The sequence below is a fragment of the Podospora pseudopauciseta genome (genome assembly GCF_035222475.1).
Source record: "Podospora pseudopauciseta strain CBS 411.78 chromosome 5 map unlocalized CBS411.78m_5.2, whole genome shotgun sequence".
NCBI lineage: Eukaryota > Fungi > Ascomycota > Sordariomycetes > Sordariales > Podosporaceae > Podospora > Podospora pseudopauciseta.
In genome coordinates this window covers 2,704,129-2,764,332 of record NW_026946666.1, presented here as the reverse complement: position 1 = coordinate 2,764,332, position 60,204 = coordinate 2,704,129, and the positions used below count along the sequence as shown (strand labels likewise).

Here is a 60,204-nt window from a genome sequence, read left to right as displayed (position 1 = left end):
GGGGTTTCCGGATTAATTTAATTTTAAGATAATAGGGATTTAGAAAAGCAAAGAAAGAAAAATACTTTCTTTCTAATTTAAATAAAAGTAACTTATTTTTATTTATTAAAGTTATAAAGGATAATTATCTTTTTATTTTTAATAATATATATAAAGAAAAGTTATATTATTAATGTAAATATAATAATAATTATTAATATCGATATATCCGATAATATCCGCTTATTGCCTTAATTAACTTTCTTAGTAATAACTAAATATATTAAACTCTTACGGCTCGTTCTATAATAGAAACGGTTAGTTTAGTAGTTAAATTATAAAATTATTATTATTTATTTTTTCTTTAATTACGGACTATACTTATTATAAAAAGATACTAATATTCTTTATTTTCTTTTTAATTAAAGTAATTTAGTTATAAATTTTAACGTTCCTAATATAAGTAGACCTTATATTAACCTAAATCTATTATTAGAATTATATAACGGCTCCTACTGGTATCTTAAATATCCCTTTCTTTCCTAAATTTATATATTAATTTTAATAACCTAAATACTTTTATTTTATAGGAGTTTATTCCGATTACCGCTATTTCTAAAGGTCCTTTACGTTTAATCTGGCCGATTTCCTATCCTATAATATCTATATTTTTTCCTTAATATAAATTCTTTAATCTAAAGAAAGTCGGTTTTAAAAGTAATTTTTAAAAGTAAATATTTTACGGAATATTTAAAGCGTTTTAAAAATATTTATAAAAAGTATTAGGTTATAAAATTTACTTTTACGTTTATAAGTTTAAATTTTAATATAATTTTTAATATAGGAAAATAAATTAATAAATATATAGACTTACTTATATTTATTAATATTTAATTTATTTTAATTACTTACTTTAAACGCCTTTTTAAAATATACGATTTCCGGCAAAATAAGGATATTTATAGGAAACTAAATAACTTTTACGTTAAAGTTATTTTTAAAGGGGTAAGCGAGTTAAAGAAAGTTATTTTTAATTACTTTAAATTACTCTCTCGAGTACCGATTAGGGAAAAAAAAATAGTAAAAGCTAAAGTTATTAATTACTTTTAAATAAAATTCTTTAAGTCTATAAAGATAATCTTTATTAACTAAAAAGGATTTAAACGTCGTTTAAAATCTATAAATTTTATTATTTAAAGTAATTAAATTAATAATATAATTAAAGATAAGTATAATATAGAAAGAAAAATCTATAAAAAGGATAAATTAATTATTATATTTTTCCCTACTACTTCTAATTAAGCGGCGGAAGTACTCGATTAGTATATAGCGGTTAACGTTATAGTAAATAAAGAAATAATATTATAGTATTTAAGGATAAATATTTATAACGGCTTTTTTATACTAAAAAATAGTAAATTTAGGATAATAAAGATCTATATTTAATATCTAAAAAACTAAGTACCTTACTCTTCGGATTTCGGTATTAGCCTTAATAAAAAAATAAATTCGTTCTTTAATATCTTTTCTATAGTTAATATTAGGACCTAGTTTAAAAATTAGGAAGGTAATACCGCGATAGTCCTTTACTATTAAAAAGGTACTTTTAATACGGTAAGTCTAGCTATTACGCTAAGTCGACGGAGTATTTAAAAAAAGTATAATAAGGTATAAGGACTATACTATATTAAAGGAAGTAAAATATATATCGGTAAAAAAAAGTAGCCGGATAATAAAAAAACGTAATTTAATTAAAAGGATATAAAGAAAGCGTAGCGTAAAGGGAAGGTTAGTAATCTAATTTACGTAATAATTCTATTAAAATTAAAATTAAACAGGGCCTATAAAGCTTATACGAAATAGGCTAAATATTAGGAAGCTCGTAAGGGTAAAAGATATAAGCCTAAAGTCTTTTTAATTAAAGGGAGGGAATAAATAGTTATTTAAATAGTTAGGGCTATAAATATTCGGTTAAATAAGATTTATAAGTACTTTAAACCCTACGGATTATTTAATAAAAACTTAATTAATAATTATATTATTAAAAATACTTTATAATACTATTTAAAAGAGAAATAGTCGCCTAAAAGTATTTTAAAGCGTTTCGATAAAGTTTTAATAATCGTTTATAATTAAAAAGTAAAAGTAAGAGTAAACGCGTAAAAAGTAAAAAAAGTAAAAATTAAGGATATACCGGAAGAGAATACGGATAACTTAGCCTTAGTTAAAAATCCGAAAGTAATATTTATCCCCGCGTAAGAGAAGCCGAAAGTAATTAAGGAGGGAGTCTCGTTTAATTAAAAGGATAAAGTCCGGAGTAGTTTAAAGTTATTTAATAATAAAGTAAAGGACTTTAGAAATTATATTACCGAGAAAGTTAAAAAGTATACCTATAATTAAATTAAATTTATATTAAAAAAGTATTATAGAGTTTTACTTATATTTATTTACCGATTAATAGATTATATAAAAAGTATAGTTAAAGATATTAAGGTAATCGAATAGTATAGATTTTTTAGAAATACTTTAAATAAAAAAAAAAAAGTCTTATAGAAAAGAAAGGCCTTACCGTTAACGGTCCGAATAAATTTTTAAATAGCTAAATATAGCGAGACTTCTCTATTTAATTAAAGGAAAATAGTTCCCGCTTTATATAATATTATAATAGATAGTAAGTATAGTATAGTTAAAGGAGGTATTTAAAAAAGAATTATTAAGGGTAAAGTTTAACCGGGTAATAGCCTAAAAGAGCGATTATAGACTTTACTATTTACACTTATTAACCGGCTTTTTAATAATAAACGAAATTTTTTAAGAGCCGTCACTTATACCTATAACGTCCTATTACTATATTATAACTTCGTTTTACTAACCTTAAAGAAGGTACTAGTAATATTAAATATAAACTCCGAATATAACTTAATTAATAAAGCTATAATTAAAAGGTTTTATTTATTAATAGTATTAATTAACTTATAATTTTAAGGCCTTTATAAAGATCCGGTTACGTTTATAAATAAAACTTAAACTTTAATAGTATTAATTAAAATTTTAATTTTATATTATTTTTTTATTATTAATAATATTAAGGCTTTAAGTTTCTATAATTTATTATTAGGGATTCCGTTCTTTATAGATATAAGCTTTATCTTTAATTTTATAAAGGGCCGTATAATTAACGTAAATATATTATATAAAGGAAAGCTAATTAAAGCCTATATAGTAAAGAAGAAGGTAATTAATAAAATAAAAGTAAAATATAACGGTAAGGATCGAAGTAATACTTCTTCCGCTAACTAACCTTTATAAGTATTTAAGGGATTAATTAATAATAAAATACTTATTTTTAAGTAAGTAACGGAAAAGCTAGAAAAAAGGAATAAAGTAATTAGAGGACTAAATAAGAGAGCTAAGCGTTCTTTATTTAATTTTATTTTAAAAGAATTAAATTTATTATTATTAAATTATTATTTAACGTTTAATATTATTTTCTATAAAAATAAAAAGGGAATATTAAAAATAAAAGAGGAAAGAATATTAGTAATTAAAGGAAAAAAAAAGAAAGGACGTTAAAAAGAAAAAGTCTTTATTCTAGCCTAAAAAGTAGAAATTACGATAAAAACTTTAACTTTAAATAAAATTTTTAAAAAAGAACGATTATTACTACTAACCTTTTTATAATAGGTCTATATTTAATACTATTAATATTATCGTCGCTACCGCTATTAAAAATATTATTACTATTTAATTAAGCGACTAATATAATAACCCTATTTAAACCCGATATTATATTTATATATTTAAGGATATTTAATTAATCCCTTACTTAATTAAATTAATGTAACTTTTTCGCTATATAGCTATATAAACGTCCCTACCTTTATCTCTGCCCCTTTTAAAGAAAAAAATAATATTAAGACTAGCTTAATTACTACTTTTAAATAAGCTTAGTTAACGCCCTATAGAAATTATTATTACTATAATAATATATAAAAAGTAAATAAAAAGTAAAGTTAATTAATAATGCTAGGTTAAATAGTAATACTTTTAAAGAAAATCCGAATTAAAAAGTAAGGAAATAAGCGATAATTAAAGAATTTCTATAATATAATTTAAAATTTAACGATATCGTAATTCCTAAATTTTTTAAAATAATTAAAGAGTTACGCTTTACTTCGGAACGGTTAGCCGATCTAATTAAATAAATTACTAATATTTTAATAAACTAAAAAGTTAAAGTATTTACGGTAATTTTATTTATAAAAGAGGCTGCCCTAGCTTAGGATTTTACCGAATATAAATAGATCTTTAAAAAGGTCTTCCCTACTTAATATATTAGGACTATCCTTTATAATACGTAATAAAGTAAGTCTATTTTAATTCTAAAATTATTTATAAGGAAAGTTATTAAATTCCTTAGAAAATAAGTTAAAAAAAGTATTATTAAAGAAGTATATAGTCCTTACCGTAATAATTAATTTTTAATAAAGAAAAAGAATAATAGTTTTTATTTAATTAACGATACTTAAAAATATAATAAAGTTATATAATAAAATACTTTTATTCCTTTAAATATTAAGGAATTTAATAAAGATTTTAGAAAGTATTTTATTATTTTTTTACTTAACTTTTTTTCTAAATACAACTAAGTTAAATTAGTTTTAACGAGCCGGGACTTTACTACTTTCGCGATACCTATCGGCCTATTTAAAATATATACTTTACTTTAAGGAGCTACTAACTCGGTAGCTTAATTTTAAAAAGCTATAACTAAAGTCTTTTAAAATTTTATTTTATAGGTATATCGGCTATACCTAAACGATATTATAGTAAAAGGGCTAAAGTAGGATTATAATAATAAAAAAGAAAGGCTAGGAGTTAGGAAGTAAGTCCTAAAGTATTTAAAAAATATCGATATAATTTTATTTAACTATAAACTTATAAAAGCTATTATTATAGCCGTAAAATCCCTTTAGTATAAACGAGAAACTATTATCCTTAGCTATTTTTATATATCGGACGGACGCCTCTTTAATTAAATAAAGATAGCGAAAATAAAAAAATAACGAATTTACTATAATCTAAAAGATATTCGTACCTTTTTAAGGATTACCGGCTACTATCGACTATAAGTATCGCTCTTTAATCTAATCGTAGTTTTACTATATTTTTTATTAAAAAAGGATATAAAATAGAAATAGACGGAAGCTTAATAAAATACGATAAAGTAATTTACTTTTTTAATTATAAAAATACTATATTTAACTTCTTTAACCTTTAATAATAACCGTTTTAGTAAAATTTTTATTATTTTTAATATAAACTTAACGAAGTAAAGAGCGGTAATTAAATAAGTAAAACTTAATGGAAAACGGTATCCTTATCGGTTTAAAAATAATATTTAAAGCCCGGTTAAATAAAGGTATAATACTATTAAAAGAAAGTTAAGAGGATTATTATATACTTTAAGGAGATTTAGAAGGTATCTTTTCGGGGTATACTTTATAGTAAAAATAAATATTTAAGTAGTAGTTTATTAAATCTAAAGGGCGGCTAGTAACGTTCTTAACGTCTTAATAATAAAATAGTTAAAATAAATTAGACTTTTCGACTTTATTATTATTTATATCTTTAAGAGTAAGAACTTTATAGTAAACGTATTATCGAGAAAGCTACTTAGCCCTTCTAATTTAAGGAAGAAGAAATTAAAATTAAATATTAATAATAAAGTTAACGTAAGGATTTGGAAAAACGATATTTAAAAAGTAAGTATTTAGCGGGTAAATATTAAAAAAAAGAAAAAAAAAATTATTAAGTAAGGCCCTTACTTAAATAAACTATAGTCTCTTTACTTTTATATTATTACTAAATTCCTCGCGATTAATATAAAGCTAAAGGCTAAAATAAAGTTTAACGTTTAAACTATTAAAAATAACGCTTTAAAAATAATTTTTAAAAATAAAGTTTTATTTTTTAAGTTAAATAAAGAAGGCTTTCCCTTTAGAAAAATTATTAACCTTTTAATCGAATAAAAAAAAGTTTTTAATATATATTATAACGAAATAAGTTATAAAAAATAAAAAGTTATTTATACTCGAGTAGTAAAAAATTATTATTAAAAGGATATATACGTTAATATCGAAGCTTAAATTAAAATATATAAATAATATTAATAATAAAGCTTAAAGCGTTAGGAGAATTAATATTTATATATTAAACCTTTAATTATTTTATTTACGAAATAGTATTTAAACGTTTAATTTTTATTAACGGCTTTTAAAGAAAAAGCTTACCTTTTAGAGGTAAAGAATAATTTAATTAAATATTTAAAAGCGAAGGTCTTAAATTTAAATAAAGTTTCTAAGGTAAAGAACTTTATTTTATATAATATTATCTTTAAATAGGGTTACCCTTTAATCGTAATAGTAGATAGCGGATTGGAATTTAGAAAGGAAGTTACGGAGATTTTAAAAAAGTTAAAAGTTTTCCGGGTAATAATCTTACTTTATAATATAAAAGTAAATAGAGTAATAAAGTTTAATGATATTTTAATTATATTAATATTAATAAAAATAACGGACGGGACGGGGAAAAATTAAAAATAGTAATTCCTTTATATATTATTTATTAATAGAACTATAATATAAAGTATTTATAAGTATAATATTTTTTATTTAATATATAAGTTTAACCTTATTACGCCGATCGAAAAGGACGTATTATTATAAAGAGTCGTTTAATAGAAAAAGATTAGCTTTAATAAATTAAGGAGAAACTAAAAGGAGAGAGCGGCTATAGATTTAATAGAGGTAAGGGCAAGACTATTAAAATTATAAAAAATAAATTTAATTTTAGTAACTAAAAGGGTTAATATAGTAAGATAGAAAGCTATAGCGAAAAAGAATAAAAAAAAGATTCGTAGTATTAGGCCTAAAAGTAATATAATTAAAAGGAGGGACTTAATATTAATATATAAAATAGATAGAAAGTTAAATATAAATATAGTAAGGAAGTTATAGTACCGTTAGGATAGCCCTTTTAAAATAAGAAAAGTTAAATTAAATAATACTTATTATTTCCTAAAAACGTTAAATAAAGTACCGTTATAAACTTTTTATATACTAAATAAAGTAAAAAAGTTTTTTAGGTTAAAAGATATATATATAAATAAAAAGGATATAAATATATAGCTAGGACTAAAGAAAGTTAAGTAAGTACCTAGGAATAGAGTAAAGAAAAGTATAAATATAGTAGAAAATAAGGATAAAGAAAAAAATAATAAAAAGAAATATTAAAGAGGATAATAATTAAAGAGAAAATTAAAATAGAACGGAAAAATACTAAAATATAAAGGAAATTTAAGAAGGGTAAAAGTATAAAGGTAGTTTTAAAGAAAGGTAAATTAAAGGATTTTTTAGGTAATTAAGGGGAAATAATAATAAAGATATTATAGTTACTATTCTTTAAAAAGGTATTAAAGCTTATATTATAAAAATAAAGCTATTAGAGCTATTTATTTTTAAAGAAAAGAAAAATATTAAAGGAAGTAACTATTTAGGGTAAAGATTATTATATTATATTTTTTTAATTTTTATTTTTTCTTTTTTTATTATTTTTTTTTTTTATTTCCTTTTCTCTTTATATTCCTCCCTTTAATTAAAAGTAAAAAAAAATTATTCTTTTTCTTTTCTCTCTTTCTTTTTATTTAATTATTATTTCTTAAACGCTTTATATTTAACCTACTATTTTTCTTACTTTTAATCCTAATTAACTTTCTTATTACTAGGAATTAGGCTTACTATACTATAATTTAATTTTAATAATTTACTATTACTAAAATTCTCGAAATAATAATTATTTTTATTAATACTAAACTATAAATAATAAATACCTTTATATTAATAATTCCTATATTTTTAATCGAAGTTTTTTTTTCTTACGTAATTAAAGTATAACTATATTACTTTAATCTTAGTCCTATTAGGAAATATTACGAAAAACCGATAATAGCTTTAATCGTATTTATTATAAAAATTAATATAATTAAATCCCGTATATTAATATCGGTTAAAGTTTAATTAAAAGGGTAGTATTTATAATAATTTAGTAACCTAAATAAATAAATTTTTAAAGCGATAAGCCCGCTTAACAATTTCGAAAAGCTAACGTTTAAAAAACTATCCGTTAGACCGTTCGATAAAAACCTATTTAATTAAATTACTCGATAATACTTTAGAAATATAATTAATAATAGTCCTATCTATACTAATATTTTTAAAAAATATTTATTACTCTTTTTTACTTCCTTTTTTCGTTAAATTAAAAAGGAATTATTTAAAATAAAGGGAAGCCGCTATATAGTTAAGATTTAGAAAGGAAATTTTAAAGTATTAAAGAATAGCCTAATAGGGGAGAGAAATATTATAATAAGTATTAGCTCCTTTAAGTATAATAGAGTTATAAACGTAAGTAAAATATCGGACTTAAATATACCTTTTATAGGCAACGCTTTAATTATTAAAAATACGGGTAAAGTTAGTAGGATAATAAATAAAGGTAGTAAATAAAGGTTTTTAAATAAAGTTAATAGTAACCTCGGATTAATTATACGTTATAAAGTCGAAAACTCTTTCGACTTAATTAAGAAGTTTTTTTAGTAAAAAAAGTTATAAATATTTAAATAATAAGATCGTCGACTATTTTATTAAATAAAGTAATAAGTTTTCCAAAAGAAAAAGCTATTATAAGGAAGTAATTAATAAGTATTAAAAAAAATAAGGAGTAAATAAAAGTAAGGAAAATTAATATAGGTATTTATAATTAAAGGATAGGACTATATAATCTATCCTATAGGCCTTAATAGGAGAGAGACTTAATAAGGTATTCTTTCCTTTTTAAACGGCTTATATAAATATCGAATAATCGTACTTTATAAACTAAGTAAATAGCGAAAAATAAAGATTTATTATTTACGTAGTTTAAAGTAAGAAAAGAAACGCTAGCTTTTCTTCCTTCTTAATAACCCTTTAATTATAAATTATACTATACACTACTCTCTTTTAATTTTTTATAAAATAATATTATTAACGTTTTTTTTAAAATTTATTTATAATATATTATAAAAAAAATTTATCGCTAATAAAGAATTCGGCCCTCCTAATAATTTCGTTAAGGAGATTATATAGAAAGCGCGCTTTTAAAGTATTAATAAAGTTTATAGCTTTAGTTCCCCGCGCGATATTTTTTTTTTTAAAGTAATAATACTTTTTAATTTATTTACTTTAACTTTAATTTAATTACCGACTTAGGAAATTATATTATAGGAAAACGGCTTAACTAAATTAATAGTATTTTCGTAAAGTAATTTTCGATTAATATTATTAAATATTTTTTTCTTAATTTAAAAATAATAATACCCCCTAATCGGACTTATATTTACGGTATTTATATAGCCTCCTTTACTTATATAATATATAACTTTTAAGGTTAATTAAAAATTAAGTAATAACTTATTAGTTCGGTCTTTACCTATGCTTTTCGGTACTTTCTTTAGGAAATCCTCGAACGTTATATATAGATTCTTAAAAAACTTTTAAACTTTATTATAATAAAGTCGTCGATATACTTTTTTCTATTTAATAATAATTATAATACCTTTAACTAACGATATTAAGTCTTTCTTATTTATATTAATACCGGAAGTTACTAAGTAATAAGTATTTATAACGTTACTATTAGTATTTTAGTTTATATAAATTTATTAAAAAATTAAAAAGGATATTAAACGGACGTTATTTTTTATTTAATATTTTATATCCGTTATACTTTTTAATATAACTTTAACGTAAAAGTAAGGAAGCTAGTTTACGGTAAATAGGGTAGGACGTAAGAATATAGTCTTTAGGTTTTAAAGTATTACTGTATTTACTTTTAAGGAGGTACTTTATATAGTATAGAGGAGGATTTAACGGTAGTAAAGGCTTAAAGAAAGAATCGTTACTATAAAAACTATAAAACTATAGGTATTATAAGGAAAAAAATAATAAGGTTATAAATAGTTTATATAAAGAGGTTTTTAAGGTATAAACCTAATTAAAGGGTATATAATAAAAAGTAAAGGAGGAGGGGCTTAAAAGACTTAATAAATATAGAAGGATTTTACTTACTAAATACCTTTTTATCGTTATTTAAATCCCTATTATTTCTCCGGTTTACTTTACTTTTTAATTTTCTATTAACTTTAATTATTATTATTAAGGGAAATAAATATATTATAGGTCTTCCCTTTAATTATAAAGAGTTTAAACTATATAGTATATTAAACGACTTTTAACGACTAAATAAAGTAATAACTCCTTTTAAACTCCGTATTTCTATAACGATAAACTTATTACTTCTTTCTAAGCTAATAATTACCCGGCCTTTTACTTATAACTATTTAAAGTCGTTAATAATATATTTTTCGCTTAATTATATACCTTATTTTATAGGATAGAAGTAAGCTTCTAAAGTTCCTTAAAAATAAAAGAAGGAAATCGTTAAGTCGCCGGTTATAATAGCTCGATAAGAATAAAAGTATACTTTAAGATCCGAAAAGTAAGTATACTCCTTTCTTTAATTAAGGGAAAATAGATAAAGGAATAATAAAATTAAATTATTTTCTCCTCTTTTTACTAAATAATATTTTTTTTTCGTTTAAAAAGGATATTTTTTTTTTATATATATATTTACCTATTAGTTTATAATAATTAAATATAAAAGGAGGTTTTGGTTTAGGATATAGATACAGGCCTAAAGGTTTAAGTAAGGAAGTGGGGCTCTCGGAGGATTCGGAGGTTTAAGGGTTATATATATAAACGGTCTGCTTCGGATATTTTGTTTTAGACAGATTATCGACTTTTATTTCTTTATATTTTTATGCTTTATACGCGTGGAGGCAATTCTGGCCCTCTAATCAGGCCGATCAGGTACTTATTATATAGTCTGCGAGCCTATAGAGTCTTTTCTTTATCCTACGTAGAGTGCGGCCTGCGAGCGAGCCACTGTCACGCAGGTGCGTTTATTTATATACCCTGTTGAGGGTATATTTGTGGTGTTATAGTTAGTTTGTGTATTTTCTCACCATTTTACTATCGGATACGCTTATATATAAATTAAAAAGAAAATAAATAAAAGAGAGTATTTCGTATATTCTACCGCTATTTCGAGTATTTATTACAACCCTATTATAGGACGGTTGTGGGCCACGGAAATAAAGGCTAATTAGGAGAACGTATAGGGGAGCTAATTATAGTGAAGGACGAGTGATTAGTGTAATCAGAGCACTAAGCAGACTAAGCAGGAGTAATTAATATAATTAGGGCACTAAATAAACTAAGTAAGGTAATTAGTGTAATTAGGGCACTGAGCAGACGAAGCAGAGGTAATTAGTAGCCTTAGGAGACTAATTACGGCTTAGTATAAGGACTATATATACGGAAGAACTGGCTAGTATAGGTAGACAGTTCCGCAATATACAATATAAGTCACAATTATTAGTATTTAAACTATTGTAATTAAGATAAGCTATTGTTGTATACTGTTTAGCTGTATCGAACTAGGATTGTCCAGAAGTGCCTTCAACTAGTATCCCTTTTAGAGGTTTTGAATACGGGTTCGTCACAGTATTTTATTATATTAATTAAGCTAATTAATATACCCGTAACGTTTTAATTTCTAATAAATTATATAATCCGGAAATACCTCGATAAAATAATAATATATTATTCTAATAACGTTTTTTTTTTTACCTACGTACTTTAAAGAAATATAAGTAATATATATAAGATATATTCGACGTATTATATAAAGCCGGACTTTTTATTAATAAAAAAAAGTAAGTTTTATATATAAAAAAATAATATATTTAAGATATTTAATATCGTTAAGAAAGGTTTATATAAAGTTAAGGAAAATTATAGTAATTAAGGACTAACCTACACTATGATTATAGATATACGTTAGGGAATTTTTAAGGTTTATAAATTTCTACCGGATATTGATTTATAAATATATAAGAATCGCGCGACTATTTAACTATTTTATTAAAGAAAATATAAAGTTCCGGTAGAGGTAAGAAAAAAAGTAGGCTTTTTAGAAGCTAAAAGTGGCTTTTTTAAAGGACTTGGTATTTAAATTACTAAACTTTAATCGACGTTTAACGTTATGGCGGATATATTAAACTATATAATCGGTGGATAATTAGGCTAGTAAAGAAATAAAGGAAAGTGAAACCCGGTAACCTCTTTTAAAAAAAATTAAAAAAAGTACGTTATTACTATTTAATCTATAATAAAAAGCTACTTGCTATTATCGAAGCGTTTGAGGAATAGAAACTATACTTTAGTAATATTAATTACGAAGTATAGGTATATACAGATTATATAAATCTACGATATTCTATTACTATAAAGGTCCCTAACGCGCGGTAAATATATTATTTAAAGTTTTTTTTAAAATTTAATTTCTAAATTAATTATAAAAAGGGATTAGAAAACGCTAGTGCAGATATATTTAGCCGGTAAACTATTTACTATAAAGATATACCTAAAGAGTTGCTACTACTATTTAAAGAGACGCTAGAAAATACTTTTAAATATTTATTTTAATCGTAGATAAAATATTATATAATATATCGTAAGAAAGCTATTTCTAGGAGGCACTAAATGAAGTTAAATAAGGATATTACGAAGTAAGATAAGTAAGGAGAATTAAAGCTATAAGGTATTTAAAAAGATAGTGAGGGAAGACTATAGCATAGGAATCGAGCGTACGTAACGCTAAGGAGCAGCATAGTATTAATAATAAAGATTTATGGATCGAAATTAGAAGATATATAGGTATTATAAAAACTATAAAAGAAATTAAATAATATTTTAATTAATTAAGGATTAAGAACAATATTAAAGGAGCTATTTAATTATATTATACGTGCGAGAAAACGAGGGTTACGAAATATAAACCATACAGATTTATAAAGCTACCATTAATAACGAAACGACTATAAAGTTTACTTACGATAGACTTTATTATTAAGTTATTTAAGTTAAAAAATACGGTAACTGGCGTTAAAAATAATAATATATTAATACTAGTTAATAAGCTTACTAAATAAAAATATTTTTTACTTTATAAAAAGACTTAATTAGTAAAGCAGTTAGTAAAGACAGTATTACGGTATATTATAATAATATATATAAACTTCAGAGAGTTTATTACGGACCGCGATATTAAATTCATATTAAAATTTTAAAGAGTATTAATAACGAAACAAAAAATAATAAATAAAACGTTTTCGGCTTATTATTTTTAAACGGACTGTTAAACGGAGTAACTTAACTAAATTATAAAATAATACCTACGGAAATATATTAATTTCGAATAAAATAATTAAATAAAACTATTATTTACGGTATAATTAATATATAATATATTATTAATCAAAATAATTAAGGCTACGTTAATTATTAAAATATAGCTTTATTTGTGGATTTTACAGTGTATCTAGGCTTTATATATTACAGGGACTTAGAGGTAATACAATGGCTTGAATTAGCAGTGTTTAGGGACTACGGTTAGCGGAGCGGAAGCTCGGCCTTAAGAAGCAATCCGAGGTCCCGGAAAGCTAAGCGCTAAGGCCGGTACCCTACGGTAGTTAAACGATAGCGCAACGTAGCTTATAACGTGGCTTTTAACTTTATATTTAGTTAGTATATTTAGCGGGCGTTCGGGCTAGGAAACGCGCGTTTAGGCCCGGAAACGGAGTTACCCTCGAGGAGCAAGTAAAGAGCCGGTACACCCTATCTACTATAGTATTTTTTAGCCTACAAGGTTCAATTAATATACTGGTTTACTACCCTCATCAGTGCCTCACAAGCCTATAATATAGTGATTCTCTTCTATATATTACAGGGCGCCGCCCCTGTAATCCTCTTTCCTTCAGTGCTACGGCAACTGTCAAATGCTGCAGTTAAAGTCTTCTTCGCTTTCAGTGTACTACGCCGATAGCTATTTAAGCCTATATTTACAGGCCTCAATAGCACCTATTTTAATAATAAATATAAAAGAATTTAAGCGTAAGTAATACCGTAGGCTTTAATTACTTTAAGAAATAAAAAGATTTCCGTTAAAGGAATCCGGGGCAGCTAAGAGCGGAAAACTCCAGAAAGGACTAACGGCGGGCTCTTAAAAAAAAAGTCGGGATTAAATAAAAAGATAAAAAATAGGTTATCCGGAAAAGCTAGGCCGGGCTAATTTAGTATAGCGGAGGCCTAGTTAAAAAAAAAGATTAAGAGAGGATTAATAAAGGAATAGTTTATATTTCTTTCCGTTTTAGTTCCTCAATTAACCATTTTTCGCGGGCCGCGATATAACGTAATTTAGTAATTAAAGTACGACGCTAGATCTTTACTTATTAAAGTTTTAAAGTAATCCATAATATAATTATATAAACTTTTTACTTTTCGGTATTTAATTTTTTCTTAATAACGAAAAGAAGCTATTAAGGTAGAAGTAAAGCCTAGGATATTACAGTCAGAACGACTAAAATTAGTATACTAGTTATATCTAAAAAAAGCGCTTAAAAGCGCGATAATTAAAAATATTAAAAACTTTATAGCACGAATAGGAAATTATTTCGTTATTAAAAATAAAAATAGCCGCGGTACAATTCTAGCGGCGGATGGTATTAAAAAATCCTTTTAGCGTAAGTGTTTTAATGCAGTTAAATGTTATAAATATATAGTAATAAGAACGAAAAAACTTATTAAAGAAAGAAATTATTATTAAAACAAATAAAAAGAATAGGGCTACTGGAACGTTAGTTTAAAAATGAAAATATTATATTATAATATTAATAGATAAACACAAATAATGATTAATTATAGAATTACGAGAATCAAGACTAATAGGGGAAATTCCTCGGAGAGCTAATTATAGTAAAAAACGATAATTAATATAATTAAAGTATTAATTAAACTAACTACGTTAAACTAAAGTAATTAGTATAGTTAAGATATTAATTAGGTTAAGTAAGGAAAATTAATGTATTTATCGTACTAATTAGAGGAATTATAGTTAAGAAAAGAAATTTATATATACGGAGGAACTAGATAGCTTATAGATAGTTCCGTAATATACAATTTACAGCTTATATCCACAGTATCTTATATTTATATTAAGATATCTTATTGTGCACTATCTAGTTACACCGAACTTATTGTCAAAAGTGGCTTTTAACCGAGTATCCCTTTCAGAAGCTTTGGACAGGGGTTCATTAAAATAGGCTAATAGAGTTAGAGCTACGTAAGTTTAGAGTATTATTTCTTATTATACGAGACGAGTGTATTGCTTTATTTTTAACTGATTAACTATAATAACTTATACTTCGACTTAGAAATTTCTATAGTAGATTACTAAATATATTTAATCTTTAAGGCCTACTTTTTTACCCTTTAGTAATAGGTTTTTCTAGCCACTAAACATATTAATTTGGCGTGTTTTAGTAACTATAACCGATATAAAAAAAGCTAAGACTACGCTAGTGTCGTAAAACTAAACGCTTATTATACTTCTATAATATATATAATAAAAGTTTATACGTAAGTATAACTTATTTATATATATAAAGAAATATATAACGAAGCTCGAAAATACCTTTTTTAATATTAGGCGTATGGGGAAAAGTTTGTTTGTAAGATAGATTGTAACAATTATTACAAAAGCGTTTATCTTAAAGAAAGGCCCTACATGTGCGGGCACTATAAATAAAGACTTTCTCGAAAAGACATCCTATTAAGGCTAGTAGGGCTACCTGGACTATATAATTCTTTCTAACGATCTGATAGACAAATGGCAGGTGTGTGCCCGGCAGCCACGAATCTACCGGTATCCTAGGGAGCGTCCAGGGATGTAACATCTACAGCAGGGTCTGTATGGGCCGGATGCTTTATGGCTGGTCTCAAAGCCTCATAGCTAGGTATTATGTTGGGTTTTCCTATATGTACGCAAAGAACACCGACGACTGGCACGTACCAGGAAAAGAAGACAGACCCTGATCAAAAAGGTAGACGAGTTTCATAAACTGTGTGCTTAGTTTCATCCTCGAGTTTTTCCCAGGCCTTGGGAAGCTCGAACTACATGTGTGGCCATGGTGTTTTCGATGGGTTCAAGTTCATCTTCTTGTATTTCACTAGGATTTTTTCGATGTTGCAATGAAGCTGTTTCGAGAAAGGGCATAGCTTTACTCTTATTAAAAAATCTTTGAATTACTAATTAGCATATACGAGAAATGATTCATTAGGCCAGACCTGTAGTACCATTTACTTTTCGCCACGAACGTGGTTCTGATCGATACCACTTGCCACTTCGGAGCTCCGACCGGGGTTGTATGGCAAGGAGCCGCAAACCCACACTTCTTCCTTTCTTCTTCATCTGACAGTTACATTGACAGACTGGCAGTGGCTTGGCCTTTTCCACTTAACTGGTGCGTTTTGAACCTACTTCCCCTCTTCTAACGGGACCCCAATCTCAACACAGATGCCTGGGACCTCATCACCTCCGCCACCTTCTCCAAGCCCTTCGGTTACATTTCCCACGGCCACGACTTCGATGGTTCCATCTCCACCGCCGACAAGTCGCTCGACTACTTCGCCTCCATCGGACAAATTTCCTGGCTGGACTTCCTCTTCGACAAGAACCCCGTCGTCCGTATTGGTCCCCCGAACCTGAGCAACGTGACCGACATCGCCATGACCTCCCTCATTTCTCGCATGCAAAATCAAGACAAGAACCTCAACGAGAAAATATCCGATTATCTCCAGCATTTTATTGAGTCTTCCAGCGGTCTTGGCGTCAAGACAGATAATACTCCCCGGGGGAGTGTTATTTGGCTTGGCATTTCTGGGGGGCGCAAGTGCGTTCAGCCAATTGCTACATTGGAGCAGGTGGAGATTCGCGCCACACTTGAGGGCTGACTCTTTGCCACCAACGGAGAGAGGGGCCGGATGGAGGGGCAGAGGCCGGATGGAAGGCCGGATGGAGGGGCCGGATGGAGAAGCGGATAGAGGGGCGGAGGGATAGGCGGGTTACGTAGTTAAGACACAGTTCTTTAAGCTGCTATGTAAAACTTTCCGGCTATTGGCTGAACACGCGAAGCATTACCTGGTCTTTGCGGCAAGAAGTGATGCGTAGGGTGTGGTTGGAGAGGAATCGGAGCCATCTAGGAGCCCAAGCCGACAAGGCTGCGGGAGCTGCATTACGAGCACCACGGCTGAGTTTGGAGAAGATGAGTATTTCCAGGTCGAGGAGATTCTGGACTCACGCCAAGAAGGAATGCAGATGGAGTACCTAGTCAAATGGGTAGGGTATGGGCACAAGGACAATACTTGGGAACCCGCTGCGCATTTTGAACAATGTCCTGAGGTTCTGCAGCAGTTCAACCAGAGGAAGGGATTACCCACAGCCTCTTCATTTATCGTCTGTGTGCAGGATCCCGATGCCGCATCCCAGATCTTGATGATGTTGTCGTCTGAGCCCGATGCGACGCGCTGGCCGTTCGGCGAGAACGCAATCGACCAGACCGAGTCGCGATGGCCCTCTAACGTCTGTGTGCAGCGTAATACTCAGCGGGCTGGAAACATTGATGACCTTGAAGAAGTACATCTTGGTATCATTCTCAAGTCGGCTGCTATCCTGTGACCCGTGTCAGCACCCTACATTCCTGGCACACCCCCTTCAATCACATACCACCGACAGAACCTCAAGCACGCCACTAGGGCTGGGGATGCTATCCGCTTCCGATGGCCTCTCTCGAGGCGGGTTGAGTGACTTGGTGCAGGTGTGAATTGGAACCCTGAACTTGTTGGCTACTTCCAGCCCACGAGACTGGTCCACCTTGATTCTGAAGTCAACGTCACCAAACTTGGCCAAGTTCAAGTCCGCAGAAATGCAAACTGATAAGCGCCGTTTGCCTTTTGCCTCGGTTTGAAAGGTTGCGCTCTGCTCCCACGCACGCCACAATTCAGTATACACCTCAAACAAGCTCCGCCGATCGACACCCTCCATATCCGATCTGGACCGTGACAACATGGAAAGGGTCAGGCCACTCATTTGCTGGATCTCCGCCCTCGCATCTGGGATCTCCTCCTCAAGGTCGGACCGCATCCACGCAAGGACCTGCTTATCATCCGAACAATCACACTTTGGCTGCCAGCGCTCATCGGGGTTCCAGGAGGTTTCGTCCCTTCTTTCGTCCAGCGTTCTGAACAAGTCAATTCAATTCAATTCAGGCCTAGAATTGAATTGAATTGAGATTACAAGGGTTAGATTGAATTGAATTGAGATTGACTTGAATACAGTCAATCCTATTCAAGTTGCTAGAATACAAGTGACGCCCTGCCATCGCGATTTCCAGTCAAGCAACCACCCCGCTTCAAGACACCCGTTTTGACAGCCAATACTTCAAACAAACAGGTATTTCAATTGTCTGGTCCATCAATCGACACCTCTGTGTCGATATCGTCAACTTCGATTGGCTGAATACTCTCTCAACCTCACAAGAAGTGGCCTGTATTGAGAGGATATCGAATGCCATTTTTGCCAGCTTTGACAACGAAGTCTGGTGCCTGCGCCACCATTCCAGAGGATCCTCCACAGGTAATAACGACATAGAAAAGTATTCAGAAAGCTCATCCTTTAGGAGGAGATCCTCAGGCTTGTCGTAGAAGTCTTCATCGATGAGGTAATTCGGTCGAGTCCGAACAGTCTGCTGGGGGGCCAGAGAGCCCTGCTTGTTGTAATCTTCGTCAAAGAACTTCTTGAAGCCTTGAATTACACGCTGAGCGTGTTCTTCGGAGAGGTCCTTCACGCTTCGAGCTCGCCGTAGAGTAGAAAACGCGTCGCCGCCGGCGTGTGGTAAGTTTGTGAACGAGCCAAAAGACTGACTAACCGACTGGCTAGGCGTCAGGCTCAACGCCGACGACGAATCGTCAGAAAAGCGGTCATCAAGGTCGGTCATCTTAATGATGTTGGTGCTGGGCCTATGCAAAATTTTGGCAAGAAACCCGGAATTTTGACCAGGGGTTAAATAAGTGGGTTCCCTTACTCATACACAAGTCTATTCAATTTAATTCAAGTTGACTGGCTGGCCAGCTTGAATTGAGAACGCCTTAACTTGAATTGAATTGACTTGACTTGACTTTGACTTGAAAAACTTGAATTGTTTGGAACGCTGTTGGGGCCCTAGAAGTAGACCGTTCGAGGCACCGAATTCGTACTTGATGGAGATTTCCGGGCGCGAGGCGAGGTACGTTTTTGAGCCGATGGACAAGAGTCCGAGGGCAACCCCATCACATGGTGGATGATCTGATAGAGAACGGTATTTTTGGTTATGTAACGGTCTCAAGGTAGTATTTTTGCATCTAGCTAGGCCACTCTACGAGTACATTTAACTTGAAGAAGAAAAGGAAAAGAGAAAGAGAAGGTTTGACAACATGAACCTCTAATATGGCTGGGCGTGTTGGCAAGTGTTCTGGAGTAGTGGTCTGTGCGTTCTGGGAATAGCTTCATCAGGGCCGAGTGTTGCCGAGGTCCATGCCAGGGCTCAGCCCGTTACAATTGATGGTGCCCGCTGTGAGGACTCGGAGACACAAACAAAAACATACTGTAAAATCCACAAATAAGTACTGTATTTCAACACAAACTGTCACCTAGGGAGCCCGTCAGAGCCAAGCCGCGTGAAATAACCACAGCGGCGAGTGAGCTCTGGCTCATTGACAGGCCGCGTTCCATCTTCGCTCTCCGCCCAGATATGCTGTGCTTCGACACATACTGTAAAGTGAGATAAGAAGCCTTGTATCGAAAAAGTCCGGTCTCGGGCAAGCCGATGCGAATCACCGCGGAGGAGTTCCAAACGAACTTGGCAGCCCTTGCAACTGACACCACGCTCGAGTTTGGCATTCTCCAAACTGTAGCACGGATATGCCGTCGCTGCCATAAGGCGTTGTTCTGGCTGCTCTCTGCGGATTCTTAGATTTCGAGTTGCGTCTTGGCTGATGGCTTTAGCGGCAAGAAGCATTTGTGTGGCGTTCTCTTCAAGTATTAAATACTTCGGTCGTCTGGCCGGTATATCCATCATGTTATAGGTGCCAGGCACGGTCTGCAAAGTTGGCCCCGATAGGTGCAGGAGCCGACTTAGAGATATATATATAAGTTTGGCGAAAGTAGATGGAGGGAGGACACGATAGTGGGCTGAAGACTGGAGGCAGTCGAAGCAACATCTCTCAGCGGTAAAGAGGAATAAGAAACCTCCAAAACCACCACAGGTTAAGCATTTATCCGTTATAAGAGGCCGGTAAAGGTCGACAATGGTAAAGCAGTGAGCAAGCCCGGCGCGCAATAAACCTCGCAGGCCCTCCAGGCCATACTTAGAGACCAGTTGATATTCGTAAAGTCCGGTTGATAGGACGCGAGCTTGCCGGTTGATTTGACGGAAGTAGAAGAAAGAACGAATGTCGAGGTTACGGAGTACTAGAAACATAAGTTCCACAGGGAGATGATTAAAGATCCCGAGTTTAGCGGTCGGCAATGTCCCGAAGGCGGCCTGAAGAGATGTCTGGACCAACTGCATGTCGTGTGGGCGCGAACGGACGACAACGAGGTCAAAGTCGCGTCGGTGATACGAACATACTCGGATTATCGCGTCAGCATCTCGGATATCTGTTGGTATGCTGTTCATTTTTGCCAGTGGACAAGTTGGTATAATTCATGTGTTGTGGCGGGGCAGTCGTGTATCAGTTGAGGGCTGCAGGTCGCCTGGAGGTTTGACGAAGCTTGCCTAACTTGTCATCACGTGATACATCACGTGCTGCTGAGACTGTGGACCATGGTTTTTCGTACGCGACGACTGAAGCTAGGTAGTCTTATGCCCGGGTCCCAAAGTTTGCGTGACATTGGGATAATGTGACTGGCCGCCATGGCCTTGAGGTCAGGCATCGGCGCTCCTGATGGGTACCCAGTCAAGCGGTGGACAAAATAAAGTGTCCCGGCGGTTGCACCGTGACCATCGTTGATCCACTGATGGAGCTTGGCACGTGCAGAGCACGGGCCAATGCGACTAGGAAGATTTTGCATCTCGCTGCCGCGAGCCCTGTTTGTAGCTCTTTGAGCTACGTCTTGACAATAGAGCCTGCCCGTACCCGACGGAATAGAGCCCAGACTGTAGCTTAGCTGAATACTGTTGTCATTAATCTGTCAAACTGTGTTACCCGTGACAATAAGTGCTGTATTCCAACAAAAACAATCAAGATAAGATCTGTCAAATCAGGTATGGGGTCCCAAAAAGGTGTCAATTCTGTTGTTGTACGAGGGTGGGTTGCCCAGGTGGCTCGAAAAGGCCGGACCCAGTAGCCCAGGTCCTACTGCCAAGATATTAATTCCTTGACAGTGGGCCGGTTGACTATTTTGACAAGATCAACCCAGTCGTTGCTTTGGCGCCCCAATAGAAGGTTCTGGAATAGTGGTCTGTGCGTGTGTTCCAGGAATAGCTTCATCAAGGCCGAGGGTTGCCGAGGTGTGACGATCCCCTGTCCAGAACCTCTGAAAGGGATACCGGTTGAAGGCGAACTTCTAGATAATGGATCGGTGCAGCTAAACAGTGCACAACAAGATGTCTCAATGTAAACACTCAGGATACCGTGAACACAAGCTGTGATTTGTTACAATCCAGGGTTTACTGTGGAGCAGGGAAGACGTGTCACGGCTTGGTGAAGGACAGGATTACACAGGATGAAGGGTTGGGGTTGAATGCAAACCGTTGTCGACGCCGCCGGCAATGAACAAGACATACCCGCCGCCGAGGTCTCCTACGCGGTGTTCCGTCGTGAGATCTCCCAGCGACTCGACGATCTTCGGTATCACACCTCCTACGATACCGTCCTTTCCGACCAGACCGAGCGACTCTTATCCCTCGCCGAGCAATATGTCTCCCACGAGGGTCCGAGCATTCCGTTCCAAGCTATCCGCGAGCACGACAAGGATGAGACCCCGATTGCATTCAAGGGTGTGCTCCACGAAGACAAGTGGATCGAGTTGGTCAAGGAACACCCTCACTAAAAGTAGCAGGGATTCAAGCTGCGTACTTTGATGGCCTATATTATAAGCGAATAAATCCGGGAGCTGTACTACTACTTGACCTTGCTTAACAGTAAGGTTTAGATTATCCACGACTGGGTCTCCGCGTTATACTTTAAGGGGGCCGTATAAGATATAATAACCGATAAACACGTCGAGGCTTTAAAAAATACGTTAGCGTTTAAAGACGAAGAAATTAATAATTTAAAGGATAAAATTAAGTAATGCGATATCCGAGTTACGGAACTCGAGGATAATTTAGAGAAGGTCAAGGACCGCTTTACTAGGGCTAAAATCGAGATATTCGATATATATAGTAGTAACTACGAAGCTTACAAGGCATATGTCTTTTCGTTAATTAAAATTAAAAGTTAACCCGAAAAAATAAAGAACGTAATAAAACTAAAACTATATTACATTTTTTTAAAACTAGGGGACTTTATTCGGAATTTAATTATTTTTTACGATCTTTACTTTTTCCGTAAAACTATTTCCGTACCTCGCTTACTTTTATTACGGAAAAACACCGCTCTATAATATATTTTATTTATAAGAAAAATATTATCGAAAAGGGTAAGAAAAGTATTAAATTATTAAGTCCCTTAGTATTTACAAACGAAAAGAATAGTAAAGATTGTTTTTCATTCGAAATATAACGCTATTAAATCATTAATAAAGTAAAAAATTAATTATAATTTATTACAGTTAACCTAACAACAAGCTGCGCCACATGTAGGGCGTAAAACGTCCCTAACTAATTATTAAGGAAGTTAAGGAATAAATTAGTTAGGCGGACAAAAGTATTATAGTACTAAAGCTCACGAATAGTCTATAGGATATAAAATATTAAGGGTAATTAAAGGTAAAGTACGACGAGTACGTTGCAGGATATAATGTGCTAAAAGTAATTAGGGCCGTAGTAAGGCGAGTACTTTAAGATCCTAAAGTCTATATATACGGAGGAACTAGCTGGTGTAAATAGATAGTTCCGCAGTATGCAATATTAAGCCTTAGTTATAATGTTACGACTACTGTGATTAAAACAAGCGATTTATTATGTACTATTTAGCTATACCAAACTAAGATTATTTAAAAATGCTTTTAACTAGTGTCCCTTTTAGAGATTCTGGATAGGGGTTCGTCACATAATTATTTCGTTAACAATCGTACTTTATTCGCTTATATTAAAAGTTATATTTGCGATAAAATTTCTAAAGCTTTAATTTTTTATTTACGTAATGAAAATTTTATTTAAATTAATTATTCTAATCGATTAATAAAATATATATATGTTAACGTGTAGGTACTATTAAGTGCCTTATTTACTGCCCTATAGATTGGTATTACAGTGGGCAGTATTACTATAAACAGTAACGGAACTTTCTAACTTGGATCCCTTTAAAGGCTTACAGAGCTACTATAGCTTGAAGCTTAGTTAATAAATACTAGAACCTTCTAAAGTAGCTGCAAGCTTACGTGCTTAGTTGCCACAAGGGTGTAATTTATAGGGCACCCTTGCTACTAAAGGTTCGATAAATTTCCGTAGGTTTCTACTAGACTTACTTAAGCCCACTAAATACCCTAAAGTGGTATAGGGGCTTCCAGGGCCTACAGGACCTACAGTAAGCCTACGAAGGCCTATATATAACCTCTTCTCTTTTCTGTAGAATAGTTTTTTTCTTTCTTTCCTTAAGGCTAAAGTGTAAGGTAAAAGTCAAGGGCAAAAGCCAAGTCAAAAGGCAATAAAAGCAATTTTTATTCCTTATACCTCACTGTATTACAGTGCTTTACTTTCCTTCGGCACTGCCGTCGTATCCTCCCGCTTTTGCTTGCGCACTGCTGTATTTTGCAGCAACCCTGTATAGGTTCTATATTATAGGCCTATTAGAGCTTACTAGCTATCAATATAATATAAGTATAACGATTATAATTTTAAAGAAAGAATATTAGCTGACGTTAACGATGTAAAACTCGAGAAGCCTATTAAATTCTTTATTTTTAAAAATATTTTTATATATTTAACTAAAGAGATCGGTTATTATAAATTAAAATAGAAATAAAAGGTCCGTTATTTTTTTAGATTCGTTATAAAAGGCTTTAACAGCTTAATATATTAATCCCGCCGTTATTTCTAAGAATTTTATTTAGTTAAACGCCGAGATCACTTTAATTGAGGAATTTATTAACGTTTAGAATACAAAGAAAGAAAATAACGCTGGTAATAGCTAAAGTCGCTATAAAGGTCGGCGTAATAACTCCGGTAATAATAGGTTTACTTCCTTTAGTGGCTAATTAGGGAGCCGTAGTCCTAAGGCTAACTAAAAGCTTTTTAAAAAAAAAGGTAAGTAAGCGCTACGAGGCCGGAAAATACTTGCTTTACGGCGAAAAAAATTAATTTAGTAAAAACTGTATTAAGGTACCTGATAAGAAGAAGTTTAAGGACAATAATAAGGAGCGCGAGGCTCGTATCGCTAACCTATAGAAGACCTGGGGTAAGGATAATAAGGATGAGTAGGAGAAGACTTCCACTCAGAAGGCTTCCAAGTCCAAGTCCAAACCCCCCTCCAATAAAGAGAAGCTGAACCAGAGCGACGACTCCTCCAAGGAGGAAAACTAAACCCCCTGGATAATATGGACTCCCATCCAGGGGATGTGGCAACAATGACGATAGTAGGAAAGAAAACGACTCCCGACTTATTGGAGGAGCGCTTGGGAGGAAAACCCTTTATGATACCTATTTCCATAGGTATTAATGAGACTTCTTTTCATATTACTAACGGTCTTGTGGACACGGGAGCAAATGGAGACGTTTATTAGCGTGTCCTATGCGAAGAAGTTGCGGAAAAGTATGATATCGGAAAGGCTGGAGGATTGCAAACCCCGGCCTATCGGAGGGTTTGACGGAAAGCCTTCACATATTATTAATGTAGCGTTAAGAGGGGACCTGAGGGTACAGGGTCGTACATTCTCCCGGCAACCGATGCTGGTCATTGACGCCAAGCACGATGTTATTCTGGGGAAGAAGTTCTTTGAGCAATACGATGTGCTGATTGACTCTTCGCGGCGAAGGCTCTTGTTCCCCGATAGTATGCCGCCAAGGCAGAGTTATCGGTCTAAGGACAGAAAGAAGTGGAAAAAGGAGCTGGATGCGCAGGTCGCAGCAGTTGAGGCATGACTGGAGAAAGAAGACCGGCGTAGAAGGAATGATGTGCTGATCAAAGAACGCATCAAGGAATTGGAAAAGCAGCTGGGAAGGCCGCGGGAGGCCGCCCCGCAGGCGATATCCATTCCTGAGCCAAAGCCGGACTGCTCAACAGAGGAAGCCAGCAAGATGCAGCGGGTTCTGAGGGGAGAGACGTGGTCTCTGCCGGATAAGAAGAGGAAAGGGGGTTTCTTCGAGGAAGGGAGGCCCGAGAAGTGGGAGGAAAATGACAGGGCAGTGATTGGCGAAGTAGCATATAACATGATGGTTAAGACGGAGCGATGGGAAGCGGGATTCTTGACGCTGGATGAGTTGGATGCTGTTATCGAGTATAAGAGGATCGAGGAGGATAAGAAGGTTAATGGGCTAGAAAAGGACGACGAGAAACTACGGGAAATGGTGTTGAGAGAGCTACCAAAGTGTTACTACAAATATCTCGACGTCTTCAGCAAAACTGAGTCCGACGGACTGCCCCCATTCCGCCATAATACTAATCACAAGATCGAGTTACTGCCGCAAGAGAAACCTAAGAATATCGGCTACAGCCCGCTATACAAGATATCGGCAGAAGAGCTGGACGCTAGCAGGGAATACGTCATCAAGATGCTGCAGAAGGGATGGATTATACCGAGTGGTGAACCGTGGGCTTCAGCTATCCTATTTGTGCGAAAGGCAAATAGATCGCTGAGGTTTTGCGTGGACTACCGTAAGCTAAACGCGAAGACGATCAAAGATTGCTACCCGCTACCGTTGATTGATGAGACGATGGGGAGAATTTCGAAGGCGAAGATCTTTCCAAAGATTGATATCCGTTAGGCATTTAACCGAGTGAGGATGGATCCCGAGAGCGAGGCGTTGACGGCCTTCCGCACGAGACAAGGAGCATTCAAGTACAAAGTGTTACCGTTTGGCCTGTATAACGGCCCGGCCACCTTGCAGAGATTTATTAACCGAACGTTGCAAGATTATATCGACGATTTCTGCAGCGCTTATACCCACGATATCCTAATCTATTCGGATAGCGAGACGTAACACCGTGAGCATGTCCTCAAGGTGTTGAATCGGCTGCGGGCCGCGGGGCTACAGGCCGATATCGAGAAGTGCGAGTTTTACACCATAATCACGGAGTACTTGGGGTTCGTGATTACAACTTCTGGGATCAAGGTAAACCCAAAGAAGACCGAGGCGGTGCGAAACTGGGAGAGGCCTACTAACGTGAAGGGAGTGCAGTCTTTCCTTGGGTTTTGCAACTTCTACCGCCGTTTTATTAGGGAACATAGACGAATCGCCCGTCCATTGACGCTATTGACCAGAAAAGACACTGAGTGGGATTGGTCGCCCGATTGCGAGGCAGCCTTCGAAGAGCTTAAGCGCCGGATGCTGAGTACTCCGGTGTTGAAGCACTTCTCCCACCACAAGCCGACGAGACTAGAGACCGACTCGTCGCAGGGAGTAATAGCGGGTATACTCTCTCAATTCCAGGAGAAGGACCAAGATTGGCATCCAATGGGCTATTGGTCGCAGACTCTGAGGGGCGCGGAGCATAACTACCACATTCACGACAAGGAGTCGATGGCCGTCGTCAAGGCGATTCAGTTCTGGTCGGCGGAACTAAGGGGTTTGCAGCATAAAGACCCCTTTCTTATTATATCCGACCACGAGGCGTTAAAGTACTTCAGTACCAAGAAAATCCTGAACATCAGACAGGCAGCATGGGCCGAGGAGCTCTCAGGCTATAACTTCCACATCACTTTCCGCCCGGGGAGCGACAATGCGGCTGCCGACGCTTTGTCAAGGAAGCTGGAAGACACGACAACACAGAAGCCAAGAGGGACGCCTACCGCACAATGCAGATGTTCGCACCGGTGACGCCAGAGCAGCTCAGTTAGTGGCAGACGGGTCAGAGAGACGATGAGGCACTGGGCTTGATCTTGGTTATTAATGTAGAATTATCTCGGGGTCAGATACCTCCGTCTCGGCAACAAGGACGATATCGACGAGGCTATTGTTCTGATGCGCGAAGTCATCAAAAACACGGACACCTCCGACGACCTTCCAGGCCGTCATAACAATCTGGCCGCATTGTTAGGTGATCGATATTCCGGGGAAGGTGATCGCGAGGACTTAGCGGAAGCAGGGCAACTGGCAACCCGTGCGCTTGGACAATGGTTGTACGACCTCCAACCGACAGCGCCAAGAAACCGACGAAGCCATTGAGTTACTGGAGGCTGCAATCAACACAAGCCCAGAATCGAGTCCCCAGACGGCAACCCTCCTCTACAATCTTGCGCGTGTTCACCTTTTTAGGTTCCATCGTCTCCGCGATGGAAAAAGTCTTCGGCAGGCACAAGACCTGTTCTTCACCGCCTTGACGCAAAGGTGGGCTCTTGTCCACGTCCGAATCCTAGCTGGGAGGGAGTTTCTGTCGCTGCCAGGCGTGTTCGACAGCCGCGATCGCGATCGTGCGGAGGCTGCAGTTGAAACTTATGCCAAGCTCGTACCAGTATCGATCTCATACTCTCTCAATACCCAGGACAAGCAGCGCATTCTTAGTCAAGCTCTCGGCATCGGCTCAGATTCGGCAGCGTCTGCTCTCCATTTCGATAAAAGCGCATCCTATGCCATGACCCTACTCGAGACGGGTCGAGCGGTACCGTCAAGCTCACTCCTCAATCTACGCGGAGGTGACATTTCCAGTTTGAGCGAGTCTACTCCTGAGCTGGTAGAACAATTCACCAAAAGCCGCGCTTTTCTTGACGAAAACAGTGCCATGGCGCGCGCTTTGAGGGCAGTGGAAGATATCGAAAATCACAGGTACCGTGTCGGGCTTAGGTGTCAATATGCCCGCCGGATCTACGAGGACAAGCTGACCAGAGCGATTGAGTCGATTCGCAAGAAGCCAATGTTTGAGGGCTTCATGAGCCATGCAACCGAGACTGATATGCTGCATGCGGCAAAGGATGGACCAATTGTTGCACTAAATGTTACCTCGCACCGCTGCAATGCATTGGTGATTCAGGCGGACAAAGTATCTAGTCTTGAACTGCCCAACCTCGATATCCAATCCATCCAAGCCCGCAGCTCAGATCCACAGTCGGTCGAGACGCTCAGCTGGCTCTGGGACACCATCGTCCTACCTGTGTTGGACTACCTCGGCTACCATGGCCCCCCCGTTGGCACTGGCAACTTAGGCTCCATGCCACACATTTGGTGGATTCCCACCGGCTCAGTGATCGGATTTCCCTTGCACGCTGCGGGCCATCATCTCCGCCGCAATTCCGAGACACCCCTTGACAGGGTTGTGTCCTCGTACAGCCTGTGCGTCAACGTTCTCATCCGTACCAGACAACAGCGTCGTGACCACCTAGCTGGCACACTGCGGTCGCAAAAGGCCCTCATAGTTTCCGCACCGAGGCCACCGGGTCAGCAGGCACTCCACCACGCCGAAGATGAGGCCAAGGTAGTTTGTCAGGTGTACCACTCTCATGACTTCCCGCGATACCACGGCGTTCATGATATAGTCAAGAGACTCAAGTCATGCTGCATCTTACACTTTATAGGACATGGTAAAACCGACAAGCAAAATCCCTTCGGAAGCGCTCTAATCCTCGACAACGGCGACGAGCTGGTCATTAACGAGCTGGTCGAGACCGCGCTCAACTCCAACCCTCCGTTCCTGGCCTACTTGTCCGCTTGCGGTACAGGCCGTGTAGGGAATGAGACTGCGACGGATGAGCTACATCTCGCTGCCGCATTCCAAGTTGCCGGGTTTCGACATATCATCGCCACGCTCTGGGACGTCGATGACCAGTTATGTGTCTACATGGCCAAGAATGTGTATACATCTCTGGAAACAACAGAGCTGGACGATGTCTCGGTTAGAACTGCGCTTCACGGTGCGGTCGTTGCTTTGAGAGATGAGTGGGTCCAGCAAGAGGAGGAAGCCGGACGTGGAGGGACGAGGGGAGATAGGAACCTTGAATGTGCCAGGGGTCATCGCGAGAGAAGGCATTGTGGGTTCCATATGTACACTTTGGTGCTTGAAGCTGTGCACGAAAGGCGTTCATGACATTGGGGCGATGTGTATTCCCATTCATACCTATGATCTATTGTTATCTAGAAAGGCGTTTTATGTGTTTCGAACAGCAGACAGATTACAGCAGCCATAGCCACAGCTTTGAGCCAATGATCGTTGTTTATTTACGCAGCCAGAGATCGCTGAGGCAAAGAGCCGCTGTGGCAGTACAATTGCCCCCTGCTCCACATTGGGCACGACTTGAAAAAGGAAGCCAGATTCCGAAAGCAATGGAATGTCTCGAGATCCATCCATCCAAAAAAAATCAAAAAAGACTTTCGTTGATCCATTCACTAATCTTACCCAGTGCAGACGAAAGGTTTTTTCCCACCTGTGTTCTGTCCCTTTCCTGTCAGGCGGTGACAAGGTCAGCATCCTCCCAAACAACTCACGACTCGATCGTGTTTATGCCCCCCTTCTCCAGGACCACTCCTACGGATGGGCACTATATAAGAAATTTACCACTGATGAACTGCTGCGGATACTTCGACTCAGACGGTGACTGGCATTTCATTGCTGACCTTACCGCTGGGAAAGACCTTGTCACCTCGAGAGGATGGACAGCACCCGATGATGAACTTGTCAGGAGCAGGCATGAGAAGCCATCTAGCTTGATATGGGGGCTGAAAAAGTCCAGATCCGTGATCTCCCGTGAGTTAGGCGGTGAAGTCGCGGCCAAGTAGGATGCCCCCCACCCCTGCTTTGCATAATACCTATTGACCTTTGAGGTCTAACCACGCGCTCTCAGCATATTATCGCCAATCTCACCGTCACCCAAGATGGTGTTCATCTGTGAGAAGGACGAAGGTGCGGTTCTCACGATCCAAAATCCTGTTTTGAGACACCGTGTCTGTGACGAGTCGGCTACCTTGAAATGGGTCAAAGAGAACAGGGTCAAGATATTAAGGCGGCACAGGAAGATCGTCGAACAACATGGAATCTGGGTTGTGAGCAAGACGTATACCACGACTCGAAGTGGCGTTGTCGTTATGTTCTCCAACTCTTCCACTGTCGAGATTGGCATCGGGGCTGCGGTTCCGGGCATGGTGACACTGACACCGTTGAGCTCATGGACCTCCGGCAAAGGTGATCTCGCGACAGAAGTTTATGACGACAGCAATGGCGTTGTGGTGTTCATGAGTGGGGTATACTTTTCCAAAAGCGACTGAGGGCTGAATTGAAACCAGTGGTGGGAACAAATGCCCAAAACGGTAAATTATTCCGTGGAGGTTATGTTGAGCCGGATAGTGATGAATCTGAAAGCGAGAATGAGTGTAACGGGTTCAGGATACTAGTTGTATAAAGCATACATGGAATCAATGGAACCGCAACCTTTTTTGTTTCTGCAATCATGTGTACGCGAAGAAAACCGTCCTATGAGAACTGCAATCTCACCTGCTCGCTCAGCTTCAGCGCGAATCCTCAACATTTGCAACACTAACACTACCACTTAACCTACAACTGAAACGACTGATCGACCTGATCGGCATCATCAACAGCAGTAAGATATATCTAACTCTTCATGCTCAAGTGTCTCTTCCCATTCTCTATATACGAAGAAATCCTCATGGCCACCATCACCCTACCTATTCATAGTCATATACTCAACCATACTATCCACATTCCCCATCGCCGCCCTCAACCCCACATCCACCGCCCTCCGATACCGAACCGCCATCACCACCCCCACCGCCACTAACGGCCCCCCCAAAGCCCCAAACAACAGCCCCGTCAACGCCCTCATCAGCACCCTGCCCTGGTGCTCACTCTTCCTCACAACCTCACTATACCTCTCATTCCCAAAACTCACCCTCGAATACTTCGTCTGCCACCCCAACCCAGGCAACCAAACGTTCAGCTGCTCCTCCAGCCACTTCCTAAACCGATAACTCAAACTCAAAACCGAGGCTCTCATCTCCACATAATTCTGCAGTGCCAAATCATTGATCGCGTGAGCATCCTGCACTCTAACACGGGAGTACTCATCCAATGCTCTTTCCCGTGCCGAGGCTGGGTCGTGATCAACAGTTTCTTCGTCCATTCTTGCGTGTTTGTCTAGGATGTCGAACAGAATGCGGACGTCTTCCAGACCGGCGTTCATGCCCTGACCGTAAAAGGGGACCATGGCGTGAGCGGCGTCGCCTACGATAACGGCCGAGGAACTGTAGTGGTAGGGCTTGCATTTGATGCTGATGAGGGGGAGGTGGGGGTTGGAGTGAAAGGAGGAGATCAATTGGGCGGGGGGGGATGAGGTCGGTGACGCCGGGGAAGTAGGTGTCGAAAAAGTCAGGGATGTGGGCGCCCGAGGGGTCGGATTCGAGGAAAGTGTAGAATTCGGCGGGGGCGAAGAGGGTGCAGGTGAAGGTGCCGTCCTGAAAAGCGATGATTAGCATGATGTAGGGGGAAGGAGGGAAGGGAGCTGATCTTACGTCGCTGGGAATGGCGATAAACATAAACTTCTTCCCTGGCCAGATGTGCAGATGATTAGGCGATATCCGGAACTTGGACATCAAGCTATCATCTTCTGGGTTTTCCTTGGGCTGGATCTGAAACTCGCACCACAACGTGTCGATGTACTGTTGCTCATAGTCCATGCGTGTGTACTTCATAAGGTGATATCGGACTGCCGAGTGAGCGCCGTCGGCACCAATCATAAAGTTGAAATCGATCTCAATTTCCCGGGCTCGCTGCCCTTTCTCCCCTGATGAAGTCCCATCTTTCACCTCGAACCACGCCTTGTTCTTGTTGAAGTCGGCTCCTGTAAGCTTGTGATTGAAGAAGAAGGTAACGTTGGGCATTTCTTCGAGGATATCGAGCAGTCTTTTGTTGAGGCCACCGCGGTCAATGGCGAGGATTGCCTGGATAGAAAGGTCAGTATAAGATGAGAGACAAGGACGTGAGGCCAGCCTACCCTTCCATGGATATCATAGTCTTGGGCTTCCTCATAAAGTTGACCATTTGGTTTCTTTCCGTGAATCATGCGGCCTCTCATGGGAATGGTGGCAGCTTTGACGTGGTCGATGAGCTTTGGTTGGCCTGCGTGGCGCATAGCATTCAAGCCACGCTCTGACAGGGCCAAGTTGATGGACTTTGTGAAGTTTAGTGGCGTCGTCGACGGGTCACGTAGGTCTAGTCATGCTCATTGTCAATTGTGTGCTCTATCAACAAGTAGCAGGATAATTGAATTGATTTTGAGTGTCGCCAGGTCGGGTGTAAGTGAGAGCGGCGAATGAGGGCCAAGTGGAACGGTCGGTGATGGCTTCAAAAGCAGTAGAAAAAAGCCCATGCTTACCTCCCCGCAGTTCGTAGATTTCGACGTCATTTCCACGGCTAGCAGCATACAGAGCTGCCAGTGACCCGACAGGCCCAGCCCCAATCACCACAATCTTCTGCTTCTTCACCATTTTCCAGACTCAGCCCGCAACAAAATATCTCAAAAAACACTCGAGTTCTTCCAGCAGTTGTTTCATTCGGGTTGAGATGATTGGAAGAAGTGGGCTGACAGATGCCGAGCCAACTCCACCGGCTACCATCGGCGGGCCTACGCGGGCGTTTAAGACTTATGTAAGCTGCCGGCTGGTACCCCCGCCACAACCCGACGCCACAGTGCCGTTTTTGCGGCGACGAATCCAGGCCCGTCCACGCGATTTTGGACGGGACCCCTGTCAACCCGGCGCCCTGCACAAGCTCTGTTCTGGGTGCGCCCTGAAAAGTACAATTCTTTGCCTGGTCCTGGTCCACCCCATTGTTGTTTGTTGTGACTGGAAGCGCAGACCTGACCTGGGCCAGCTTTGTTGAATTCTGTAGGATATTCGACAGCATCAACACAAGCAACAAACTATCGATCCCGACTCTTTCAGCGCTCTTCATCGCAAATCTCGGTTGCCCCTCCTTCGCAAGACCCCGCAAAAAAGATACCATCACCATGGCCGAAGAACCCCCAACGAAGAAGAAGTGCCTCGGTGTCGACTGCGAAAATGAGGCCAGCTCCCTCCAATGCCCCAAGTGCTTGAGCTTGGGTATCAAGGACAGCTTCTTCTGCTCGCAGGACTGCTTCAAGAAGAACTGGGTGCGCAGTTACCCCCTCCGCCTATGCTGAAGCTATTTCCAACAGCGCAACGTGCTGACCTTTTTCTCTTTCAACAGGCCACACACAAGTCCATGCACAAGACAGAGACCAGTATATTTGACCCCCGAAATTTGTTCGTACCCAAGGTGGTTTCTAAACCCGATCCAGACACCGGCTACTACAACCCATTCCCAACCTTCCGCTTCTCTGGACCCCTCCGACCAGTTTATCCTCTTTCTCCCAAGCGCGAAGTCCCCAAGTCGATACCTCACCCCGATTACGCCGAAGATGGTATTCCCAAGGCTGGCCGATCTCTCGTTAGGGCGAACAAGATTGAGCAGCTCAACGCCAAGGAGCAGGATGGCATGCGCAAGGTCTGCCGTCTGGCCAGAGAAGTTTTGGATATCGCGGCTGCTGCCCTGAGGCCAGGCATCACCACCGATGAGATTGACGAGATTGTTCACAAGGCCTGCATTGAGCGCAACGTATGACCTTTTCTCTGTGGAGATTCCGGGCTTGACTAACAAGCAGGCAGTCTTATCCGTCGCCCTTGAACTACAACCACTTCCCCAAGTCTGTGTGCACATCAGTCAACGAGGTTATTTGCCACGGCATTCCCGATAAGCGCGTTCTTCTTGATGGCGATATTGTCAACCTTGATGTCACTCTCTACCACGAAGGCTTCCACGGCGATCTCAACGAGACCTACTACATAGGCGACCGCGCCAAGGCCGATCCTGATACTGTCCGGGTCGTCGAGGCTGCGCGCGAGTGTCTGGACAAGGCGATTGCGATGGTCAAGCCCGGCACTCTCTTCCGCGACTTTGGCAACACGATCGAGGCCCATGCCAAGAGCAAGGACTGCAGCGTTATCCGTACTTATGTTGGCCACGGCATCAACCGTATCTTCCACTGCCCTCCCAACATTCCTCATTATGCCAAGAACAAGGCTGTTGGCGAGTGCAAGCCCGGCATGACCTTCACCATTGAGCCCATGATCGCGCTGGGCAAGTATAGGGATATCACTTGGCCCGATAACTGGACCAGCACTACTATTGACGGCAAGAAGACTGCCCAGTTTGGTAAGCTTTTCCAACAGATGACAAAGGATTCGATAGCTAACTAGTTCGCAGAGCACACCCTACTTGTAACGGAGACCGGTGTTGAGGTTTTGACTGCTCGTACACCAACATCGCCTGGCGGGCCCGTCGCCATGCCTGCTTCTTCTTAAGGAAGGTTGTTGAGGTAATGATTGTCAGTTTAGGTAGAAATACCACTGCCCCCCAAAAGTGTTTGAACAAGGCGTACCATCGGAGATAGGGCGGAGGCTTCCCGATGAGGTGGCGCCTGTGCCACAGCATTGTTGTTTTATGCACCGGGAAATGTTGCCGAAGAGACACACTGTGACCGTGCCAGAAACACTTTCGCAAAACCATCAAATAAACATTCTCGAGAGGGGAAGAGAAAGATAAACTGTCATGTGTGTAGATAATAAATCCAGATAGCGACGGTGACATGTACCCCACCTTGACTCGGTGGACCTCTCACAAGCCGATGCGGTTGGGTTACACTGAGAAGAAGCTTGGACCAGCTGCAAAAACCAGCCTCGAGGCAGATGCTTTCATCATTTTGGCACAGCTTTCCTTGCCGAGACCACCAACCGTCAGCCCTCTTGATCCTATCCACTTCCTCTTTCACCTGCACCAACAAGTGTCCTCCTTTTCTCCTACATTGCGCTTCTCACCGCGCCCACTCAACACTTTGTCCGACATCTCCGTCAACCGTCTTCACGCCTCCCTCAACCCAGCGACCGACATCGGCAGATAGCGGAGCTAGTCACGACATTCTTCGTCGACCTTCCACGCACAACCCACCTATCCACACACAAGCTTGCGCGCCCGACCTCCTCGTGGCGACCCCCTCTCGCATCACATCCCGCCATCCGTGTCTGGGAATTTGCGACCGAGTGTCTGTCTTGCTATAAGCAACAAGTCATATCTAAAAACCAACCGTCAAGATGTCGGGCGAGGCGTGGCTTTACCTGTTTGCGGTGATTATAAATGCCGTCAACCTCTTCCTTCAAGTCTTTTTCACCATCATGTACAGCGATCTGGAATGGTACGTCGGCTCTCTCCCCCCAGGACTGTCCAATATGGCGAATAGGCCGCTATTGGGCTATCTGGCTTGTTGTGTCACAACTTGCTGGCCTGATGCGGCTACGTCATATTCGATTGCAGCCTGGCGCTTACTACATGATGGGATTGTCAATTGTTAACATTGTTGCGTCTGCGCAGCGATTACATCAACCCTACCGACCTCTGCAACCGCCTCAACACCTACATCCTTCCCGAGTTTGCCGTCCACGCTTTTATGACCTTTTTGTTTTTGATCAACGGATATTGGGTGCCTCTGATTTTGAACCTGCCGCTTCTCGCCTGGAACATCAAGAAGTAAGTGCCTGCATGACATGGCGCTATGCGGTGCAGGGTGAGTGTTAGCTGACATGACGCAGGATTCTTGACAACACCCATCTTCTGGACGCCACTGAGATCTTCCGCAAGCTTAACGTCCACAAGAAGGTTAGTTCTCAAGGTAATTATCTGTCTCGAAGTTGCAGGGCTAACATGTACACAGGAATCGTTTACCAAGCTCGGATTCCATCTCATCCTGTTCTTCTTTTACCTCTACAGCATGATTGTTGCGCTTATCCGGGACGAGGCCCACTAAGCAGCTCAGCTATGATATTCGCTTCGGACCGCCTCACCGTGCATGCAAGCAACGACGGGACGTGGAGAATGACAACAGCCAACTCGCGGCAAAGGAAGGACTCGAACTACGATGCCCCATCTTGCCAAGGCGGGCGACGAGTGCCCAATTTTATGCGTTGATAATGGAAACATGGCGACATGATTAATGTGAATGGTGGTGGCAGATGATGGTGGAAACGACTGGCTTGGGAAAGCTTTGGGGAGAAGACCAGGCGATGATGATATAAATTTGCACATGGACATGGACACGATACCTTGCTATGGACGAAAATCTGGATATCAGTAGGCGGAGCTCATAGACGTGTGTGCGCCTGACCAAACTCTCTCTCTCTCTCTCTCTCTCTCTCTCTCTCTCTCTCTCTCTCTCTCTCTCTCTCTCTCTGGAACGAATGGCGGGTCACGGAAATGAAGAAAGGGGGGAAGGGGGTTGGGCTATGGGATGGCGTCAAGGTCACGACGAGTTTCTCCTGTAAACTGGGCTTGTTTGGTTTGGGTGCCGGAGTTTCTTGTTTTGTTGGGGATACCTCTCTGTACACAAACATGTTACGGGGTTTTTATTAATATACTAGACCTCTCTGTTGATGATTTGGTTTCCACTCTTGTGATATATTGTCTTTTTATGCCGGCTCCGGCGACGTTGATGTCGCTGATCAACGGACCCAGCAATCAGTTGATGTGGTCTGTGCTTAGCGAAAGCATGGGCCAACTTCTGGCGCGCCACAGTGACACCCCTGTCAGAAATTTATCTTATCGCATTTTTGGCTGCTGCGCAACGCAATGCAACTTGCTGTTTCCAAGGTCAACAAATCGATTTGCGACCAACCGACCGCCCTCATCATCGCCGTCCTTGACGATTACCCAACTTCGCGTGATATCTCTCGATAATTACAAACGATCAAAACCATCAAACATAGCGCGTGAAAATGGCCGACTTTAACGAATACCCCCCCGACCTCCCCGTCCGCGACGCACTGATTCTCCGGAACCACACCGCTGCTGAATCCGCCCACGCGGTGGTGCCGTATTCTGGGACGGACCTCGCGAGACCACAGCTCGGTCCAGCGAACCCCTTCAAAGGAAGCGATGAGCCGAGTGTAGGGGACAAGCGAAAAAACGTCCTCACTGGGCGGGCGGAGGAGACGTTTATTAGTGAGCATACCTTTCGGGCGAAACACCGGGCGGTGGAACGGGATGGGGGACCGGAGAGGGAGTTTGTTGGGAGTAAGAGGATGAAGGAGATGGCGAGGGAGGTGAAGAGGGGACGGGAGGGGAAGGGGAGTGCGACGGTTGCTGATGGGGAGGGAGCTTATTTGGGACCGTGGGCGAAGTATAAGAATACGAGGTGGGAGGAGGTGGAAGTGGAAGAAGGGGGGGAGTTGGGGAGTGATGAGGAGGAGGTTGAGGAGGAGGTGGTGGGGAGTGGGACTGTGATCAGGGCGCCGGAGGTTAATTTGCAAAGGAGGGAGGAGGTGGAGAAGCAAGGGGAGGAGACGAGTGTTTTCGAGGGGGGGGAGGAGTTTGATTATTTGGGACGGGGGTATTTGCATGTACCCCAGGATTTGGATATTTCTTTGACGAAGGAGGTGGGAAGTGTCACGAACTTTATTCCGAAAAAGGTGGTGCATGTCTGGAGGCCGCATGGGAGGCAGGGTAGTGGGAGTGCGGTTACCAGTCTTAGGTTGTTTCCTGGGTCGTCACATCTCGGGTTGTCGGGGGGCGCGGATGGGTTGGTCAAGATTTGGGATGTGTATCGGAATCGGGAGGTGTTGAGGAGTTACAAGGGGCATAATAAGGCGGTGACGGATTTGGACTTTGTGAGGGCGGGGGGAGCGGCGGGGAGGAGGTTTTTGAGTGGGGGGTTTGATAGGAAGGTGAGGTTGTGGGATACGGAGACGGGGCAGTGCGTGCAGAGGTTTAATGTGGGCAAGACGCCGCATGTGGTCAAATTTAATCCTGGGTCGGAGAATGGGCATGAGTTTTTGGCGGGGTTGAGTGACAATCGGATTGTGCAGTATGATTCGAGGGCGGGGAACGAGACGGTGCAGGAGTATGATCACCATCTGGGGGCGATTAACACGCTCGAGTTTATCGATGATAGCAGGAGGTTCATGTCGACGTCGGATGATCGGTCGTTGAGGGTTTGGGAGTATGGGATTCCGGTGGAGATCAAGACCATCAGGTATGCTTTTATTTTTTTTTATTCTTTTTATTTTTATTTTCTTGCTTGTTTACTTTTTATGATACTAGAGACTAACATGGCCACAGTGAACCCGACATGTTCGCCCTCACCAAGTCAACCCAGCACCCCAGCGGCAAGTATGTGCTGTATCAGTGCAGCGACAATTCCATCGTCGCCTACTCGTCAGGCTCGGACAAGTTCCGCCAGAACAGGAAGAAGGCATGGAGGGGGCACAACACGGCCGGTAGCGCCATTGGCATTACGTGCAGTCCTGATGGGCAGTTTGTGGCGTCTGGTGACACCGGTGGTAGCGTCTGCTTCTGGGATTTCAAGACTTGCAAGTTGTACAGCAAGTTGACGGCTGACAGTTCGGGAGGTGTTATCAATTGTGTTGCTTGGTCGGAGCAGGAGACTAGCAAGGTGTTTACTGCTGGTGCCAAGGGGGAGATTAGACTTTGGGATTAAGGATGATAGTGTTGAATGGTATGCATGGTGGGCGTTTAGGTTTTATGGTAGAACGTTAGTGGGAGGGGAATCTACACAGGTTGTGGTCCTCGTTTCTGAGAAGGCTCGGGGCTGTTGTGATGTGATTGGTGGATGGATGATGTGTGTGGCCCACCCAAACGGCCAAGACTTGCTGTTGGTTCCTTGACTACACAGCCAACAAACAGGCGGCAGCTGTTCTTCCTCTCTTTTCCCAATGCCCATTTTTCCTTTTCTTTTTTTTTTAGTTTGTGTCTCTTCCACATGACCAGCTGCCCACGATGAAAGTCCCTGTCGTCTCCACGTTTAAAAACCCTCACTCATGTCGACACTGCTCCGGGATCCACCTCGACTTGGACGTCAGACGCCCAAAGCTGCCGTGTTTCTGGTGTGATTTTGATGGTGTGCCCAAGGGGACAAGTCACGGGAAATATATCTGTGAACAATGCACGCGGGAGTTTTTTATCCGTGACAACACTGAGCATCACTTTACGCTGAAACTGGGTTATGATGTTGGGGGGATTAGGGATGCTGCCGAGGAGGGATGTGAGTTGTACAGTTGGGTGTGGCGGGGGATTTCCCGGGAGGATAGTTTGAAAAAAGGGAAATACCGGGTTGAGCTGTATGGATGGAAGACGAGAGGGGGAAGGGATGGGTTGGGTCTGATGTTGAGGGTTTTTGATGGGGTTACTGGGGAGAGGGTGCCGGTTTTGGTAGCGAATGGGGTGGGGGAGTTGGATGTTTATGCCTTTGAGGGGGATGCTGCGGGGGTGTATACGAGTTGTAGACCGTATGTGAGGGATGTAAGGTCGGAGGAGTCGATGGGGTTTGCGAGAGGGTGTTTGAGGGGGTGTTTGGAAGGGCATGCGTGGTGTAGGACGGATCAGATTATTGAGATTGATATGCCGAGACGACCAGTGGGGGTTTTGGGGGGGGAGAGGGTGGAGTATGGGGATATCCCGAGTCGGGTTTTGGATTTGGGGAGGTTGGATGAGCCAAGGCTTAGGCTGGTTGAGACATGGGAGGAAGGGGAGGAGCTGCTGGGACGAATTTCGAGGGGTGGGTTTGTGGCTTTGTCGTATTGTTGGGGAGGTGATCAGAGAGCTAAGCTCCTGTCGGAGAACCTTGATGCTTACAAGAGGTCTATCGACCCTTTGAGTTTGGACCAAACGCTTCAAGATGCGATCTGGGTTGCTCGTCAAGTTGGGTTTCAATACCTCTGGATCGACGCGCTCTGTATCATTCAGGACAACCTTGACGGCTTCGGCACAAACCCGGACAAGGCATTCGAGATCACGCGTATGGCGTCGTATTATGGACGGGCTACTCTCACCATATTGGCTGCCTCCGCTTCCGCAGCAGCAGAAGGTTTTCTTGCCCCGCGAGCATTTTCTCCTTTCCGAACTGGACCGGTTTGTGTTCTCCTTAGAAACCACGACACAAAAGATATCATTGGCACGGTTTACCTCGTGGAGGAGCATCCTTCTACACCAGCGGAACCCATCACTACTAGGGGGTGGACCCTTCAAGAGTCATTGCTCTCGAGGCGGATTCTGGTGTTTGCGCAGCGGCAGTTGTACTGGTCCTGCGTTAACTCATTTGCCGGGGCGGGGGGGAATGTAACCGTGTTAACAGACAGGATGATACCAGGGCGAAGGTCTCTCGTGGAGGGGGTATACCCTGTTGGGTCACTGATTGATACGAGCACCACTGCCCAGTGGGGGGTCATCGTCGAGGAGTACACCCGGCGCTTTCTTGGACAGGAAGGAGATAAGCTTTGGGCGGTTGGTGCGTTGGCGGAGCAGATTGTCAAGGTGGGGAGGGCGAGGGGGGAGAAGAAGAGGTATGTGGCTGGTTTGCTTATCGATGAGGAAGACAAAAAGAGCTGGTTGTCGGCGTTGATGTGGAGGCCGGTTGATCCAGGGAGGAAAAGGCCGAGGAGGTACCGGGCGCCGACGTGGTCGTGGGCTGGTGTGAACGGCGAGGTAAGGGTGGGGAGACTGCAGAATGAAGAGCCGGCAGTGGTGGAGAACTGGGGGGTGGAGTTTGCAGCTAAGGGGGCCGAGTATGGCGCTTTGAAACCGGGGGCATGGCTCCGATTGAGGGGGACGGTGATGACGGCTGAGGAGGTGGGTAAGTATGGCGTGGTCATTTGGGTCAAGAGTGACAACTCAGCGATGGTCTTCTTTCAGTCATTCGAGCCGTGTGATGGTCCAGTCGATCGTTCCAAGTGGACTGGGTTGTCGGACCAGCCTCTTTGGGAACTCAAGATGTTGGAAGATTCTCCGGAGGACAAAGAGGCCATAATGACAACGCTGGCCAATAGCGATTTTCAGAGCATGCTCTTGCTTATTGCGTTGGACGTCTGGCACACCCAAGGAGTGGCTGGCATTTTGGTTGAGAGAGGAGCCGGTGATCAGACTGGACTGTGTCAGCGTCGGGGCAGCTTCTTTCTAGAGAAGACGGATTATGCCAGGGGTCACCCTGATGTTAAGTCAAATTTCTTTGAGCTCGGTCACACGGAGACGTTAAAGATCATATAACGTAAAGTATGGTTATATACCTGTACCTAGTACCCCAAACTCACCCTTTTAACCTCCCTTTCCTCCTCTCCCAGCCCCGTATACAGCCTCAGTTCGATCCTCCCACTCTCCACATCAACCTCCAGCTGATCCCTCGTCACCCTCAACTCCTCCGGCGCCATGCTCCTCTCCCATCCTTCCCCTGTGGGCCCGTCCATCGGCATGTTATCCAAGTTCTCAATATACAACGGCAGTGGAAACTCGAGATGCTCTTCCTCGGCCAGAACCTTTTGTTCAGCAACCACACAGGCGGCAGGGCTGTTCCACATTCCCTCTTGTCGGTTCAACGACTTTAACAACCTCAGCCCCCTGCGTCGGACGATGGGATGGCGACACCGGGTTATGGTCAAAAACAACGGCATAACCAGGCCTGGCTCGAGGGACATGAAGAACGGCAACGGGGAGAAGATGTTCTTGTTGATGGTTTCACAGAGGAAAATGACGCGGGCGAACTCGTCAGTGTAGGCGTCCCATCTGACTGCCGGGCCGGCGATTCCCGCGCGGGACATGAGAGACAAGACGGAGTGGTAGAGTTCTAAGGATAGCAGTGTGGTTCGCTCTGCTTGGGACGCCGAAGAAGAGATTCGGTTGGCCAGGATCTCAAACTCGATTTTCCAACGGATGACGTCTTCGGCGATTCGGGCTTGCAAATGGGGGAGATCATCTTCCTCGGTGACAAAACCCAAGATGTACCCGCCCTCGACGCTGAGAAAGTACCGGAACATGCCAAAGAGATGCATCGATGCCTGCATTAAATCGTCGAGCTTGCCTACGCGGGGCATGTTGAGGATGGAGGAGGGGAGTTTGCCGGTCAGGGGGTCGGCATAGGCGTAAGGGGTGCGGGAGTCTTCGAATGTCATGACTAAGAGGTCGAGACGGGAGAGGGATTGGGCGATCGAGGCTATCTCGCCGGACATGGTGTTGTGGGGTGACTGAGAAGCGACGAGTTTGAGCCCGGATTGGATGTGAATATGACTTGCTGCCCATTCACCAGCCATATTCGCCGCCGCGGCGAGAATAACGCTCATAACCATGAGCACCCCTGGATCCTGGATGGTGCGCGCCATACTGATAGCACCCCAATACTGCTGCATGGCCTGTTTGGTAAACTCCTCTGTTTTCCCTCCTGCCGCGCCTGAATTGATAGGCTTAGGCCGAAGCCGAATCTTGCTTCTCGACTCCCACCTCCGATGCAGTGCCCCGACTGCCACTGCGGCCTTCCACACCGCCGGCTCGAAATGTGCCACTTGGAGGACATAGCGGGACCAGAACGGGGCAGGAAAGGCGGTGCTGGTCATGGTGACTGTGCACATCCGGAAGAAGTCAAAGCAGGCAGAGTCTTCGGTCAGGACGGCTTCCCCCAGAACTCTGGCTGCTGGCCCGACGACTTGGAGGGTTTTGACTGCGGTTGCCATGTCCCGGCCGCTTAGCTGTGATGATGTGGCTGCGTATCCATCGCAGGTGCGGCCGGCTTTGATACAGCGGCTGCATTGGGGTTTTGTTTCATCGCATTTGACGCGGCGGATTCTGGGCAATGTCAGTGTTGAAGAGGAAATGGGTCAGATGGGTGACATACCTGCAGGTAATGCATCCACGTTTCGATCTCGTGCTCCTTGGTGGGACCATTCTTTTGGGCGTGAACCTTTTTCTAGATGAGCGTAGGGTTACTGAAAGTTGAAGAATAGTTATCGATTCCCAACAGCCTCAGGATCACAATTTGGGGTGACATGTCAGAATCCTGCCGATGCACTGTCATGGCACAGCAGTCAGGCAACCTACGGGTTACGTCCAATGAAAAGTAAGAGATGTCGTCAGGACCATACAGAAGAACCATCCAAAAGGATGTAGCCAATGACACCTTGAGCAGCTGGCCAACGCACCCAGACTCTACACCATATCATAGAACGGCCAAAGTCATTAACCCCATATGAACCATCACAGCAGCCATCGCGGCCGTCTCCCTCACAGTGCCACCACTCTTAACCTGCTCCATTTCCTCCCCGCCCTTCCCATCCCCATCCACACTCGTCTCCCCTTCTCTTCCAGGCTCAACCACCCTCCCCCCCTCAACCCTCACCCTCCTCCCCTCCCTCAACGCCTCCACCTGCCCCTGATCACACGTCCTGCCCACATCCGCAAGAAAACACCCTGCATCCCTGCCCTTCGTAGCAGTAACCTTCACCCCCCTCACATCCACCGGCCCCTGACTCCGATACCCCTCGTCGGCAACCACCTTCCCACTCGCAACATCCCTCCCGTCCATCACCCTCTTAAATACCTCCTTCACAACCCCCGGCTGATACCCATAAGCACTATGCCCCGCATCGAAAACCCTCACAAAACTCAACCCCGCCACCTCCCTCACCAACCCCCCAACCACCCCCCCAACATCAACATCCGCATACCCCGCCTCTCTGAACTCTTCCCCCCCAACAGCAAGGGAGATCTCCTCCCCCCCAAACCAGTTACACCTATAGTCCAAATCCCCATACACCATCGCGACCTTGATATTATTCTCCAAAACGTACCTCAAATCTGAAAGATCATGCCTCATCGGGTCGCCGGTCAAGGCGAAAAAGACACCCCCAGTGGACCTCGACACAGCGGTGAAATTCACCGCAACTCCCAACGCGGCTTGAACCCAGGGTTGATTAAGGTACCCGATCGAGTGCAACGGGGGGTACGTCTCCGGATGCGACAGCGTAATATCAAACGGGTTGAGGTCGGAGTAGCTCGTAAACGCCCCCTGGACAAACCCAAAACAGACACCCGCTGCTAGAGCACACGCCTGGTTGACAGTGCTGTTGCTTCCATACCCCAACGGGTCGCCTTCTTGGACTGATTGCCGGCAGGATAGGAGGAGGGGTTGGCAGTACTCAGTGAGATTGGTCTTGGCGGAGGAGTACACCTCTTCAGGATATGCTTGAATATCGTAAGTGTTGTTGAGTGAAAAGTCGAGGTATGATAAGCCCATTGTAAGAACGTCCAAGCAGCCGTTTTGGATGCCTAGGGTGGAGAGCTGGAGGGGGAATGAATTTGGGAGGGAGGATTGCCTGTGGAAGTGGGCCATGAAGGACGGGCCGTAGAAGCCGCCGTACTGAGGGGGAGAAGGGAAGTTAGTATGCGGGAATAAGGGGTAAGGGTAAGGGGGAAAGACGAACCGAAACAGTCCAAAGACTAATTTCCTTATTGGAGGTATCATAGCCTGGAAACTCCCAAAACCAGACCTGGGTAAACTGCCACATCACCCTCGCTGCCTGTTGCGTGGTGTTGATCCCATCTCGGGGGTCGAGGGACTGGATGGTAGCAGGGGCTACGGTCAGGTTGAGACTGTCTTGTTGGAGTTCTTCGACCGTTCCAGGAGTGAAGAATGAGCCATCTTCAGACAGGCTGTCCATCAAGTCCACCACCCCGTTGACGATCTTGGAGTAACTGAACCCTGCCCCGACAGGCTGGTCAATATACAGCATATTGACCTCTTCGTTCCAACTCTGGTTGTTCAATCTGGTCGAATTACCGTCTGGATTGAAAGTGCAAGGAAACCCGTTTGTCTCGTCGAAGGCCGAGGCTCCGGGGCCGCCGCTGATGTAGATGGATGTGGGAGCTTCTTCAGGGTTTTTGCGGGCCTGGAAGTACCAGAAGAAGATGCTCATGTCGAGGGAGGAGGGAACATCGGTGAGGAGCGTGGAGGGGAGGTGGACGTAGCCGGACCATGATTTGACTCCCGGGGTGGTTTCGCAGAGAAGGGCGGTGGTTTCTTTGTAGGTGATGGAGGCGCCGGGGAATTTGGAGGAGAAGAGGAGGGTGGTGTCTTGGGATGGGTTGACGAAGTTTTGGGCGGAGGCGCCAAGTGAGAGGGCGAGGGGGAGCATTAGAGGGAGACGCATTTTGAGAAAAGAGACAGGTAGGTCATAAAATAGGAGATAAGTTCGGCCTGGAGACCGTCGAGCTGGGACGTCGAGTCTCTCAAAGTTGGACTGAGACGAAACTGGTAGGCTTGGAGGCTTGGCAGCGCTGGAACAGGCAACAATAGGAGTGGGATCACGACTATGTGATGCTTGTGCTGAGAAGAAGATTCCAACCAAAAAATTGGTCCTAAGGTCTATTCTTATAGACTCTTGAGATATATCTGCACAGACCTATAGAACTTCTGTCAGATATGATCAAAAGCTTCCAGAAAGAAAGAAAAAGTCTCAGCCACTGCCCCCTAAATCAAACCTGCCCATCACGAACAACTAACACCTTCGTGTTCAAAGGCCTCATCATCAACCCCAGCCTCGTAGGATGTGATTTTGGCGAGACGACCAATCGCCAGCGAGTTTCTTGTGCGCCACACTTGCGCCGCCAACACATCTGGCGAGACACCCAGACACAGCCTTGCCCAGTCCTGAGGTTGTTTGAAATCTTGACGAGCTGGCCAATCAGCGATCGGCTTAGCACCCACCAATGCTAGATTCCAACTCTCACCAATCTGGAGAGCTCGGCAGCCGACTTACGTTAATGTTTGCCAACCACAGTCCCTTTCAGGCCTTCGGTCGCTGGTATCCGAGCCGTCCAATCCAGTCAATTGCCCCAAAGTACACGTCCGCGGGGGCTCAAACAACAGGTTCCAATCTCAATGGACGAACGAATATCCTTTAAGATATCCATTCCCCCCATCCGATATCTCACGTTGTGTAACATCAAGCCAAATCTCGAGTGCATCATCGCGATGTTCGGTTCCGACGCCCACACTCGAAGAAGCCGATGTCAAAAGAAATGACAGGGATGACGGCAGCCAGCCAATGCAGCCAACCGCCAGCCGCCCGCATGCCGAGACCCATCCACAAATCTCTTGGCTTTTTCATTCCCCCTTCGACGTCTCGACGATTCCCGAATCCCCAACCGTCGTTTGCTTGACCGCAAATCACTGCGAGTACTGGTAGCTTGCCGAACAAAAAAAAAAAAAAAACGGGGAACTCCCCCCGAAAGATCGGGCCCTCCCGTCCCACCCTCCGTCTCCCGATAGTAGCGCCTCACGGGAGGCGTTGCCGGTGGCCGCTCGGACGTTGGTCATAGTATGCATTTCAGGCACACATCCATACCCACCCATGCAGAAGCGGGCAAAGGAAAAAAACATTTCCATGACCAATTCACCGCCAATTATGTCAGCTTTTTCCCGCCCCAACCTGCCCTTGGAGGCAATGCCGAAGCCGTTTGGAAGGGTGCCGGCCGGGAATAATCCAATCCAGAAGTCAAACTGTGGGGAAAGCATTCCTTGGACCGGACCCACGCGGGCGAATTTTCTTTTTTAGTTGTCGGCCACGGCCCCCCCTTTCCCGATACATGCCCTCTTCATCAGTGTGGGACTGGTCTTCTTCTTTTCTCTTCTTCCGCTTTTCCTTCTTCACCATCTGAAGAAAGAAAAAAAAGCTGTTGTTGTCTGTAGAACCAAAAGATCAGCAACATCTAAACACCGGCCCCACATCACCGCATCGGTACCGATCCTCACTCATCCAGACCGGAAACAGCCGAAATCCGCTCCCGCCCTCTCTCATCCCGCAACAGGAAAAGAAAATACCCACTTTCCGGCTTGGTCGGGAGAGGTGTTGAGAGGGCGTCGTTCCCGCATTCCGGGGTTCAAAGTTCATAAAGAGACGCAAATGCCGCCGCCGCGAGAGAGTCATGTCATCACCACAACAGGGGATGCTGGTGTAAGCGCTCCCTATGGCGTCACCAATTCTTCCTCATCGTCATCACCACCACACCACCGTTCCAACAACTCATCATCAGACTCGACATTGGATGTTCCAATAGCTGATGGTGAAAAGACATCGCCAACTGATTCCGCCTCCTCGTCTGATACCGAACCTGAGGTAGAGCCAGTCAGAGTGGCGTCTCGACGTACCATACCGGATGCCAACCACTATGGCCCAACCACGGAGAAGGATCCCGAGCTCGAGCTGGAACGCTCACCATCGGCGGCGACCACGATTGACTTTCCCGAGGGAGGTGTGACGGGGTGGTTGGTGGTTTTTGGGTCGTTTTGTGCCATGTTGTCGCTGTACGGATTGATCAACTCGGCCGCTGTGTTTGAATCGTACTTTTCGACGCACCAGTTGAAGGACAACTCGCCAAGCGAGATTGGCTGGATCTTTAGCTTGTACCTGTTTATTGTGTTTTTCGTGGGGGTCCAAGTTGGGCCTATTTTTGATCGATATGGCGCGAGGCTGATTGTTGCTGTGGGATGTTTGCTGATCACGCTCAGTTTGTTGTTGTTGAGCTGGTGTACTGGTGAGTGCCCCTGCTTCTCTGAAATGATAGACGGCGGAGGTTGACCATCACCCTGCAGAATATTATCAGATCATCCTCACCTATTCCGTCATGGGTGGCTTGGGCGGTGCTCTCCTCAATTGTCCCGCCTATGGCTCCATCGCCCACTTCTTCAACGTCCGTCGAGGTTTTGCGACAGGCATTGCGAGTACAGCGGGCGGCATCGGCGGCGTCATCTTCCCCATTGTGCTGAGAGAGCTGTTGCCGACCATCGGGTTCAACTGGAGCAGCCGAGTGCTCGCCCTGATCATGCTCGGCCTGGCCATCCCAGCCAATCTGTTCATCAAGACCAGACTGCCCCCCGCTAAGGGCGAAAAGGTGCAGTCGGTCTGGCCCGACTTTTCCGTGTTCAAAGATGCCCGGTTCGCATGCGCTGCTCTCGGTGTGTTCTTCATGGAGTGGGGCCTGTTCGTTCCGTTGACTTATATTGTGTCGTACGCTGTTGACCACGGGCAGGATGCGACGGAAAGTTATCTGCTGTTGTCATACCTGAACGCCGGGTCCGTGTTGGGACGTGTGTTGCCGGGAATTCTGGCGGATAAGATTGGGCGGTTCAATGTTATTATCATCACTATCGCCATTTGCTTGATCACGGGACTGGCGCTGTGGTTGCCGGCTGGCCACTCGAATTCGATGTTGATTGCATACGCGGTGCTGTTTGGGTTTGGCAGTGGCAGCAACATTGGCTTGGTGCCGGTGTGCTTGGGTCAGCTCTGCGATCACCGAAAGTTTGGGCGACTGTTTTCAACGGCGATGATGGTGGCCAGCTTTGGTACGCTGAGCAGTGTCCCAATTGGAGGCGCCTTGTTATCTGGGTCGGGTTGGACGGCCGTGATTTTGTTTTCGAGCATCTCGTATGCTGTTGCGTTGGCTTTCTACACAGCCACCAGGGTGTTTGCTGTGGGGTGGAACCCTCTGACGGTCTTCTAGGACCGCGATCTCATAATGGATGGCAGAAGCGATGTATTAACGATGCTTGTATTTTCTGGCGCTCAAATTTCTTGTACATATACTAAATAAAAATCTTCATCTCGCGTCCTCGTCGTTGATTTTGAGCTGTGTTCATGTCTCAGTGATCTTCAAGCTACTGCCCCACTAGAATACTGCCTTACCGGGACTTTGCGCCAGGCACAATTTGGTGGGGGATCAGCGGCCCGCCCGACGTCACCCCAAGCGCGGGGCAATCTGAAGATCAACAGTGCCCCGCATTCGCCAAAGAAAAAAGTTCCAAGTCACCGTTCAGACGGCGACTACCACCGGCGACACACCGTCCTGGATCAGCCCAACAAACCAAAAATGACCGAACTATCCTCCGCCCCGGTGCTGTCAACCCCGGCCGAACACCTCTTCGAGCACGCCAGCCCAGATTCCCAGACCAAGGCCAAGGCGCCGCGAAAAACCGCCGACGAGCTCCGCCAAATCTACGAGGTCGCACGGACAGCGCGAGAACTGCGACTGGGAAAATGGAAGACGATAGCCCTACAATTCCCAGACACGATGTTGGTCGATGCGCCGAGGCTAGTCCAGGCGCTCAAGGATGAGCTGACTGCTCTCCGAAAAGAAGAGGAGGAATCATCCGGGCCAGAACAAATCGAGAAGATATTCATCCTGGCCGACACTTCCTACAGTGCGTGCTGTGTTGATGAAGTAGCGGCTGAACACGCCGATGCCCAGGTTGTGGTGCACTACGGCCGGTCGTGTCTCTCGCCCACGTCCCGATTACCTGTTATCTACGTGTTTACCGAACATCGGCTCAACCTCGACGAGACGGTCGAAGCTTTCGAGAGGGAATACCCGGGAAAAGACGCAAATGTGGTTATCATGGCGGATGTGACGTATCAATCCCACGTTCCGGCGGTTGCCTCACGTCTTGTATCGGAGGGATACACAAATATCTACTCCACGGCCATCACCCATGACCCAACGAACATCTTGCCCAACCGGAAGATCGTCTCCCACAGCGCCTCCTCCGATTCTACACCGGAGGGGGATTCACTAAAAGAATACTCCCTCTTCCACATCTCCACCCCCCCAACAGCCCTGCTACTAGCCCTCTCCTCGAGGGTAGGCTCCCTCTACATCCACGACACGCCCCACTCCCCCTTTCCATCATCTAGCTCCCTCTCCGCAGGACGACTCCTCGGCCGGCGGTATGCGAAGCTATTATCTCTGTCAACTGCGGGTATCATTGGGATATTGGTGAATACGCTTTCAGTATCGAACTACTTGTGTTCGGTGGATGCGCTCAGGAAGAGGATTGCGGCGGCGAATAAAAAGAGTTATACGGTTGTGGTTGGCAAGCTGAATCCGGCGAAGCTGGCGAATTTTGCGGAGATTGATGGGTGGGTGGTGGTGGGGTGTTGGGAGAGCAGTCTTGTGGAGGATGATGCTGGGTTTTTTAGGCCGGTGGTGACGCCGTTTGAGTTGGAGGTTGCGTTGATGGGGGATGGGGAGAGGGTGTGGGGGGGGAGTTGGTGGGGGGGGATTGAGGGGGTGAAGGCGCCGGTTGGTAAGGATGAAGAAGAGGAGGTGGTGGAAGGGAAGGAAGAGGAGGATGAGGATAGTGAAGAGGAGTCTGCGCCGCCAGAGTTTGATCTTAGGACTGGGAGGCTGATTAGTACTAGTCGGCCGATGAGGGTGAGGAAGGTTAAGGAGGAGAGGGAGGGTGGGGAGGTGAAAGAGGGGTTGGTAGAAGAGAACAGGAATGGGACGAATGGGGCGCTTGCGTTGAGACCAAAGGCTGAGTTGGCGATGGTGAATGGGGTGGTTAGTCCGGGTGCTGAGTTCTTGAGGTCGCAGAGGACGTGGCAGGGGTTGGGGAGTGATTATACTGAGGAAGAGAGCACAGCTATTGAGGAGGGGAGGAGGGGTGTGGCAAGAGGGTATACGGTTGGGGATAGTGAGAAGAGGTAGTTATGTTTTAGGAATGGAAGTGTTTGGAGATCACACTGGCGCCGTTTATTATTATTTGTTCCACGTTCTCGGCATGCCGGCATCTTCACCATTAACACAAAGGTGCGATGGGAGGCAGTTTGGGCCATATACGGTCTCACAGCACTCGACTGCATTTCTGGCAGCTGTGGCTCAAATATGGTGGACCTTCAGCACGCTGGCCGCAAGTCTGCAGTAGTGAGAAGTTGCAATGGTGAAAACGGGATTAAATGGGGCGCAAAGCTGGCATATCCTCCTTGTAGTAACCCCCTGGCTCATTTTGGTTTACTGTTGAGGCTGGGTGCCGATGAGGCTGAATAGTTGGATTGATTGTTGTTGCTCTGGCGGGACCAGGGAGAAGAATCTGTCCGGCTGTTACTACCGACACTTTCAGGTGAAGGGACGGAATGATCGCTGCCAGTGTCTGTGGGAGTGCGGGGTTCACGAATGGGCAGCTGAGGTTGGTTCTGGGCGAGGCGACGAATCCAGATACAGTACCCGCTGAGGGTGAAGACGATGATGTGGAAGAGAACGACAGCCAGGGCTACCACGATGTTCATTGAGGTGTCCTGTGGGGTTCTTAGAGACGTTGATGAGCAGTCGGGATGGATGTAATGGTCTGGATTGCTAGGCTGGTGTTGGTTGAGGTTGAATAAGAAGTCGACGTACCATTTCTTCGACCTGAGTTTGCGGTGATTACAAGGTTTTGTTGCTGGTGGCAGAATGACTGAGCTTTGGTCTGGTTGAGAGTATGAGGTGCAACGAAGGTGTGTTGTGGATGGAAGCCAAAAGAGGGAGGGAAAAGGTCATGGCCCAGATTGCAAGATGAAAGAAGAGCAAGGCAGTGGGCCTGTTCCCACGCCCCAAAGGCCTCTTTCATTTTGTGCGAGTGAATAGGTGTGACTGTCGAAGTTGTGCAACCCCCATAGATGAGCATCAGCTTGCAAAGCAAGTGCAGAGTTGAACATTATAAAGTCACGATGTAAACTATACAGCTCTCAGCCAATTGCCATAACCCCTAAAAACCTTAGACAGCCGTGAGAAGTGTGTTTAGGTATATAAAATCACTCAGATGGGGAATCGTGATCGGAGGTGTTGATGGAAATTGACATTAACAACGAACAAATTAATTAACATGCCCCGGGAGCTCTATGAAATCGCATCCCCTTGAACTGTATATTATCGTCAGAGCTCTGCTAGTTGCCGAAACTAACGTGCCCAGAGTCTAAAGCCCATCCTGCCCTTTCCACTCCAATCCTCGTTGAAAATGGCAGGGCTTGGCTGCACCATTTCCATCCATCCACCCAAATTTATCAATAACTTCCCGTCCCAATACAGTACCTAGCCACATGTTTATCTCGACGTATATCTTGTCGGGTATTGAACATTAAGATTGAGCCGAATGTTCTGGTGGCTGTCCGCAGGACCGGTAGCCATCCAACTCGTCATGAGTTGAGGTGCGGACGCGGAAGTGAGCTGGCGCTGGAAGGGGGATATCCGGTTGGCTTGAGACGCTTGAGTGACTTGAGATGCTTGGATGGTGAATGAAGCTTGGTTGACTGGAAACGTTGGATGGGTTTGTGGAAATAGAGGAGCTTCGGCTGCTGCGAGTCGTGTGACGACGACGACGACGATTCGAGGAGACGCGTGGTTCGCTGACCGGGAGCTGTTGCTGTTGCTGAGTGCGGCGATTGGTTCTAATCGAGAAGCAGCAGGCGGCCAAGAGGACAATAGAGCCAGTGATGGCGATGACGATCTCCGTTTTACTGGCCTGGAGCGCTGTCAGAATTATTTCAGGTATCGCCAAAGGGGTTGGATGATGGAGCTGTTGATCATGAAGCTTGAATGGGAAGTCGACTTACCATTTCCTTGGCTTCAGCTTAGATCTTAGGGATGGGGATATTTGTTATTGGTGCTCGAAAGGACAACTCTCTATCACTCTGGTTGACTGAGACAGTATGGGCCGCAACCAGACGAAGGTGTATTGCTGATGTAGGGGGTGGGCATGTGCCTATGTCCTACAGGCTGCTCCTACTATTTGAGAGTGAATAAATATGATGAGTGAATACCTAGGTTGGGATTGAATTCAGATGGCACGGATGGAAAGGAAGAGGTCGAGAAAGGTGGTGTGCAAGATGGGACGCCGAAGGAAGTATCAGTTTTGCACGTGGAGATTGAACCAGCCCAGCATCCAAATCAAGTCCAGAACTAGACATTATTGCGAGCGTCATCGTAGAGTGTGATGTTCTGACGGCCATTCACAGGTATGGTGCCACTTCAGGAGTATAGCTCAACAGGGCCGCCGTTGTTGCCGTGTTTCAAGGTACCTTGGACAGTCCAGCTTAGCTGTTCGGTCCCACACCAATTAATAGGCACAACCGCTCACGGAATCTATCACATACGACAATAGATAGTAGAAAACTCGGGATCCTGTCCGCTCTACCCTTGATCAGCTCCTGATCGTAATGTTATCTTCTGGGATGACCTTTGCCCTGCTATTTTGCTCAGTTAGTACCCGAACGTTTTGGTTTCTATAAAAGGGTTAATATTACCTTTTTTAGTAATTATAACGGACGGTACTATTTTATTAGCTCTACCTTTCTTGCGTTTACACCGTAGCTTCTATTATAGCCGGTATATATTCTATCCGGAAAGGGCGGTATTTTTAGTTCATACTTGCTTCCTTTTAGAACTGTAAGAGGCGCAATGGGGTGAGGTAAACGTGGGTTGGGGAAGGGTCAGAATCCAGCAGCCCGATGGCTCAGTAACTAGGGTCAAATGCTGACAAAAGGGAAGGGGGGTGGTGTGGTGCCAAGTTTTCATATCTAAGTGCACATCTCTAAGCGTAGCCAACATCGACACTATCAACTTTTGGGAAGGTCACTGTCAGATTGAGTGGCAATGTTCCTCAACGTGACCATAGCCTCCCATGCAGACACAGGCTCCTCCCACCCGCCAACATCACCGGGGCAGGCACTCCGGTGCTGAGGCGCTCGACGCGCATAGAACACCGCCTGCCTGCCCTCCTTAGCCAGGAAGCAAACACCTTCACTCAGGCACCCAGTCTCCAGAAAACATCCGACCAGTACACCTAGTTCCTAGAAGCCGGCAAGAAAATCAAGCTCCTTACAATCAAGGCCAAGCAGCCTAAAAACAGACGACTTCCTTCTATTACGAGTATAACTATCATGAAATCTCTGAGACCGAAAGTAGTTGCCGCTGGTTATTTATAAGTTAGGACTGGTGATATAGCGGCTTTGTTACTGTAGCGAACCGTTACATTTGATTTAGGTTTAGGGTATTTCGAATATAACACTCGACGAATTAAACTTACTACTATAGTAAAATAAATAAAGGTTACCTTTATATATTATAGATTATAGCTGTTAAGTTTATAGTCGCTAGAATAAAGAGAAGTAACGAAAACTTAGTAAAGTAATAAAGCTAGAAGAGCTCCTAGGGTACTTAAAACCTTGATATTTATACCGTAGACCTACGTATATTACGTTTAAATAGTTCGAAATTAAATTAATGCTTTTAGCTGCATTATCTATATTAGAAAATAAGTTAGCGGGTGCCGTACTTGTACGGCTATATATTATTAGCCCGTTAATTTTCTCTTAGTACCTAATGCTAAGGATTTTATGCGACTAAAATAGATTGCTCTATTTACGGAAGGCGGCCTAGTTAACTATATACCTTATATTTTAGAGTGTAGTAAGATCTAGGAACCCGGGCTATATACTTAAAGATTAAATTATTAATATACGACTAACGACTTTTAAATATTACTAAACTAATATACTTTTCTTTACTATCTCGAGCTAGTATTAGTTTGGGGTGCGGCTACGGGCTTAAGGTTTTCCTAATTAAAAGGTAAGAAAGTAAGACTCTTGGAGGATTTAGGAGTTTAGAGGTTATATATATAAGCGGTCTGCTTAGGATATTTTTGTGACGAACCCCTATCTAGAACCTCTAAAAGGGATATCGGTTAAAGGCACTTTTAAATAATCCTAGTTCGGTGCAGCTAAACAGTATATAATAAGATATCTCGATGTAAATACTAGATACCGTAAATATAACTTAAATTATATATTACGGAACTATTTATCTACGTTAGTTAGTTCCTCCGTATATATAAACCTGTAGACCGTAGACCGTCGTTTTATATACGGTCCTCGGTCCGCTCCGTATTAACCGATACTAAACCGTAGACTATAAGCCCTGCCGCGGTCCCCGGTCCCTATTTTATTAGTCTGTCTAATTTCCTAGACCGTAAGCCCCGCCCGATAGCGCAGTTTAGTTTTAATTAGTCCTTGTAGCCCTACTATTTTCCAGAACCGTAATATAATGCTCCTCCTTTAGGCCGAAGCCCCTGCGGCCTAGTCTTTTTTTATTATTAATAATATTATAAGTCTTTCTTTCTTTCTTTACTTTACCGCTTATTATATTTAACCGCGTATAGAAACGTTATTATAAAATTAAATAGTTTTTCGCCTTTACTTTTCGAATCCGCTACCGTAGTATTACTATAATACTATATTTTATTTATTTTACTTTCGGGACCCCTTATATTATAGCTCCCGAATCTTTACGGTACGCCGAGTACGTACGCCGTAAGATTCTATATAACGGGTTTAATATTAATTTTGCCCGTAGGTATATTTTTTTTTTTTTTCTATACCGTAATTAACCGTTCGATAGTAATCCGAACGATAAAAAAGTAAAATAGGCTCGAACGTAAGGAGTAAAGGCTTAAAGACTAGCTCTCGTAACTAACTATCTAGTTTATCCGGGTAAAATAAATACGCCGCTTCCTTTATATTCGCGAGGAGCGTTTCTTCGCGTAGGGTATTTAGAAGGAGGATGTCTAAATAGTATAGTCTATAGTTACGGCGCCCCTTACTTCTTCGCCGGGTACTTCTACGCGGCCGGACGCCGCTTAAGATATTATTCTATAGTTTCTTTACGTTCCGGACCCTTCTTTAAGCCTTAACTAGCCTTCCGATCTTTTTTTCGATCTTAGTATAATTAGTCCTTCCTTCCTCGTTACGTTAAATACCGCTAATAGTATACTTTTTACTTCTTAAAGTACCTAAAGCGTATAGTATTATTTATATTTAATTTCTTTTATATTTTTTAACTTTATAATATAGTACGTAATACGTTAATTATTATATCGAAAGCGTAGGTTCGATTTTTATCGAAGTTCTAGCTCCGTTTTATAGTATTTAGCTATAGGCCGGAGCTAAGTTTTTTTTATTTATTTAGGCTTTAGTTAGTCCGAATATCGTTAATAAAATTCTTTTTATTTATTTAGGTAATTAAGGTATACCTATAGTTCTTATAAATTATTTATAGCCGGATATTTTAATTAACTAATTAAATACTTTAATTAGTTTTTATTAAACCGTAAATTTAATATCTTTTTTATATTATACTCCTTTTTTTCGTCCTTTATTATTATTTATATATTAACCTTTTTTACGTATAATATAGGTTTTAAAAGTAAAATATAAAAGGTATATAACCGTAAATATATTATACTAAATAGTTTTAATTTAAATACCGTTTCCGATATTTTTTTTTTAACTTTAAATAATTTTACTTTTCTATAGTTTAGTTTTTTATTAAGTTTTTTAGTACGTAAATTATATATAGAAAAGAATACTATATTTTTTTTTTTAAAGCGAGGTCCTTCGAGCTTTTTAGTATTATAGTATTTCTATATCTTTTCCTTTATAAACTTTAGTTTTTACTTAAGCTTATTATAAAATATATATATTTTATTTACCTTAACCTTAGCTCTAAATACCTTAACCGTAGGTCCTTACCGTAGATCTGCCTCGTAACCGAAATTCGTAAAAAATAATATAGTTTTAATCGTTTTAGTTAGCGATATATTATATATTAGTTATACCGTAGGTAATAGTTTAATTTAATCGTCCTACTCGAAATTAATATAATTCCGTAAGTATTATTTTACGATTTAATTAAGCCGTTCCGTTTAACCGTTCGTTTAAAGGTAATAGGCCGAAAACGTTTTATTTATTATTCCTAGCCTCGTTATTAACGCTTTTTAAAACTTCGATACGAACTTAATATCGCGGTCCGTAATAAATTCCTTTAATTATATATATATTACTATAATATATTATAATATTATATTTATTAATTATTTTACCGACTAAGTTTTTTTATAAAGTAAAAAGTATATTTATTTAATAAGCCTATTAATTACCGTTAATATACTATCGTATTTAACGTTAATTACCGTATTTTTAAACTTTAGTAATTTAATAATAAAGTTTATTATAATTAAACTTTATAGCCGTTTTACTATTAATAGTAGCTTCAGAAATCTATAAGGCTTATACCTCGTAACCTTCGTTCTTTCGTACGTATAATATAATTAAATAGCTTCCTTAACGTTATTTTTAATCCCTAGCTAATTAAAGTACTACTTAATTTTTTTTATAGTTTTAGCGATACTTATATATTTTCCGAGCTTTAATACGTAAATCTTTATTACTAATATTATTTTATTATTTAGCCTTACGTACGCTCGATTCTTATACTATAGTCTTCCCTAACTATTTTTCTAAATACCCTATAGCTTTAGCTTTTTCTATTAATATTACTCTATAATATTATTATTTAATTTCCTTTAATACTTATTAGAAATAGCTTTTTTATAATATACTATATAATACTTTATTTATAATTATAGTAGATATTTAAAAGTACTATCCGGCGCCTCCTTAAATAATAATAGTAATTTCTTAAATATATTTTTATAATAGTCGGCTCGTCGGCTAAATACATTTACTTTAGCGTTCTCCGAGCCCTTTTTATAATTAATTTAGAAATTAAATTCCGAAAAAAACTTTAATTATTATATTTACTATACATTAAAGACCTTCGTAATAGTAAAATACTATAAATTCTTATAATCTATATAGACCTATACTTCGTACTTAGTACCGCTAAAGTATAGCCTTTATTCCTCGAACGCTTCGATAATAGTAAATAGTTCCTTATCGTAAATCGAATAGTTTTAACGTATTCCTTTAAGCTTTTTCGAAAAGAAGGTTACCGGGTATAGCTTACCGTCGTCGTCTCGCTACCTTAATTATTTACTAATCGTATAATTTAATATATCCGCTTCGACTTTAAATAGTCGATTAAAGTCTAATAATTTAAATACCAAGTCTTTTAAAATAGCCTTTTTTAGCTCCTAAAAGGCTTACTTTTCTTTTTGCCCTTACCGGAATTTTATATCCTTTTTAATTAAATAGTTAAGTAGCCTCGTAATACCTATATAGCCCCGGATAAATATTTAATAGAAATTTATAAACTTTAAAAATTCCTTAATATATATTTATAATTATAGCGTAGGTTAATCCTTAATTACTATAATTTTCCCCGGTTTTATATATACTTTACTTAGCGATATTAAATATCCTAGGTATATTATCTTCTATACGTAGAACTTACTTTTTTTCTTATTAATTAAGAGTCCGGCTCCGTATAATACGTCGAGTATTTTTTATATATATTATTTATACTCTTTTAAAGTACGTAAGTAAATAAGAACGTCGTCGAGATAGTATACCGCTATTTTATCGAAGTACTTCCGTATCGTATAGTTAATAAGAAATTAAAACGTCGCGGGCGTATTAATTAATTTAAATAGTATTACGAAATACTCGAAATAATTATAGGATATATAAAACGCTATTTTCTATTCGTTTCTTTCTTTAATTTATATATAGGCGTACCTAATAAATATATTTAAATATATAAAGTATTATACCCCTACTAATTAATTCCGTAACTTAAATATTAACGGTAGCGGATAACTATTTTTTACCGTTTTATTATTTAACTAGCGGTAATCTATATATAATCGTAAGCTATTATCCTTTTTCGGTACGAAAAATATAGAATATCCTATTAATAATATAGACTCCTTAATATACTTTTTTTTTAGATTCTCGTTTAAGTACTTCCGTAGCTCCTTATTTTATTTATCGTTAATATAATAAACCTTAAATAACCGTAGTTTAACTCCTTTTTTTAACTTAATTTTATAATCCTACGGTCCTTACTTTAGAAACCCCTTTAAATACTTAGCCGTAAAGGCTAAGTATCCTTAATATTCTACCGGTATTATTTTTTTCTCGCCCTTCTCTATATTATTATAATAAACGTATTTATTAACCTCCGATATTTTTACTAACGTCGTTAACCTTACTTCTTCGATCTTACCGCCTATATTAATAAAATATATTATTATTTCCTATACTCCTTATAGTAATACCGTAGAGGATACTTATTTTACACTTTACTCTATATATACTCCTAATTTTCTATCGTTAATTAAATACTTTTAAAGCTCTTTTAATCGTAAATAACTACTATCCTTTTAATCAATATTTAAATTATAATCTTTATACTATAGTTACTTTAGGATTATATTCTTCGAGGGTTTTATATTTATAATATCGAATATAATTAGTATTATTTTTCTTTCGACTATAATATCTAGGGGTAGTATCTCCCTATAGACCTTTTACGTAAGAAATAGTCTTTATATAACGATCTATTCCTTCTTTTTCTTTTATAGTATACGGGCCTAATATACGAACTATAGTAAAATTAAATTCGTTTTTATATTATTATTTATTAATATTATTACCTAAAGATCCTTCTATCGTATAATAATCTAAAAATATTTATTTTTCTTACCTCCTCCCTATATAATAGCGATTTCGCTAACGAGCGCTAAATTATTATTTTATATTTTTACCTTACGTTAATACTTTTAAAAATATTATTTATAATCCGTTAAAAGTTAACGGCTTCCGCGAAAGGCCGCGAATTATTTCTTAAATAATTATATCGTTTAAAAATATTTTTTTACTTTAGATTAACTAATAATACAAAGTTTTTTAATTATACTTGCCTAGCTTCCTCCTATTTTCTATCTCTAATATTTTTTCGTATTTACGCTTAATAGCGGTTTTTCTATTTAATTTTAAGCGTTTTAGCTTAATAATATTATTTAACTTTCTCTTATAAATATATAGTATAGTTTAGGCTTTAATATTATCCTAATACTACTTTTTCTTACAAGCATATACTATCGTTTATATTTTAACCGTTTATATATTTAATATAATATTTCGTATACTTTAGTATAATCTATATTACTTAAAGGCTATCTTTTAATTTAATTAGGTTCTAAACTTTCTATAAAACGTAATCGTTTAGGTCCTCCTATTAAGCTTTTTCCTACTGGGCTATAGTTTTTTTAACTAACTATAATTTACTTTCCTTACTTACTTTACGTATTAGCTAATAGCTATATAGCGATTTACTTTAATAATACTTTATATATCCGTATATAATATATTAAAACTAAAGTACTTTCCGATACTCCGGATATTTAGGA

General features: G+C 41.4%; 11 protein-coding genes across 11 annotated transcripts; 8 read left to right on the top strand and 3 right to left on the bottom strand.

Annotated features, from left to right (window-relative positions):
• Nucleotides 1–19,720: 19,720 nt before the first annotated feature.
• QC763_0087810 (uncharacterized protein) lies at nt 19,721–20,752 on the bottom strand (the record flags this gene model as incomplete). The annotated part of the gene is made up of 1 exon (XM_062906219.1): nt 19,721–20,752. The coding sequence occupies one exon, from the start codon at nt 20,750–20,752 to the stop codon at nt 19,721–19,723; it is 1,032 nt and encodes a 343-aa protein (XP_062764579.1).
• A 6,761-nt stretch (nt 20,753–27,513) lies between these two features.
• Nucleotides 27,514–29,417, top strand: QC763_0087800 (uncharacterized protein; the record flags this gene model as incomplete). The annotated part of the gene is made up of 2 exons (XM_062906218.1): nt 27,514–27,519; nt 27,540–29,417. 2 exons carry the CDS (start codon nt 27,514–27,516, stop codon nt 29,415–29,417), a joined length of 1,884 nt encoding a protein of 627 aa, XP_062764578.1.
• Nucleotides 29,418–29,533: 116 nt separating this feature from the next.
• On the top strand, nt 29,534–30,728 carry QC763_512280 (uncharacterized protein; the record flags this gene model as incomplete). Its single annotated transcript, XM_062913789.1, has 2 exons — nt 29,534–30,102; nt 30,172–30,728. The coding sequence occupies 2 exons, from the start codon at nt 29,534–29,536 to the stop codon at nt 30,590–30,592; spliced, it is 990 nt and encodes a 329-aa protein (XP_062764577.1). The 3' UTR covers nt 30,593–30,728.
• Nucleotides 30,729–31,005: 277 nt separating this feature from the next.
• Nucleotides 31,006–34,948, bottom strand: BNA4 (kynurenine 3-monooxygenase, mitochondrial precursor; the record flags this gene model as incomplete). The annotated part of the gene is given in 5 exon segments (XM_062913788.1): nt 31,006–31,565; nt 31,570–31,795; nt 31,853–32,281; nt 32,335–32,552; nt 32,716–34,948. Coding segments are annotated over 5 exon segments (1,545 nt in total). The 5' UTR covers nt 32,828–34,948.
• fma1 (Methionine aminopeptidase 1) lies at nt 32,846–34,723 on the top strand (the record flags this gene model as incomplete). The annotated part of the gene is given in 5 exon segments (XM_062913787.1): nt 32,846–32,958; nt 32,969–33,492; nt 33,570–33,977; nt 34,028–34,574; nt 34,626–34,723. The coding sequence occupies 4 exon segments, from the start codon at nt 33,349–33,351 to the stop codon at nt 34,721–34,723; spliced, it is 1,197 nt and encodes a 398-aa protein (XP_062764576.1). The 5' UTR covers nt 32,846–32,958; nt 32,969–33,348.
• A 561-nt stretch (nt 34,949–35,509) lies between the features above and the next one.
• Nucleotides 35,510–36,219, top strand: ERV14 (COPII-coated vesicle protein; the record flags this gene model as incomplete). The annotated part of the gene is made up of 4 exons (XM_062913786.1): nt 35,510–35,610; nt 35,787–35,942; nt 36,005–36,071; nt 36,127–36,219. The coding sequence occupies 4 exons, from the start codon at nt 35,510–35,512 to the stop codon at nt 36,217–36,219; spliced, it is 417 nt and encodes a 138-aa protein (XP_062764574.1).
• A 964-nt stretch (nt 36,220–37,183) lies between these two features.
• On the top strand, nt 37,184–38,923 carry QC763_512240 (uncharacterized protein; the record flags this gene model as incomplete). The annotated part of the gene is made up of 2 exons (XM_062913785.1): nt 37,184–38,439; nt 38,526–38,923. 2 exons carry the CDS (start codon nt 37,184–37,186, stop codon nt 38,902–38,904), a joined length of 1,635 nt encoding a protein of 544 aa, XP_062764573.1. The 3' UTR covers nt 38,905–38,923.
• Nucleotides 38,924–39,203: 280 nt separating this feature from the next.
• Nucleotides 39,204–41,465, top strand: QC763_512230 (uncharacterized protein; the record flags this gene model as incomplete). Its single annotated transcript, XM_062913784.1, has 1 exon — nt 39,204–41,465. The coding sequence occupies one exon, from the start codon at nt 39,204–39,206 to the stop codon at nt 41,463–41,465; it is 2,262 nt and encodes a 753-aa protein (XP_062764572.1).
• Nucleotides 41,466–41,484: 19 nt separating this feature from the next.
• Nucleotides 41,485–48,858, bottom strand: QC763_512220 (uncharacterized protein). Its single transcript, XM_062913783.1, has 6 exons — nt 46,001–48,858; nt 44,666–45,936; nt 43,444–44,601; nt 43,328–43,391; nt 43,081–43,207; nt 41,485–43,031 (listed from the first exon to the last, which is right to left on the bottom strand). Exons 2-6 carry the CDS (start codon nt 45,389–45,391, stop codon nt 41,492–41,494), a joined length of 3,615 nt encoding a protein of 1,204 aa, XP_062764571.1. The 5' UTR covers nt 45,392–45,936; nt 46,001–48,858; the 3' UTR covers nt 41,485–41,491.
• DPH2_2 (Diphthamide biosynthesis protein 2) lies at nt 46,308–48,869 on the top strand. Its single transcript, XM_062913778.1, has 2 exons — nt 46,308–47,777; nt 47,836–48,869. Exons 1-2 carry the CDS (start codon nt 47,147–47,149, stop codon nt 48,744–48,746), a joined length of 1,542 nt encoding a protein of 513 aa, XP_062764570.1. The 5' UTR covers nt 46,308–47,146; the 3' UTR covers nt 48,747–48,869.
• A 243-nt stretch (nt 48,870–49,112) lies between these two features.
• On the top strand, nt 49,113–50,729 carry DPH2_1 (Diphthamide biosynthesis protein 2; the record flags this gene model as incomplete). The annotated part of the gene is made up of 1 exon (XM_062913782.1): nt 49,113–50,729. The coding sequence occupies one exon, from the start codon at nt 49,113–49,115 to the stop codon at nt 50,727–50,729; it is 1,617 nt and encodes a 538-aa protein (XP_062764569.1).
• Between the last annotated feature and the right edge of the window lie 9,475 nt (nt 50,730–60,204).

Bases quoted from the DNA above. Each gene is read 5' to 3' on its own strand.
- DPH2_2 (XM_062913778.1), top strand. From the start codon at position 47,147: ATGCCGCCGCCGCGAGAGAGTCATGTCATCACCACAACAGGGGATGCT. The intron at 47,778-47,835 runs GTGAGTGCCCCT...ATCACCCTGCAG, and splicing joins GTTGTTGAGCTGGTGTACTG to AATATTATCAGATCATCCTC.
- QC763_512220 (XM_062913783.1), bottom strand. From the start codon at position 45,391: ATGCGTCTCCCTCTAATGCTCCCCCTCGCCCTCTCACTTGGCGCCTCC. The intron at 43,392-43,443 runs GTGATGGTTCAT...GATATGGTGTAG, and splicing joins AGACGGCCGCGATGGCTGCT to AGTCTGGGTGCGTTGGCCAG. The intron at 43,208-43,327 runs GTATGGTCCTGA...TGTGATCCTGAG, and splicing joins TCCTTTTGGATGGTTCTTCT to GCTGTTGGGAATCGATAACT.